Below are 71,621 nucleotides of genomic sequence, written 5' to 3'. Positions count from 1 at the left end.
TAATTTATTATTTTTTTATTATTATTCTTTTTATATTATGAAGACAAAAAATTTAAAATATTAAAATTTAAATTAAAAAATTAAGTATTATTTTTAAAAACAATTGTATAAATCAACTCGTATTTAAATTATTTTGACATACACCGACCTAGGCTATGCTAGAGGAGGGAACTAATTCCGTTGTCAAGAATGACCTATGCCCATGATGGCTGCAAGGAATTGGTTTGCTCCTCCTGGCTATGCATTCCTCTCCTTTTCCCTATTCTGCATCAAAATACTCACTACTACACTATACTAACAGTTAATAAGTACTAACTAAATTAATTAGGTTGTGTTTTTTAGGTAATTAATTTATTATAATTAATAAAAGTTTTCACCTTGAAGGGTTCTAAATACATCACAAAATTTTTTTTATACATTTCTTATATTTTTTTTTCAAAAATACCCATGTAGCAAATATCAAAATTTGCCTTTAGTAAATGACAAAAATATCATAAGTAATCTTTTTGTTAAATTTTACAAATCGTGTAATTCTTAGAAATTATTTTTTCATAATTATATTGTAGGTTTGAAAATAAATTTTCAAAAATACAATATAATTCTTGAAAATATAACTCTCAAAAATAAATTTTCAAGAATTATATTTGTTAAAAATGTAATATAATTCTTAAAATAACTTATACACCTCTTTGTTAAATCCTGCAAATAGTGGAATTCTCAAAAATAGATTTTTTAGAATTATATTGTAATCTCATAAATGAATTTTTGAGAATGCAATATTATTACATTGTTCTTGTGAATTTAATTAAACTGTTTCTATAATATGTTTGAGTTCGGATTAACATGTATGCGCACCTGTCATGGCAACAAGTTCTCAAGCATGCACAGATAAAAAGTTGTTCTTGGTTTTCTAGAGTCTCAAGACAAGAACACTTTTTTCCCATACATCATTGAGAATTATCATATCTTTTTTATTCGCACACATGATCAAGTAAATGTGTTTATAAACTTATACATTTTCAATTAAGTTATTCTTAAAAGTTTTCGAAAATAAATATTCAAGAAATTTTGAGATTTTTTGGAAATGGATATTCGAGAAGCTAAAAAAGATTTTCAGATATCCATTTTCTAGAAGTGTTAAAAGCTTCCTAGATGTCCATTTCCAAGAAACTCAATTTCATATAAATCTTACCATAAACCCTAATCTATATTTACATCTATTTCAACTACAATTCAACAAAAATCAATCAAAAACAAAGGAGAAATCTTACCTTTAATCACTGAAAAACTAAAAAACATAAGAGATTTAAGGTTAATTTGATAAATTTAGGGTTTTTTGGATTGAAAAGTAAAGAGAGAATAAGAGAGAATGAAAATGATAAGAATGAAAAATAGAAAGTGAAAGGTAGGGGTGTATTTAATATAAATAAAAAATTGAGTTTTGAATTTAAAATGTATTTAAAAGTGGGATATGTAGAATAATGAATCAGGTGTAAATAGAATTTTCTTTACACCCCCTCTATCTATTAGGTTATGGGTCTATTACTTATTTAATCAATTAAAATTTTACATGATGTCCAATATAATTAAGCTTTATTTTCCTTTTATTTTTTACACATAACATAATAGGAATAGACGGATGATTTATGTATTGTCATTAATCTTAGCCATTATGTCTAAGGGCAGAGGTCGCCTTACCCAACTCATTTTATTTTTTAGAAATTTAATTTTTTAAAATCTAATTTAATATTGTTGTTATGATTTTAAAAAATAGTTGATTTTAAAAAATTTGTTTAAAAAATATATTTTAAAAATTTTAAGTATTTAAGATTACTTTGAAAAAATGCTGTGATTTATTAAAACATTTAAAATATATATAAAAATAAAGTAAAAAGATATAAAGATAAAAAAGTAATTTTATCTCTAAAAATATTTTTGAATCGCAAGCATGTCTTTAGAAGGATTTTTAGATTTGATTTACAAAACAAAATTATTTGATTGTAAAGTTAAAAAATTTCCCATCGATTAGCATTAAAATTGGAAGCAGTGAATTTTTTAACGAAATGTCCTTTTCTGCCCCCATCCTAAACGAGGTCTTAGAATCTAACAAAACATATTTGTTTGACCGAACAACTACTTATCCAACTACAGTACTAGGAGAAAAACAATAATAGCATAGGGATAGACCTTTAGCTTGAAGGGATGGAACCGACGACGGACAAAATTAACTACTTTTCCTTTTGGGTGGGTTGGGTGGTTGAGTACCTAACATTCAAACAATAAATATGAATGACATGACACATCAGCAATGACTTGATTGTTAGGCTTGCGATGCTAATAAGTTAATGCTCGAAGAAATCTTCTATGCTTGTAGTCAATTCATGAGTATAACAGCATCTGCGATGTCCATGAATAGCAACAAATTTATGCACTTTGCCACGTTCTTTCTTTCTTTTTTTTTTCTTTCTTTCAATTATTTGCCCTCCTTAATAAAAATTCTAACGATGAGTATAATATAACCAAATTCATTGGATTTGGAAAAACTAGATGCTCTCCTAATATTTTATATTATAGTAGTGTTGGGCTTCGGATTCGCTTAGAATGTTAAATTAATTTTTAATATTTTATTTTATTAATATTTGATTGAATTAGAATTTAAAATAATTTAATATAAAGTTAGTATTATTAAGTGTAAAAAAATTTGTTAAAATAATTGACAAAAGAAAGTTAATATAAAACTAAATAGAAAATGTTAGATATGCATTTTAAAGTTACAAAGTTTTTAAAAAGTGTGTTATTTTATTTATTATTTTTTTACAATAATTTTGTATTGGATATTTCGTATAGTTTTATAATTTTTTGAAAAAAAAGATTGTTTTTTATAAAATAAGTTGTTATAATAATTTGGAGATTATTTTTAAGTTTTTATATTATTTTTGTGTAGTAATAAAATATTTATTCTATAAATTATTAAAATTTAACTTGAAAAAAAGTAAAATTTTATTTATTATAGAGTAAATATATTTTTGGTAAAAGAAGATGCAATTATAATATCAATAGCTGCTTATGAAACAAATAATAGAAAAAAATCTCATAACCAAACCTTAGCTCAAATAAAAAATAAAGGAAGAAAAAGAGGAAGAGGCGATAGAAAATTTGATAAAAAAGATGTTTGTATGAGGCTTGTTTCTAAGCAAGATTGGATTCAGCTTAGAACCATAAATACATGAGTTCTATACTAGAGCAGTATTTGTATAAATAGTTTCTACAATTACTTTGCCATCAAAGAAACAGAGGGCCTTATGAAAACTATCCCAAATTTCTTGCTTTATTGGAATGCATTTAATTAAGCATTTCTCATGTCTTGGTCTTAAGAAGTAAAAAGCACAATTGCTGAAACAACAAGTATGAGGTAACATAGGATACCTGACCTTCATTATAATAAAAAATAAAAATATGGTATAAAAAACAAAGTTCAAATTCCAAGTAACATTTACTTTTAATGATTCAATATACTACTTTTCACCAAGATCATTGTGGGGTTTTAAGGAAACCTACAAAAGGGATTATTTCCACCTTAATATCGTGAACACATAGCGATTACTCCATTTGTATAACAGTGATGGGATGATTAGCATGTGCTTTCTTTATGGTTTCAGGGCTAGCTTTAGATAAACCAATGTATTTTATTTTCCTTTCTTTCACCGACTTTTTAAGTTTTCCCATCTAAGATAGAAAGAATAAACATAAATAGCTTAGTTTTAAGTTCAAGCAACTAAACATTATAGTACCACAATGAGCATTTAAACCAAGAAAAGTATAGGATGTTTTATACTATAACATTTACAATATCCTCTATTGGTATTGTGGTGTTGACTCTGTGCTGATAATAGATATCAATGTATTCGACATCAAGGCATTTCAGGCTAGCTTCCATAGAGGATGAACATTTTCAAATGTACCATGTATTGCTAAACTAGTAGAATTTATTTTTGTAATACCAAATTTTATGGCTAACTATATTTTCTCTCGTGCTAACTACTTCAAGGCCTGAAAACATTGGTTTTCTAAGTCATGCATTGGTTTAACAAAAACCATTTGTTTAAACTAATTTAAAAGCAAAACCAAAAAGTTGTTGGAAGTTGGAATTCATTCTAAAAGTCTATAATAGGACTTCACGTGCAAGCATGTTACCTCTCTAACCAATATTTCATTAGTTTTGGGTCAATATATGTATGATGTATCAAATAAAATGATTCTTTTATCGAATGCATGCTTGATGATTGATAAGCCAACATTTTTAAAGACAGGATCATTGTACATTCCTGTAAGTCCCATACAGTAAACCCTAACTTAGAAACCTATAAAACGATAGAGTTTGCAATAAAAATGAGATAAGAATATACTATTTGAGAATGAAAATAACGTAAATTTGATTGACAGTTAAATTTTGATTGAGTTAAAAATCTTTGTAAAAAAATGCAACATAAAAAAATAAGAACAGCTACAAAAGTTATCAGAATTGAAAGCCTATCAGCTCATAAACATTGCCATGCAACCTCTTATTGACCACTCTTAGAAGAACAAAATCTTACCTTATATCTTTGAATTCCTAATTTCACTTTAAGAATCTCAACTTTTAAAAAAATAAAATCTTTTCTTAAATCTTATTGACTACTCTTAGAAGAACAAAATCTTACCTTAAATCCTTGAGTTCCTAATTTCACTCTAGGAATCTCAACATTCAGCTATTTTTCAGCTATGTTTTATCTTTTGTTATTGAATCAATGCTTCACTCAATGCACAGTAACTAAAAGCTATAAGAAATATATTAGTGTAACTAACCTTTATGGTGTATATATACTTGAAAAAACCCTAAGAAAAAGATAACAAAAATTAATCAAAAATAAAATGACAACTTCATTCAAAGAACATGCAAAACAAAATACTCCAAAAAAATGTACAAATTATTTACTGCAACATTATGTTTCTATAAGCAACAATCTGATTTTCATCCAACATCAAAACAAGCAAAGAGAAATTATTTCAAAAAAACACATTCAGAACAACACACAAACTTGAGATCCACAAAACCCAAACCCTAACAGGAAAATCATCTTAAAAAAACAAAAAAAAAAAAACCAACATTCAATTAAACAATGAAAAATAGCCACAATTTTACCCAAAAATAGCCCAAAAAAAAAAAAAACTTGTGAAGTCTCTCCTTCACACCAAAAGCTCCACTTTCTGAAGTAACAATAAAAACCCAAAAATGAACTTTCGAAATTACAATTAAAACATAAGTATCAAATACAAAACAACAAAAAAAGACACAAATTATGTACAGCAAAACTATGTTTTTTTAAACAATAATTTTATTTTCATCCAACATCACAACATGCAAAGAGAAATTCTTTAAAAAGAAAACACACACACATTCATAACAACATGCAAACCTTAGAATCACAAAACCCAACCATTTAACAATCCAACTCCATTAAATAAAATGAAAATGTGTAACAGCAAAGTCATCTAAGGAAACCTAAAAAGAACAAAACCCACATTCAATTAATCAATGAAAAATAATCACAAATTTTACCTAAAAACAACTAAAAAAAAAAAGAACTTGAGAAGCCTCTCTTTCATGCCAAAAGCTCCACCATCTGAAGTAGCAATAAAAACCCAAAAAAAGAACCCTCAAAATTGAAGTTAAAACACAAATGTCAAAGACAAAACAACAAAAAAAGACACGTATCCTCTGAAAGAATTTTCTGACCGATAAAACCTTAACTCGATCCCAATGAAATAATAAAAAATTGTAAAAGAATCCAAAAAAAAAGTATACATGGCACTTTCAATAGACACTTTTTATATAAGAGTATATTGATTTAATAAATTATATGATTGCCAACAATTATTTTTATTACTTAAATCCCATTTGATAAAGTAAATAATAAAAATTGAATAATGAATTTTTATTTTTTAAAAAAATTAAATATTGAATTTATTGTATAAAAAAATTGGTATGCTCCTAAAATTATGAGTAATAATATTTTTTATTAATCTCTTATAAAAGAGAGATACGATATTATAATTATTTTAATTGATAAAAATTTTTAAAAAATGCATTAATGAAATAATATTTAATATGTTCAAGATTTTAATAATAAAATTTATTTTATTTTTATTTCATATAATAGCTTTTTATGTAAAAAAATTAAAAAGGAAAAATACAAATTTAAAAAGAAAGAATATAAAATTAATTTAATTAATAATATTTTTTATTAAATAAAATTAGCTTAATACCTTACGAAGTAAAAAATTACATATCATTTTAAATATTTTTATCAAAAAATTTTAATTAAATGATTCTTATATTGAAAAAATAAAATCATTGAAGAATTGGTGAAAACAATTCTGTACTAAAAATTTGTCAATTTGGTGGAAAAGGAAGGAATGTCTTTGTTTCCTGTTGAAGATTGTAAAAGCAAACTTGATGCATTAAGTTTATATTGCAGTCGCCAGTAGCAAGGAGGAAGTAGCGGATAGGTAAGGTAAAAGGTAAGCAGTCCGATTTTTTGCAGAATTAACATATCTCCACTCTGCTTTCATCTCCTACTTCTGGTTGGTACTCAAATTCTGCTTCATTTCGGTTTTGGGTCAGCCCATGACTTGTTTATATGCCCAACAAATACTGGGTTTACACCATATTGAAACCGCCCATATAAGCCCAGACAAAATTTGGCGGGTAAATTGGATTAACTTCTGATTTAGACGAGGTGGAAGTTTCGAAAACCCTAGCTAGACCATTGCGTGTTTAGGGTTTTCGTTCGTTGCTTACTCGGATCCTCAATTACGCTCAAAGGGTAAGTTGATTCCTCCTCAAGTCTCGTTCAATGGTTTTCGATTTTCTTTCTTTCTTTTACGGAAAGAGAAACGGGAAATGTGAATGCTTTGAAACCCATTCAATTCGGGGTTTCCAAGATTTTGTTGACTTAAACAACTACTTTATCTTGATTCTTGCTGGACCTTGAATTTGCTTTTACTTAGCCGTTGGCCAATGAAAATTCGTTCAATTTTTTAATGTTTTTAATTTCTCTGCACTTTGACCTGATCTTTTAATTGCCATGTTTCATGTCTTGGATGTGGGTATTGTTTTGGCAATGTACTTTTTCATCTGTCAGTTTGGGATATTGTCACCTATGAATTTTGTTTAGAATTAGATTGTTCGGTGCAGCCTGCAATAGACTATTAATTAATTCTTTTTTTTTAGTATATTTGTATTGGTTAAAGATTACTATCCTTGCTTATCTTGGTTGTTCTAGTTGGAGCCTTCAAATGCTCTGTCATAGGTTGTTGATGTTGCATACTGCTTTGTATGATTGAATGCAGATGGTAGCAGAGTTGCTCCTTTTTGTACGCCCTAAATTCTATTGATTGATCAGACACGTTGCCCACGAGCTATTGTAGTTCATTTTGCCTTTTGAAAATCAAAGATTTGATTGCAGGGTTGGAGATCCCTACTTAGGTTTTTCTCATTTGCTTGGTGTGCATGATGGAACAACCTCAGCCATGTTGCAAGGGAGCTCAAGTGATGTTGAATCTCCAACCCACCTCTTCAGTTTCTATTCAATATCATCCGCTCTTTGGCTCCCATGATGATTTGATTCTCCTTGAACTTGATGAGAAACTTCTTCCTGATGTTCTGTACCAGAGGTAACGTATAATTTTGTTCAGTATTTAGTCTTTTAAGTTGTCTCTCAAGGATTCCAATTTTATTCTTTGAATTCTTCTTCTTGTCCTTTTTTGTCCATCTTTTTTCTAGGGTAACCTTAAGAGGACAGACTGATGAAGATGCAGTTCTTTGCACTAAGTCAAAAACTTACTCAGTTAAGTTTGTTGGAACTTCAAATTCTGTGTTACTTGTACCACCTGCAGATTATTCAACATCGTGTAAAAATTCACGAGATTGTGATGGGGAAGACTATGAACAACAAATTGGTGCATCAGTCATCAAAGTTGCACCGGGTAACATGGAGCTTGTAGAGGTTGCTCCTAGACTTGACAAGCTCAAATCGATTCTCTCAGAGAATCTTTACAGCTCTGATGAGGCATTAGAGAAAGCGGATTTAGATTCTATGGAGAGAAGTAAGAGAAGATTGTATACATGGGATGATCTTACTAACAAGGTTCAGGCTAGTGATGATGAATTGAGGACTGGATTACAAGCTCGTTCAGCTGTGGAGATTGATGGGTATTGGAGAATTGTGGATGAGAAATACATGGACTTGATTCTTAGGATGCTTTTTCACAATTCTGTGTTGAATGACTGGTCACTAGACTCACTTATTGAAGATAAAGTTGTGAGTGTATTGGAGTCAGATGGGTTTCCACGCAAACTTGCCTACCATTGTTTGTATGTCTATGGTAGTAGGGTAGAGGAGGCCATGGATAGAGGTGTGTGGAGGATGGATGCAAGAAGAGTATGTGTGCATTTTGCAAGGGGAATCTTGAGAGAAGGAAAGAGGAAGATGGAGAGTTTCATGGAGGAGTGGATGCGGATGATTCCAGAAGAGATGCAGGTCAGTTTTGATATGTTGGAAGGTGAAGTGTTGACGGAGAAGCTTGGTGTAGAGACATGGGTTCGTGTCTTCAGTGTTTCTTCATTGCCCTCTACTCCTGCAGAACGTTTTTCCATCCTGTTCAAAGAACGACCAAAATGGGAGTGGAAGGACTTAGAGCCATACATCAGGTATTTCGTATTTCTATCATACATTGATCTGTTTTCTTGAATTCTTTGTTCCAGAAATAATCTAAGAGATTGACATTTTGATCTTTAGGGATCTAAATGTACCAGGCCTTTCATCGGAAGCTTTGCTTCTGAAGTATACTCGAAGAACTCAACCAAAAGTTGATGCAGAACCTGTTTTTACAGCTCGATAGTACACATACATACCCACATTACACTCGAAGATCTCAACCAATCATTGATGCAGAACCTGTTTTTGCTGCTAGATAGTACAAATATGTATCCTTCGCATTCTGAGGTGTCATTATTGTCCTTGTGAATTAAGTAAAATGAATCATAGTATTAGAAAAGTAACTTCTTTATCATTATTGTTGTTTTGATTAAACACTCCACCATGATACTAGATGCGTGTACCTAACTTCCTCATTGAGAGAAGTCTATTCTATCCTAGCTTTTTAAGGGTATAAATTGTAATTAGTAATGGAAATGGCCTTGGCAAAATTTTAATAGCTAGTTTTACATAGTTAGGACTGCAACTGATGAGAATCAACGGCAGCTCCTACAGTCCTACTCATAAAGAGTGTTTGAGTTTAAAATACGTCATGATGCCAGTATTACGAGGTAATTTCTTCCTTGCTGGAAATCATGATATCAATTTCCTCAAGGTTAAATTCTATAACTCGTAATATCAGAGTTGGTGCACACATAACGGGAAAGAAAGGGGAATTTGGAGGTAAACGTGTATCCTGTAATATTTGAAGGGTTTGGTGATAGGAGATAAATTTACCAAAAGAACGAATGCAGCAGAAGCAGATGAATTTAGATGGGGTTTGGGAGGATAAGGTAAATGCAATGTGATCTACTTTTCGTGGTTGGTATCATTCATCCTAATAATCGCAGTCACAGGCCCTTTCAATGATCCATGGTCTCAAACCAATGTCTCCGAAATCATTCCTACTTTCCATTGGTTTATGCTGCTAATCTGTCATCCAAATTGTGCAGTCCCATCGAGGTGGGTCACCCTTTCCGTCTTAACCGTGTTGATGATAGAAAGCTGTCCCCACAAGAGAGCCCTTAGTAGCTATGGGGACAAAATTACTGTCGTATGTTATGAATTACAAGCCTTGTAAATGTAATCAGAGACTCCGTTTGCCCGCTGTGAGAAATGAAATAGTTGACCTGACCGAAACTACCACAGAGCTGCTTTACTTTCATGCCTTTGTCGTTAGGGTTCTTGCCAAGGAAAAATCATTGTGCCTTTCTTTTCATTTTTCATTATTAGTTAAAAGGTGTTGGTGCGTTGTTGTAGATAGATTTAACATTTAGTGTATTTGTAACACATAAAACAGTAAAAATTTATATATATATATATATTATATTTTATATAAAAATTATCTATCATAATTCACATCAATAAAAAATATGAAATATATTTTTTATTTATTTTGAATTCATATATATTTTTTATTAAAATTTCAACCTATATATTTCTTTTTTCATATTATTTTTGTATTGTGTAATTGTGTCATATTTTGAATTATTTGATCTAACTACGGGTAAACATTTTTTTTTTGTTTTGCCATTCTATTCATCATTTTTTTACAAAATTTATAAAATTACAAGAACAAGGAAAAAAAATAGGAATGAAACACATATATTTTAATTGGTTCACTTTTCTAGTAAAATTAAAATATTTTTAAAAAAAGCATAAAAGTGAAAAAAGAGTAAACGAATACATTTGGACAAAAACTAAAAAAGAAGAGTTAGAAAAAAAAAAAAAAAAAGCACATAGATGGTGTTATATCGACATCTAATATTGAACTTAAAAAAGAAATTTTAATTAAGGTAAAAAGAATTATTTTATTAACATAATATACATATATGTATAAAATTTAATAAATAATAAAATATATATATTTTTTTATATACATTTCAAGATGGGTAAGAACAAAATATAAAAAATATACTTACGATTTAATTTTGTATTTTTTTAAAATAAACTTGATTCATCTCAATTAAATCTCGATTTTTAAAAATCACCTCTTTGTTGGATTGAAAATGATTAAAACTTGTGAAATACAAATTATTTGGATATTTTTATCAATTGACACTTGGCGTTACAAATTTTATTTTATTAAAAAATATAAAACAAGAACCAAAAGGTGAAAAACTCAAATAGGATGTCACGTTGACAAATTCATAATTTTTTTTTTACAAAATTACTTTTATTAAAAAGACAAAAAAAGAAAAAGAATCCGTTTGATAACGGGAAAATAACTTCAAAAAGTAAAATATTTTTCATAAAAAATCTTTTCTAGAAAAGACAATATTTTTTTTTGTTTGGAGAATTTTATAAAAAATTAATTTATTATTCGTGCAATGCACGGATTATCCTGCTTTATTAATTTACTTTTAATTATTATTCAATAAATTATTTTCCTATTGTAATTGAAACTTTTTTTTTAAAGAGATTTAATTTGTGATGTAGCAAATTAAAAACTACTTATCATTTAATCTAGTTATTTATTATCTATTTAATAAGATAATCATAAATAATTTATGGTTGTAAAAAAATTTACCTTCATGATGACACTTAAGATCATTTCTAATTTTATGTTATTTATCAAATAAATATATTTTAAAAATTATTAATTATTCAAATTTTTAAAATTTGAAAGAAAGACAAAATCATATATATATATATATATCTAATTATTTATGCTTGAAATTAATTTATAGTTAAAATACAATGAAAATTATCCTATAAATTATGGTTGATTATAAGGTTTTTTTTTAAATCACAAATTATTTTTTTAATTTCAATTGTTTTCTTCTTACCAAATAATCTCATACACTTTAAGTATGATAATATTATTTATCATATGAAAAATATATAATTTTATATCAATTAAATCTTAGAAAGTTAGTTAAATAAATTTAATTTAATTTAACTAATTAAAATAAATTAAGAAAATACATATTTTTAAATTCATATTCATGTTTGATTAATAAATGTTTATCAAAATTCAAGCAAGGAAAAAAAAACATAAATTGACCATAATTGAATATAATTGTTTAACTTTATTAAAAAGTAGACCTATTTGTTAGTTGAATTATAGGTCGAATTTATAATTTTATACATAAATTTTTAAGTATGAATTCAAACTATTATTATATTAAAAATTATTTAATTTTAAATTTTAAATATATTTAATGTTATAAAATTTTAACATTTTAATAATAAATATAAATTGAATAGGTGATTTGAGTCATACTTAAAACAGAATGTATAATTTAGAAATATGCACAATTGGATGTCACTAAATTTATAGACACTTCTTAATTTTTTAAATTCATATTTTCTTAAATTTAAGTTTAAAAAAATATTAAGTGCTTACTAAATGAGACTTGATTTGAAAAAAAAAAAATGAAATCAAATTGGATTTCAATTAATTCTAACTGTTTTATAAATAAAAAAAGTGTTATGACTTTAAAAAAGAAAAAGTATAGCAGATTATCAATTTTTATACAAAATCATAATTAATGCTCTAATTATATTATATACATAAAATATGATTTTAAAATTCAATTAGTTCTTGTTATTTTTAATAATATTTTGATATAAATAGTAGGTTTAAATCAATTTAATCAAGCAGACTATTAATGAAAGTATTTTTACAGATTGTAAGAAAACTGAATTAAGACAAAAAAATTACTTGATTGATTAAAAAGTCAAATATAAAGATAAAAAGAGAAAATGTCTGTAGATAACACTTATAAAATATAAAAATATATGTGTTTATATAACTTCATATCTTATAACATATATAAAAAAAAAGTTAAAGTTAAAAATTGTGTGCTTACTATAAGTATCTAAAAAAAATAAATTAAATGCTTCTATAACTTCCCCTTTTTAATATAAAAAGAAAATGAAATAACACAAAAATGGAGAATAATGACAAAAAAAAATCTAATTGATGTTAAAAAATGATATTAAACAATCATTTATAAATTATTAAGATATTAAATTTGATTCTTTTAAATAATAAAAAATTATCATGAAATCTATTAAGATAAAATTATATTTGATATTTTTTAAAATTTAATATATATAATTAATTTTAAAAAATAAAATATATATTATTGTCTTGATTGAAAAATGATAAGTGAAGCTTTTTATATTCCGCGAGCAAATTTTATAATTATTAATACTATAAATTTAATTGTAAAGACAACAAAATTATAAACATTCTAAAATATAACACTCATTATAAATAAAAAATAATTGTACTTTTTCACTCGCTATTTGTTATTTAAGACTAATACTATGTTCAGATCTATATATATAACTAATTATTAGAAAATTAAATTTTAAAAATAAAAAGACATATTTAAAGGTGTATTTGACAAATAAGGATAAAATTTTTTTAGTAAAAAATAAATTTGGATAATTTAAAATTTTCAAATAAATATATTTTAAAAAGATTTGGATAACCATTAATTTTTTAAAAATAAGAATTAATTTTACTTATTTAAATAAAATTTTACAAAATAAAAACTAATAATTTTATCTCTTTAATTATTTTAAATTTAAATCGATTTTTTATTTAAGTTTTAAAAATTTTGGATAATTAAAAAAATTTTGAAATTTATTTTTTGATAAAGAATCTAAAATTAAAAAATATCTTATATATCATTATAAAAAAAATTTAATAATTTTTGAAGTATCAAAAAAATATATATTTATGTAAGCATTCACGTCAATAAACCTTGATAATCATGTATGTTATAATATATATATATATATATATATATAGAGAGAGAGAGAGAGAGAGAGAGAGAGAGAGAGATAACTTTCTATGTTTGGATGACAATACTAAAAATATTTTCCACCAGCTTTAATCATCGTTATGTTATGATTTTAACATTTTTTTCATGAATATTCTCTATTTTAATATCAATTTTCATGATTTTAATAGTAATAAATCCATCAAATACCTAGACAAGTTCATCAACTGAAAACTCAACACATCCATATTCATAAAAATTCAAACGAAAACCCATTAAAATGCATAATAATTCATGACACCCTTTTCAAATTGATTAAAACCATTTAAAATGTTTAAATTGAAAGATCATTTCATGGTGAGTAAGTCTTTACTGGAGATCTTTTCCTCAAGGTTATGATTTTTGGGTTTTTGTACAAATATTATTTGGGAATGAAGAAAGATTGGAGAACTAAACGAAAATTTGAAGGATTATGGGATATCCACAGGTTTCATGATGGTTATGAAAAAGGAAAAAAGAATTAAAGAGAGATTGAAGGATACGAAGAGAAAAGATAAAGATTTGTAGCTACTTGTGGGTTTTTTGACTGAGATGAAGCAAAAATGAGTTATTGTAACTAAAACAAAAACTAGAGTTGAAGCAAGAAATCCTTACCCATTGAGCAAAAAAGATGATGCGAGAAACAAAAAAAAAAAAGAAAGAAAGTGAAGAATCTCCCTTCATACCCAATCGAGGCTGGTGTGGAGAAAGAGAAGAAATTTATGAGAGAGTTGTGGGTTTGTCAGGAGAGTCCTCGAGAAAATGTCTTTCGCTTGAAAAAAGAAAAAAAAGACAATTTTCGTATGTAATGCTTTGGTCTTTTGTTGACCAAAAAATATTTTGGGTTAACCATCACAATTTCGTCCTTCCAAACGTTGAAAGACGTAAAAAATGATTTCTAGAAATGAATTTTATGATTACCAAATGAAGCCTAAAAAAACACTTATTGGAGTATTACATGGAGGTTTCAATTGAGTGAGGACCTATCAAATATATTGTTTTAGCATTGCTATGAATCAACTACTTTTATTGCAAATTTATCTAATGAAAAAATCAAAAGAAAAAAAAAAGTAACTTGGGGTGTCTCGTGATTGTTTTTTAACAAAATTTATCTAAAAAAATCCATTAAATGTTAAAAGAAAAAGGAAAAAAATATAAGATGACATTTTGAGATTTCAAATAAATGTAAAAAAATTAAAATGAATCAAATTCATATAATAGATGGACTCATAGTAAAAAAAATTTAATACTATTTTTTAAAAATATTAAATATTTTTAAAAAAGGAAAAGTAGATAGTAAAAAAGAAAAGGCAAAAGTGAAAAAAGAAATAAAATAACTTAACACATGACATATTTTTTATATCAAGTGAGACTAAAAAAGAAAAGAAAATATTATTTTATTAAATATAAAAAAAATATGTGATATACTTTTGGTATCAAGTGTCTAAAAAATGAAATCTTAAGAAAATCTTTATTAAATATTTTTGACAAAAGAGAAAAAAGGTAAAAAGAATAAAGAAGGAAAAGTAAAAAAAAGTTTGATAGAAATGAGTTTTACGTAAGAAACATAAATTTTTTTTAAAATATAATTTTTATAATTTAAAATATTATTAAATAAATTTTTTAAAAAATGAGAAGGTAAAAAGGGTTAAAAAAAGTTTGATATAAGTAAGATCCGCACATAAAAATGAATTTTTAAAAATATATATTTTATATTTTAGAAAATATTTATAAAAAAATTTTAAAAAAGTAAAAAGATTTGATATAAATAGGTCTCACACATAATAAATAAATCTTTTAAAATATATATTTTTATAATTTTTAAAAAAATCTAAAAAAATCATTATTAATTTTTTTAAAAAAGATAAAAGAAAGAAAAGTAAAAAATTGTTCCCGCACATAAAGAACAGAATCTTTAAAAATATATATTTTTAGTATATAAAAAATATTATTTAATTTTTTTACAAAAGGAAAAAGTTAAAAAGGGTAAAAAGAAAAAAATTGATATAATCGGTCCCAAAAAATAAAATCTTTAAAATATATATTTTTTATAATTTTAAAAATATTCATTATTTTTTTTCTAAAATGAAAATAAATAGTAAAAAATAAAACAAGTTTGATATAAGTGAGCCGCACACAGAAATTTTTTTAAAAAATTATATATTTTTTATGATTTTAAAAATATTTATTAAATATTTAAAAAAAAAAGAAAAAAAACACGGGACAGCATGTAGGTGGGAGTCACTATCAAAATTTAAAGTTAAAACCAGGCTGTTGCTAGCATACTGATACGGGTGAAAAAATTTTTAGTTTGACATCCTTATTGAACTATTTCTTTTTAAAACTTATATCTAATTTAAAAAAAGACCAAAAGGTACAAAAACTAAATGGGAATATACCTGGATGCATAAATTGATCATTTATTCTCACAAATGAGTTTTTTTTTTTTTTTTTTTGTTAAATTTAATCATGGATTTTTAAAAAAGTAAAACAAAAAATAAATCAGACAAGAAAAAAATTAAATTTAGATGTGATGTCTGACACATTTGTGATTTTTTTAAAAAAATATTATTTAATTTTTTTTTACAAAAAAAATTAGAAAGGGTAAAGAGAAAAAAATTGATATAATTGGTAAAAAATATAAAATCTTTAAAATATATTTTTTATAATTTTAAGAATATTCATTAATTTTTTTCTAAAAAGAAAATAGATAAAAAGAGTAAAAAAATAAAATAAATTTAATATAAGTGTCTCCCACGCATAAAAAAAATCTTTTTAAAAATATATTTTTATGATTTAAAAAAATATTTATTAAATATTAAAAAAAAGTAAAAAAGATATGGGACAACGCGGGGAGCTCATATTTTATACAGTACACTAGCAAAATTTAAAATTGTTGTTGCCCGCGCACTGCTAAATGTTAAAAATTTTTTAATTTTTGGCATTCTTATTTACTTATTTTTGTGTTGAAAACTTTATCTAATTTAAAAAATACAAAAAAGACGGAAGGTACAAAAAACCCAAATGGGAGTGCACCTGGATGCATAAATCGGCCACTTATTTTTTTTCTGCAAAATTTAATCATAGATTTTAAAAAAGCAAAAATTAAAAAACAAAAAAAAAAGAAAAAATATGAAATTCTAATGTGATGTCGACACATTTGTAATATCTTTTCTTAAAAAATCATCAAATTAAAAAAAGAAAAAAATTTAATTTACAATATCGAATGGAACTCATATGTTTAAAAATATAAAATATAAAATAATTATTAAATATTTAAAAGAAGAAAGTAAAATAAAAAAAATTAAAAAAAATAAATGACTTGTTATCAACTGGATCAAACAAAAAAGAATTTAAAATATTAAAAAATTTATTAAATATATAAAGAAAGAAAAATAATAGGAGAAAAAACAAACAGCAGAAATGGTTCCCACACCTAAAAAATTAAAATTTTTAAAAATATTAACAGAAAAAATTTAAAAAGAAAAGAAGAAAAGATAAGAAAGTAAATAATCTCCGTCGAATCGAGATTGATTAAAATTCATCATATACAAATTATTTTATCATCTTTATTCATTGATTCTATAATTACAAATTATTTAATTAAAATAAAAAAATGAAAGGAAAAACAAATGGGATGCCACATGAAAAATTCTGTTGGCTTTCTTTCTCCCAAAAGTTATATAATAAAAAACCAAAACGAAAAATTTTAAAAATAAAAAAAGTATAAAGAAAAAAAAGCAAAATAGGCTCATGCGTATGCTACGTGAGCACTCCATCTAACTAAAGATGTTAATCTCTTTATTAATATGATATATATATATATATATATAAATATAAAATTAAATAAATAATAATATATATTTATATATACTTAGGATGGATAAGAGTAAAACACCTTAAATCTCTTCTAACCTAACCTGATTTATGTTTTAAAAACCTAATTCTGACTCATCCAATCTCAATTAAAAAAAACTTTTTATCCAATCATTAATGGGATATTGATTATTTTTTTATTTTTATCCACCAACTCATTTTATTGTAAAATTTATCTTTTAAATAACATAAAAAAATGGCAAATAAAAAAAATCAAATAAAGATGCTATGTTAACACCTCAATTGGTATGATTTTCTCATAAAATTTGTGTAATTAAAAAATAAAGTACCGAAAAAAAAAGGAAAAACAAAAAACCAAAAGAAGGAAAAAGAAATAACATAAACAAAAACAAAAAAATAAAGTTAAAAAAAAAACCAATTGGAGCTCATTGAGGTATCATATAGACATCTTTATTGAGCTTAAAATATTAATTTATTAAATTAAAGTATTAAATAATTATTTTATTAATATAATATATATATAAATTTAAATTTAAATAAATAACAAAAAAATATTTTTATATATACCTCACAATTAGAGCAATGCACCTTAAATTCGCTTATAATCCTACCCTATTTATCTTTAAAAATCCGAGCCACTTAAGTCTAATGCCAATTTGAAGTCAAAATTCTCAATTCTCAATTTTATTAAACATGCCTTCAATGAATAAAATACATTTTATATATACCCTAAGTGAAAAACTCTAAAGCCTCTTACCCAATCATGATTTAAAAAAAAATTAGTACACCCCAACCAAATCTTGATTTAATAAAAAATTATCCCTATTGAATTAAGGTGGATTGAAATATAAAAATTAAATTAATTTATTATTTTTATCCCTATCAACTTTTTTTATAAAATTTATTTAATTTTAAAAAATACAAAATAAAAAAGGTTAGGAAAAACAAAGAAAGCCAAATGAGGATGCCATGTGACACTTCAATTGATCTTTTTTTCTTATAAAATTTAATATATAAATTTAAAAGAAAAAACAAAAACTGAAAAAAGTAAAAAAAAAATACAAGTGTTATATCAACTTCTTTATCATAATTTTTTTTTACAAAATTATCTAATTGAAAAAAGGAAAAAGAAAAAGATAAAAAAAAATTATTTTTAATCAATAATATAAGATGAATCTCACTTTTTTAAAAAAAGATTATAAGATAATTTATTAAATATGTAGAGAAAAAATAAGAAAAAAAATAGAAATTATAAAAGGAAAATAAATGAAAAAAAGAAAAAAAAAAAGGCAAAGACGGCTTAACGCTCGGCTGGTCTACGTTGATCAAAATTTGCAAAATTAATAGTATGGACGGATGGATGGATGGATGGGGAGCTTTGTTATGATGAATATAATAATAGTTTGATGTCATTTCTTACAATGGTCTTTGCTTTAAACCTGTGAAAGAATATAAGGAGTATGTGTTTTTTCCTTTCCAACCCAACGGAGAATTGATGTTTCCTAATAGTGAGAGAAAAGATGAGCTGGAAATGGCTCAAGGAATTGAGAATGGTTAATGACTGTTTAGTGAGATAGAGCCAAAATTATAAAACTATCTTGGCTCAATGTTGTTTGTGCGGCTTGTGTTGTCCAAGCCAAGTAAAACACAAACACTCTTACCCAATGAGCTGACAACGTTGAATTTTCGAAGACAGAATGATAAAGGATCGTTGTTTGGTACGGATTATTATTATTATTATTATTATTATCATCGTCGTCATCAAACATAACTACTGCCTTTTAGCACGCACGTGGTTCAAGTGTAAATGCAGAGTTGGAGAAGGGCAGTTGTAGTGGGAGAATTATAGGTGAAGAAAGTCGGGTCATGGTGTCTTTTCATCTTTAGCAATAATTTTTGATTGCTACTCCATAGCACATAGACAAACAATTTCACTTGAGCTGAGATTCTTTTTCCTTGTTTTTTAAGATTCATATCTTTTCTTACTATGGAAGTCTGAAAACTATTTTTCTGAGCATAATTCAAAGATTCAATCATAAGAAATCTTGCATATCCTTAATCTTTTAAAGGTAAGATATAGTAGTGCCACTTCTTTGCTATATGGATATTCATGGTTAGCTTGTTTACAAGCATTGAAAAATTAAACCTGAGTAACATAAGGACTGTTTTACAGTCCAATTTAATAAGTTAGTTGAACCTGCTTCACATCTTAAAATAGTGACACCACCAGATCAATCTGCTGCTAGTATTGAAGGTTTTTCTATGAGCTGGCTGCTTTAATTTGTCAGTTTTGAAGTTCAGAATTTCTATTATACTAGTATTTTTGTATTTTATTTCACATAATAATATAACAAAATCCGTTCCATCTAATTTTTTGATGTGCAGGTTAGACAGCTTCTTTAGGCTCTTCAGCACTGCAAAACTTTGAGTTGTTCTTCACTGTTGTTGACAATCTGCAATACTATCCATTCAAGGTACTCAGTGTTTCATGTCCTAGTTCAAGGTTCCGCTTTGGTATCCATTTTACAGAATAAAGAACAGAGATTGTCTCATGTTTTTTATCTTTTCTTTTTTCATAGAAACTAGGCATATGGTGCTTAGTAGTTTTCTTATTTTTCCTGCTTAAGTAATCACTGTAACACACTGGATTACGGGAAAGATTTAGGTATGAAGCAGATCTCCTGTTCAGGTGGAAAGGATACCCCATTCAAATTTTTGGAATTGTCTCTGTGGCACTTGAATTATGCTTTTCATCTCACCTGGATCCTTGATTCATATGTGCTGTGTAACTTCCAAGCTGGAAGCTACATAGAGCTTTCTTGTTAATACCTTGGACCCTTCTCCTTTAGTTCCCAATTCTTCTCAAAGTTGTTAATAGTTGGCAAATATTTGTCTCTTTTCAGCAATATTACTCTTCCTTACTCAAATGTCTCTGTTTTGAAGTTACCTTTTACTCAGTAGCTGTTCATGCGTTACTCAAATTCTGTTTTGACATGATGTTTTACTGAAAATGGACATTTCTAATAACATTTCACATTTGCTTGTTCTGTGGACAATGATTTGCTATCACTTTGTTTTATGACGAAGTTTGATCGTAATGTTAACTTGAAAATGGGTTTCCCTCGTAGGACTGAGTTTCTTGGCAAGGTCCTGTAATGGAGTTACTGAATTTGTTCATTACATCATTGATACCAGTTGTAAAAGTACTACTGGTTATTGCTGTTGGCTTATTCCTTGCAACGGAACGTATTGATCTTTTGGGAGCAAATGCAAGGCACCATTTGAATAATGTAAGTTCGCAATTTTTTTTTTTTTGTATAATATCAACGTAAGTATGACATAGTAATACCTGAAAATGAGTTGGTGGGGGACTTGAAAAGAGAAAGTGAATGAAGGTTTATGATACAGGAATGCCGCCCTGGCATTCATCGCCATCACCATTTAAACGGCTAGATTAGAAAACAATTTCATGTTATTGGCAAATAAATATGTTCTGCCTGGATGTGTGGAAAGGAAGAAGAAGAAAAGATTCAATCAAGAATGAAGAAAGCAAGCTAATCTTACCAAAATAGATCCTTATTAGCAATTAGGAATAGATTGGTAAAAGATTTAACTGACGCTTCATGAGCCGTGTTAAGTGTTAAGGGTTCTACAGCTAGTGAGACTCTACCAGTTACATACCTAGGAAACTGCAGCGCTGCTGCTACTCGCATTGCCTTAATTTTTTTTTTGGATAAACGATGTCTTTTATTTATCCAAGAAAAGCAGGGAGAAATATGCTGCTACCAATACCATACTGTACAAAACTATACATTTACAAACACAAATGTAAAACCAAGTAACCTTTACGGTCAATAACAAAGTCTCCAACTTGTACAAAGGGAAAGATTCTTGGGAGGGTCAAGTTGAGAGCCACTCAGCTTAAAACTCACAGAATCAAGAATACCAGTGAAAATCTTATCTGCTCCACTTCTCCCTAGCTTCCCATAGTTCCTGCTATTTCTCTCTAACCAGATATAGTAGGTATGTGCACTCCAATCTAACTTAAGGACAATAACATGAAGAGACTTACCTTTGAGGTGTTGAATCCAGTCAAATTCACCATGCCAATCCGCCACAGTCCTAGCAATTCCAGAACACTGCAACACCTTACCCCAGACTTACTTGGAAAAAGAGCAGCCAAAAAATAGATGACATCTATCTTCGTTATCCTGCCCACAAAGAAGACAAGTAGTGCTAGTAACCATACCCCAACTGCTAAGCCTCTAGAATGTGGGAAGCCTATCCAAGATAGCCACCCAAGCTATCAAAGCATGCTTGAATACTGTATTGAAACCATAAAAGCCTTTTCCAGGTCACTTTTGGTTGCTTGGAGAGAATGAAATTAAAAGTAGCTGCAACATTAAAAACCCCTAACTTGGATGCAATCCACTTTACCTTGTCACCAATGAAATCAAAGAGGGGCACAGCAACACTTCTCAAGTTGAGATGTTTTTTCCAAGCCTAACTACAGTGGATGTTTTTGTATGCATTACCTTATTACAATACACTACATTGACCCAAAGAAAAGTTACAGATACTTACACTGCTGCAAAATAAGAAAATCAAATGCTGCCTGAACAGAGAGAGAAAGGAGATCAGACATTAACTTGTCAACTGGTATTTTTTTTCTGTCTAGTTTGTGAAGCATTTTTTCAGTAATTATTAAGATCTTTCCCTTGCCTAATTGGGGGACTATATTGTATCTATGAGTGTTTATTTTTAGTTCACTTTGCCAACTCTTTAAATCATTATTCTCTTTCCTTCTTTCGCACAAACACTTTTATAGACAAAGTGCTAATCTTAACAAATTCATATGAGCAGCTGGTATTCTATGTTTTCTTTCCTGCTCTGATCGGCTGCAGTCTTGCTGATACGATCACTATTGAGAATTTGGCTACCTTGTGAGTTCGTTTATGTTCACTTCGTTTCACTAAATACCAAACAAACTTGAAGTATGTATTCCCACTCGTTTAACCAATTTATCATTTTATTGGATGCAAGTCTAGGTGGTTTATGCCAGTAAACATCTTTATCTCATGTATAATCGGTTCAGCACTTGGATGGATACTTGTAAAGATTACAAGAACTCCTCGACACCTAAAGGGCCTGGTAATCGCTTGCTCTTCTGCAGGTAAGAAGATTTCTTCAGTAGTTAATTGTTATGCTAATGCTATGTAGAATGCGCACATTAAGGGTATAGCTCCCTATACCTTAATCATAAAGGGCCATTCCCATAGAACTGATGGATTTCATGCGAACTATGCCTTATTATAAACATAAAATAAATATTTGTAAAATTTATACAATCTTGTCCCGTGGAAATAAGATTTGAGCTAAAGAACATTTCAGTTTTTGTTCTATATGCAATATTATTATTCATGGAATGGAGACAAATGGAAAGAAACCATAATGATCATAGGTGGCGAACGTGTAGCCTAATGGCAGCCATAACTTACCTCTAAAAAAACTATAAAACTTAAATAAGCATAAAAACAATATGCGCAATACAATTTGTTGGGCTTTACTAAATCTGAAATAGGAGTGAGCCTGAGATCATAATGTTTATTTTTCTTTTCTTTGAGAGAGGAAATGAAAGCAAAAAGATACATGATATGTTGGGTAGCAGGTAGCATATTAGCAAGAATTTGAAAACCGCTTATAGTAGGTTGTGCTCATCTTGAAGTACGGTATATCATTTGTGTTCCATGTTTTTCAACACCTACATCTTTAATTAATTTCCTTCAATATTTTTTTTTTCCTTCGGCACCATTGGCCTAAAGTTGGAATATAAGGCTTGCATTTTTGATGTTCACAGCAAATTTGGGAAACATGCTTCTCATCATACTTCCAGCCATATGTGAACAGTCGAGCAGTCCATTTGGAGATTCATCCACCTGCTCTGCATATGGAGAAGCTTATGCTTCACTTTCTTTAGCGGTATTGTCTATTGCTCTTGCCCTATCACTGTGCAAATGAAGAAGTGTAATAATAAGATATGTTTGTGATTGCATGTTAGATTTCTCTTGATGCCTGCCCTGGTTTCTTGTCTACTGCTTAGTAAAGGGGATTATCCAATGCATCTTTTATTTCTCATTGAGTAATGGGGTGCATCTTTTTTTGTTTTCCCTTTTCAATAATACATTGTCTTGGTGTCATTTTTTTTTGAGGACGCATGCCTTTCCCTTGAATAATTTCAATGCAGAATGAGTCCCAAGGGTTGAAAGACCTTGGTGTAACCTTACCATAGCATTCTCTTAACTATGAAATGTGACCTTCAAGCTAATCCTTGGTTGAAAATATTGGAGGCCATATTCCCGTCAGATTAGAAAGCCAAATTAAGGGCAGCCAGTTCCTATAACTTTTGGTCCAAGTGCAATGGTCAAAATGATGATATGATGTGTTGTATGTCAATTTGGTTTAGTGACAAACTCTGGAAGAAGCAATTGAAAGCTTGGGATGTTGACAGTGGGTCAGTTTCTTACATGGCAACCTTAAAAATTGATAAGTTGCACATAGAACTTGTCGCATGAACACACCTAGTAGTTCAACTGTACAGACCTCTTGCATGACAAGTCATTGACAATTATATGAAACAAAAGAAAAGAAAAATGTTGCAATACAATTCCTCAGCATTGTAATATAACCTTCAGTTCTGCATAATTGAAACCTTTTAGTTTTTCTTGCAGCTATATACTATAATGACTTTGTAAAGTTGTTTCTAATAATACAGATACAAGCAATTTATGTCTGGTCAATTTTGTATTTTATCATGCGGACTTCTGCAAACTGTGAAGTTGAAGAAATCAAGGCAAATGACTGTACAATCATTGTAAAGACTTCTGGACAAACCACAGAAATACTCTCTGAGACTTGCGCAGAACCTTTACTTACTTCAAATGGTTGCTCTGGTGACAACATATATCAAGTTGACTTACCTCAAATTAGGGATGAGGGAAATGAGAAGGTTTATTTCCACTTTTTGTTTTGAATACAAATATCTCTTTTATCTTTCGGGACCTCTTCCTTTAAAAATTTCTGCTCATAATAAAATTGAGTGTGGTAAAGTGAATTAAAAGTATGAGAAAACTCTTATTACACTCTTATTGTGTAGATTATGATTTTGTCCTCAGTTTCCTGACATCAGCATGCATGATATATATGCTTGAACTTGTGTGGTTAAGGCAAAAATATTTCTAATGTAAGATATCGTGTGCGAATAGGTTGAAAAATTTTAACGACCATTCTGAATTAAATAGTTCAATAAATACCATTCTGAAAATTATTCGTGCATGTTGCATTTGACAATAATGAAAGTTTCACTTTTTTTCCTTTTGAAGAATGGTAGAAAGGGTGCTTGAGGTTTTGGCTTTATTCAAATACTAACTTTTTTCTCATCATGATTTCTTAGATTTCAACTTTTGGAAAGATCAAGCAATGTTTTATGACCGTTATTAGAAGCAAGAGCCTGAAGATGATATTTGCACCATCTACAATTGCTGCGGTACGCTCATTGTCTTGGTTATCTTCTATGATTTTTGCAACAGTGCTATTATAAAACAGCATGGCTATTAGTTGAATAGATTCAGTTGTAGGCTTTTAGTAGACCTATTACCTTGCTTAATAATATGTATATGTAGCTGCTTTAATATTAGAAAAATGATGAAACCTTAGATAAGAGGGGAAGGACAAGTTTCCCTCCTTTGTACTCTTTCAACTACATGCATGCCTATATAATAAAGACCAGTTCACAAGGGAGAAAAAAAGATTTCATTAGAATTACCTAATTTATTATGGCGGTGATGAGAAATATAATATATAGAGGTTTACTTTTGAAATTTTACTATTTCGGTTTTGGCAGAGTGATGTAAAGTGCTGCATTAATCTCTCCGTCTCTGCATTTTGGTTATGCCACAGAGGGAACTTTAGAGTTTAGACTAACATGTTTGGTGCTTTCTTTTATAGATTGTTGGGTTTATTGTTGGAATAGTCTCTCCAATTCGAAACGCACTGGTTGGTGATAGCGCTCCCGTTCATGTCATCTACAGCTCCATAGAATTGATAGGGTACGCATAAATCCTGAGGCGTTTTCTGTTTTGCTCCCGATCTTGAGGCTGGTTTCTTTCTACTCTTGAGAAGCTAAAGCTATGTAATATATGTGTAATGTGTCAATATGATTAAGTAGTAATTATTGTGCTACCAGATGAAAAAAGTTTTTCCCTAACACGGATCGGGTTTTTTCTTCTGTATACTGGGAATATGCACAGGCATTTGTAAGTATCAAAATCTTAGGATTGCTCCCAAGGTTTCCCTCATTACCTGTTGGAGCTTTCTGTTTTTCCCTTTCTTTTTGTACACATGCACACGCATTGAACATTTCCCATAAAATTCCTCGATAATAGAAGCATTGGTTCAGTATGTTAAAAACTACTACAATACATGGTATAGAGGATATCGTGCGGAGAATTAATAGAGATAGTGCTTGAAATATTTTTAATTTGATGCTGTTTATCATGTTAATTATACCTGTCAATAATTTGGTTTCTGTATTTTTTTTTATCTGATCATGTGTAGAGAGGCAGGAATCCCATCCATTACCCTAATAGTGGGAGCAAATCTTCTTAAAGGTAATTTGCTTATATTAGCAGGCTTTAATGAAGCTTTTGTTGGAGTATGACTCAGCCTAACCTAGCAACTTTTATTCCCCCTCCAGGGTTGAAAGGGTCAGGAGTAGGAGCATCCCTTATCGTAGGCATTATTGTTATAAGGAATATTCTGTTGCCTGTATGTGGTATTGTTGTTGTAAAAACTGCAAACTACTTGGGTGTGGTGGACTCAGACTCATTTTATCAGTTCACTCTTCTACTGCAGTATGCAATTCCACCCGCAATGAACATAGGTATGGATAGCTATATAGATAAATGACTCTCCTGATCTGTACACACTAACAGTAATTCTCAATCTTATTTCCTTGTGAACTTGCAGGTACCATAAGCCAGATGCTAGGAACCGGAGAGAGCGAATTTTCTGTGCTTATGCTCTGGAATTATGTTGTGGCAGCTTTCTCTCTCACGCTCTGGACAGCCTTCTACATGTGGCTTGTCACTTAAGTCAGACTTTGGAATCCTGATCGATCTTCATGCATTTATTAATGGTCCAAGGGAATTAAGAAGCATTCATCTTAGTTCTTGTGGGCAGGGCAGTCCAATCTACCAAGTCATTATTCAACTCAAATCAAAATCAATTTATTTTCCAATTGCATTTGATATACTCAAATATAACATCAAAGCAGTCGTGACATGATGTTATATATTCTCTTCCCTAGGTAAAAAAATAAAAGCTCTTCCATCTTTATCACTGCTTGTGTTATATAATATATACATGTCGGCTATATGTGTATGAGTATGAAATATGAATTCCACAAGCAAAATCATTCTAATTCTCATCACGTTGAAATGAATACCAGAAAATGAGGAAAGACAAACCAGCCTTAGACGTAATTAACCACTGATGAACTTAGTTACTGATTTGAAAACCATTTTCTCTTTTGCTACAAAACAAAGGCGTCTTCACTATTCACTCTTCTGAATAGAATTCTTTTAATTTCCAAAAATAGAGGGAGAAAGAAAACGGCGGAATGATATGGGTTTATTTTTAGTAATGGACCAGACCTGGCTCGGTTCAGTAGAAATTTGGAATAAATTATACAGAAAATTTGTATAAAAAAAAAACCTGTTTGAGAGAACCTTGACCCTCTAGTGCAATATTCAGCCACAATCTTTCCTTTACAGTGTTGATATCGTAAACGTGGACTTAGCTGATAGGGGTACTTTTAGGTTCAAAGGCAAAAGGAATTTTTTCTCTCATTAATCCAAGTTAGCGGATAGTTAAAGATATTTTGGATTTTTCAACTGAGCTGACAAGATCGATCTAAATTTAAGACTCTATATCAACTCGATTACCTCATCAAGTTCACGTGTGAGACCTTTGAGGAGCTGATTTGGCATATTCTGAGTGAAGAGTCAATTGCTAGGCCAGCTTGAGCCTACCAAGTTATCCCTAGCCTTTAAGGCTAATGTCAGGTAGTCTAAGCTGTTTGTGACCTCCACCTTACAGACATAAATAGCATCTCACAAACACCTTTCAACCATTTTGTTTTTCTATATTAATTGCTTTCTCTTTCTCATTTCTTTCCTAAATTAACCACTAACTTGAGCATCGTAGTACAAATACTGAGATCTCTTCTAGCTTTTGTTGTTAACTGCTCTCTTTCATTCTTTGTTACGATTTCAAGGTTTTGCCCCCTCATAGATAGCTCTGCACAAACGTTTAGCACACTAGGTAGGAGGACTCTTTATATAAGCCAAGTTAAATATGCCACCTAAAAGAGAGTAGTTGAGGAAGGAGAAATAATTGTTACTAGGACAGATACCCAGCTCAGCCAACCCAATCCAGACCGACCTGCAGTAACATGCACCACCACGAAACAATTCCAAGCCTTGACTCAACAATTCCAATCCCTAAAAGAAATGATCCAAGACCTTGCCCCATTTCAATCTACAAAGGTGACTCGACTACCTGAAGAAATCCACATGTCCAAGCTACAACAACATCGTAGCCTTATCAACATCAAATGATAAGGAAGAAGCCACCCTAATGACCTATTACCCCAAACAAACTCTAACACAAGCCACCAACTAAAAGTCTAAACAAGCCACCTCGAAACCCCAATTTAATAAGTACCTGATAGCTCAGATGCAGGCCATGGAGAAAAAATTGAAGAACAAGGCCATTGCTTTCGATGACGAGCTAAAATTTCTAGAAACTTCTCCTTTTATTGAGGAGATTGACCGAGCCATGCCACCAAAGGGGTTCAAAATGCCTACCTTGAAAACATATGATAGTACATTTGACCATTTTAATCATTTAGAGTTTTATTGGGCTAACATGATGATGTAAAGGGCCAATGAAGCTCTAATGTGCAAAAGATTAACCACCATACTTAAAGGGGTAACTCGATAATGGTATTATAGTTTGGAATCGAAGTTCATCAGCTCAACTATTCCTTCTTATCTAGATTCATCAATAGCCAATGAAAAAAAAACTACACTAAGCTTAATGTTGATTTAACAAGGTCAAAATGATCCCTAGAAAAGAGTACGTCATATGTTTTAACATTGAGGCTCTTCAAGTCAAAGATTAAAGCACGCTATAGCAATCGTTGCTCTGACCAATAGACTAAGTGATAGAGAGTATCAGTTTAAGCTCACTCTCTCCCTAGAGTCACCAAAGACTTTGGCCAATGTTTTACTCATTTTTGAAAAATATATCAACACTGCGACAACATATCATAAAAAATCTTATAAAAAGATGTCTTTCCATGAAACTACAACCATAATACTGAAAACTACATCGACCTGAAGAATAAGATTGAGAACTTGATCAGAAAATGTTAGTTTGGTAGGTTTGTGGACCAAAGAAGACAAGGTCAGGGAGAGGAGATTTCAAAAGCAAAAATGAAGAAAAAAAGACATGAAGGAACTAAGAAAACAGAAAAAAAAATCGAGGTTGTGGTAATTCAAGAATCGAAAGGAAAATGATAAAAGGAATAATGTGGACAACAAGCCCATTATAGGCATTATAAATGTGATTATTGGGGGAACTTTTATGTCAACCAAGAAAAAGTTTGATCAAGGGATAGTGATGGCCATAGGATCTTCGACCAAAAAGCAAAAAAGTTGAAAAGACGAGATTATCTCATTTAACTCAGAAGTTCTAGAAGGAATATAGTTTTCACATTATAATACTATTGTAATCCAAGCTATGGTTTAGAATTATATGGTGAGAAAGATTATGAGAGTTCAATCATATCCTATATTATGCCACGATATTGAAAATGGATATCATTGAACAGATGTTAAAACCATTCACTACTATGTTGATCAACTTTAGGAATGAATAGGTGCCAGTAAAAGGAACTATCAAATTGTCGATCTCATTAGGTACTGAGCTAAAGAGTATCACCTTAATCATAGAATTTATGATGGTAGATAACCCCATCAGCTTATAATATGATACTTGATAGACCTAGTTATTTTGTTATTAGAATCATTGATTCAATTCTTTGTTTAAAGATCAAATTTATGTCGTCGAAGGGGGTTGGAAAGGTTAGAGAAGATCAGTCTACAATGCAATAATGATATGTCACAACTATAAAAGGTAGGACTAGGAAGTAGATTGATAGTTCGACCAGAATCGAGATATCTTAAAGCAATGAAAAGGTCGGGGTAAAAGTCAAAGTAGTTGGTGAAGTAAAGGAAAACAACTCAGGTAAGAAGTAAAAAGAGATTGAGGAAAGAAGAGTAGTGCACTTCTAAGTTGTTTTGAGCTCCAAAGCTTAATACTTATACTTACATTTGAAAAAAGTTCTTAAAAAATTTATTGAAGTTGTGCTCTGAAGCTGGCATACACATATGTCAACTGAATTGTGTTTTTGAGATGGTCACATGAATACAAAAGCTACATTTTGATCTGTTCATCTTTTCAACAATGTGTTATTTTACTAACAAATCAACTAATTACTATGTTATGATTCATCATTTTCGTAAAAAATAGTCCTAACCTAATCGAACAAAAATAAATCATCGACCAAAGAACTGAGGCTAATGATGGTTGATCAAAACTGACAAAAGACTTTATTTTTGTGTTGTTCTATAAAAAAAATTAAAAATGTATACAAATTAAGGCTAAGCTTAACTATACAGAATAGATAATTCAACTCTTAAGAAATAATGCCAATCTGTTTACATAAGCCCTATCCGACATGCCTGATATAGATCCTATGGTGTGGTCTATAGGTTACACACCAATTTGAACATGAAACCAATTCGATAAAAAAAGAAAACTTTTACCTCGAAAAGATAAAAAGCAATTGAAGAAAAGGTCAACAAATTATTAAAAGTAAGCTTCATTAAGGAAGCATACTACCTTGAATGGATTACCAATGTCATCAAAATGAAAAAGCACAATGAAAAGTGAAGAATGTGCATAGATTTCTTTGCTCTTAACAAAGCCTGCTTAAATGATAGTTTTTCTCTGTCTAATATAGGTTGGTTTGTGGATGAATGTCGAGCATGGCTTGTTCAGCTTTATGGATGCTTATTTAGGTTATAATCAAATCAAAATACTAAAGAAAAATGAGGAAAAAACAACATTCATGGCCAAAAAGTGCCTATATTATTACAAGGTGATGCCTTTTCATTGGCTACTTGATAAACTGAAAGGAGATAGAGGCAAACCCCATGAAAGTTCAAGCCATTTTAGACATGAAAAGATCGACCTCAGTAAAATAAGTATAAAGATTAACTAGAAGAATTGCTACTCTGAGTAAATTTATGTCGAAGTAGGTTAATAGGTGTCTAGCATTTTTAAAAATTTTTAAAATTATCTCAGATTTCAGATGGATTTTTTAGCGCCAAAAAACTTTTGAAAAGCTCAAGCAATTTCTCTTTTCTCCTTCTATATTGTCCAAATCAAGGCTTGATAAGATATTATTCCTTTATATTGCAATTACTAATCAGGTTATTAGCTCTATTTTAGTTCAAAAAAAAAAAAAAGAGAAAAAGATCAGTGTATTTTGTGAGCTGAGTACTAATAAGATTTGAGATAAACTACTCAAAAATAGAAAAACTAGCCTATGTTGTTGTCTTTTTAGCTACAAAGCTCAGACCATACTTCTAATCCCATACTATAAATGTTCTGATCGATCAGCCACTTAACAAATTTTACAAAAACTCAAGTTGTTAAGAAGATTGATCAAGTGGATGGTAGATTCTATGAACACAACCTACATTTTTTGCCTAGATCAATGTTAAAATCATAGGTGCTAGTCGACTTTATAGTCGAATGTACCTCAACAGAGACCAAGGAACAACCCAAAGAGGTCGATGAATGGAGGAAGGAAGAGACATGGAAACTTTTTGTTGATGGGTTGGCTATAAACTAGAGGAGTGTGGTTGACCTGATTTTGATCAACCTAGAAAATATGCAGTTCCAATATGCCTTAAAATTTAGGTTCAAAGTCTCAAATAATGAAGCTGAATATGAAGTGTTGATTGCTTGTTTAAAACTAGCTGTCAATCTAAATGTAAAAATATTCTTATGTAGAGTAACTCATAATTAGTTATCGACCAAGTCAATGGGGAATTTGGAGCTTGAGAAAGAGAAATAAAGAAATACCTCAACAAAACACAAGCATTTCTAGCTATATTTTCAAAGGTCAAAGGGAAAAAGATACTAAGGTCAAAAAACACTGTGGCTGACTCATTATCCAAATTATCATCTAAGATCACAATAGATAGCTTGACCCATGTCTTAGTAGAAGAGTTGGTAGAGAAAAGTATTAATAAGAAACAAGTTGGCCAAAGTGAGAGAAAAGAATAATGGATGACCTTAATTAGAATTTAACTGATGACTAGTGAACTACCTAAAGATAAAGTACAAGCTCAAGCTTTAACCAGAAAAGCTCATTAGTACACCATCATTAATGAAAAATTATACAAGAGATCTTTCAATTTACCTTAATTCAGTTTGCCTTACTTAAGATGAGTGGATGAATAGAAGGTAAACTATTTAGTAAGAAAAATCCATGAAAAAATATGTGACAATCATGCCTAACCTCAGCCATTGGCTTATAAGGTGCTCAAATAGGGATACTATTGGCTAACTATTAGAAAAAACATGATTGAACTAGTGAAAAAATATGATAAATGCCAAAGGATTGCTTATGTGCAACATCTCTCATTGACCAAGCTCACACATATAACTAGCCCATGGCCATTCATGCAATAGGGGGTGGATGTCATTAATTCTTTCACCCTGACTATAAGGCAAAAGAGATTTTATGTTAGTAATTGTTGATTAAACGATTTGAAGTCGAAGCACTGGCTACCATGACTGAGTCTCAAATTGAGAGATTTGTCTAGAAGAATAAAATATGCTAGTTTGGCTTACCTCGAGCCATAACAACTGACAATGAGAGACAATTTGAGAATCTAAAATTTAAGATGTCGTGTTTCAATCTCAGCATTGGTATGAGATTCACCTCAATTACACATCTTCAATCCAATGATCAAGTTGAGGCTACTAACTTGAGGCTCTTAAGAAAATGCTAGATGAAGCAAAGGGCAAATGGGCCAATAAGCAAAGGACAACAACCAAGTCTTTACAAGAGAAACTCTTTTTAACTTAGCTTTTGGAACAGAGATAGTGGTGCTTGTAGAGATCAACCTTCCTAGTTTCTAGTTGAACTTAAGCTTGAAGAGAAGAATGAAGAGGCCCTTAGGTCCAACCTAGATTTAATTAAAGAGTAAAAAGATATAGCTTTGACAAGGATGGCATCTTATCAATAAAAGGTCTCTAATTTCTACAATAAGTGATTTCAATGAAAGAATATAAGAAAGGGTGACTAGTTGCTCAAAAAAATAAAAACATCAAGGTTTGATGACAAAAGTAGAAAGATAGCCCTAAACTAAGAAAGCCTTTACATAATCAAAGAAGTCATCCTAGATGGGACACTCAGGCTCCAAGATCTGAATGAAAATCACATTTCGAAGACATGGAACATGGACAATTTAAAAATTTATTATCAATAGGAGTTTTAAAACCAAGCTCATACTTGTAATTTGAAAGTGTATTATACAGATTGAAGTTCTGAGTTGAATAAAAGCTTAAAGATTATAGATATACTTATTGTACATTTCAAGGTTCGAGATCCGAACTTGGATATAAATCAAACTTTTTTGTTAAATAAAAATCTAAAATTTTATAATCGAATTGTCCGAGCTTATACTTGAAAAATTCTTTAGATTAAAATCCGAAGCTCTTTGTTCATATTGGCTAAAATTTTAAGACTGATCTCAAACTTGTCTACTTCTCAAATATCATTTATATATTAATTAATATCTATGTTGAGAATTGATCTAAAACTTGAATCTACTATCGAACTAATTGAATACCAAGGTCATTTTAAATTTTTATTCATATTCTCATACCTATCTTATGAATACCAAGCTAAAACTTGAAAAATTTTCATGCTTCAGATTGATGACATGAGCAACAAAATGAAAATGAGAGAAACTGAGCTAATAGTTGTACAAAAAATATTTTATTTGTTAAAAAATGTGATATGTATAAAGTCTAAACAATAATTACAAAAAAAGAAAAACTATCCTAAGCCCCCTAATTGAGTTGCTCTTCAGGAGTTAGGATCTAGGGTTTATCGGCCTAAGCGTCTACATCGGATTCCCTTCCTATAGAGACCTCAACTTCAGCTACAAAGGTAGTATTCACATCAATTTCAATCTTCAAGTCCTTCACATCTCAGATAGGTTCAGTAGGCATTGTAACTTATTAGGACTTTAAGTTATTGATGTTGATCAAGTACAAGTCCATATTAGCATAAAGAAACTTCACTTTCTTCAATGCTAAGTTAAAAAAGCTAAAGACTTAGTCACAAGTAAAGTTTATTTGCATATTGAAAAACTCATTGGACTTAAGGAAATTTTGCACAACCTGTTTCTGAGCCTTCTTTACAGTTTTAAGCTTTTTTATCAACCTCTTCACCTAAGCTAACACCATGCTCAGCCTAAAGTTAAACTGTTGTTATAAAGACTCAGCTGTGATTTTTTAGACTGACATATCCTCAAGCTTTTGAGTCAAGTCTTCAACCTTTTTGCCCAACTCATCATTGGTTTTTTTGGACTCGATGTTGAAGGCTTTGAATTTCCTTGTCGTCTCTATAAAAGCATTAAGGTTTGAAGCATAAGTCTTGATGTCCTGCTCAGTCTTGAAATAATAAACCAAAGTTCAATAATAAGGCATTAGGCCTTAGCTTGCATTTTGAAGATAGAGGTTGGGGCCAATCAAAAACTAAAAAAAAAAATCCAAGCTTAGTAATAGGAAATAATTTAAACCAGAAAGGAAAATTTTGAACTAAACTCAAATATATAAGTACCTTTCTTAGTAAAAGTAGTCAGATGATCTTTCTCACTACCTTGAGATCCTCGTAGGCATTCTTTGAATATTCAAACTCCACATTGATCATCACCTTTTTGAGGTAGGTTGGAGCTTGACCACAAGCTTTAAAAGAGAGGCCTCGATCATTGGCCTCTTATTAGGTCTTTGAGCTACACTCTTCTGTTTCATCTTCTGGAGTGTGGTAGGGCTTTTGGAGGAAGTCCATTATTATGTCCCAAAGTCTTTATTCAAGAGGCCAACCTAGGCCTTTACGAAAAAGCCAGGCCCATGATTTATTTTTCAAACCCCTTGTAATCTTTTCTATACATAAGAAGAGGACCTTTCAACCTTTTATTGAGCTCGAGTAGTTAGTAAAAATCCTTTTCATGAGATGAGTTGTCACATAGAACCAACTCTTATCATATAGATACTTCATCATAAAAAATATTCTAACTAGAGGAAGGATAGAAACTAAACCTAGCTCTCTACAAAGAATAATAAAACCTATAATGTACTGAAAAGAATTGGTTGCAAGTTAAGTAATAGTTAGGTTATAAGATAAAAGAAGCTTAACAATAAAAAAAATGTAAAGAAAACCAAATACCAGCCACTATAGACTCTTAATACATCTAAGTTTCATCAAAGTCTAAGGGTGTGGTGATTCGATCATTAAAGGTCGACATTATTATACTGTACCCCTTCTTAAGAAAGTCAAATTTAACCTTTATTGTAAAAGTATGATGAACCAAACATAAATTAAGACAGTCATTAGGATTAACCTTGCCTTTTAAGCTCTGCATCACTTTATTCGAGGTTACACCTAGGAGATAATACAGTAAAAAGGAGATTTTCATCATTATCATATTTGGTGAACTCTGCTTCCTCTTTACTTTCACCTTCTCTTTAGTATAGTCGAGCCTTTTCACCTACTTAAAGCTTTGGGCTTGCTCAGTTTCTAAAGTTTTATTACCCATCTGCTCGACAAGGAGCAAGCTTCTGAGCCTGAACAGGGGTAAGAACCTCTACTACATCGAAGGGAGAAGAAATTGAAGAGAAGCAAAAAAATTTCTCAAACTCAGAGGATAAGTCATAGTTAGACTTTAAACTCAAATTATTGGATCATTGGGGAAAAAAAAAGGTAAGAAGGGTGGAATGGTAAAAAGGATGAGGATTATTAAAGAGGAGTAAAGAAAAAAAATGAAGATCAGCCAGAAAAGTCGAACTAACCACAATAATTGGGACTAGGGGGCTTTGGAGGTTTGAATTGATTTTGACAAAAAGTTTATTTGTCATATGATAAACTCATTTTTTTCCTTGATCAAGCATTATCCTCAATTTATTTTTAGCCTTCACCAAACATTGAATTTAACCAGTAAGTAGCTCGACTATAGTCTTTTCTTGTAATGATAAAAAGGACTTAATCATTCAAACAAAAACTTTCACAGTCGAACTGATCTCCTCTCACTTCTACCATAAAGTTATTAAACATGCTAGAATCATAAGACATAATAAAAGGAAAAAAAATACCAAAGACTTTAAAAGTAAGAAGATCAGATCAAGGAAGGCTAGAAGTATCGGAGGTCGATTAAATGGTTCGAAAGCTAAAAGTCTGTGATGTGAGATACTAGGGCCCCTTATATAGCCAACTCAGAGATCAGATAAATGTCCAATATTAAACCACATCATTATAACCGTTATCGAGAATTACCTTTCACATTCTTAGCGTTTATATATTTGACGACCAAACTTTTTCTCTTATTAATAATACGGATTCAGATGAATTTGTACAAAAGGCATCTTAGTCATTTCAAGATTAATTTTATTTTTTAAAATATCACAACACCACAACAGCCATGCATCTATAACATACTATATTCCTCATAGATTAACACAATAGAAAAGTTACAAGTCCACGTTGGTTGTCAAGATAATGAGACGATAAAAAAATTGTACATATCACCCAATAAACATTGTTATACTAATCCACATAGGCAACACTACCACAGACCTAACCGTTATTACCCTTATCCATGTCAATAATTACCACTCACCACCTCAATAAAATGAGGTCGAAATAATTGTCAATATAAAAAATTTTCAAAACCTACCCCCAATTAATAGGTTAGTTCTATCGAGGATAGGTTAGATCAAAACCTATCTTCAATTAATAGGTCAATTCTACTGAGGATAGGTTAGATTAGTCTAATTCATTGTCATCAGTCTAACACCTCAAATTGTTCAGTGGAGGGATAGAATGTTAGGAGTATTTTTAAATTCAAAGGGCAAAATGAAAATTTTCCCTTATTGGTATAAGTCAACCGATAGCCAGAGGTATTTTGAACTTTTCTATTGAGTTGACATGTTAAACTGACTTGAATTCATAGGTCTATGTTAGGTCAACCACCTCATCAAGTCTACATATGAGATCTTTGAGGTGTTGATTTGGCACAGCTTGAGTGTAGAGTTAATTATCAGGTCAGGTAAGGCCTACCAGGTCAGCTTTAGTTGTTAAGGTTGACTTCAAATAGTTTAGGCTACCCATGACCCCTACTTTATAAGTATAAATAACATCTCCCAAGTATTTTTCAACCATCTTGCTTTTTCATATTTATTGCTTTCTCTTTCCTATTCCTTTCCTAAACCAACCACTAACTTGAGTTTTAGATTTCAAATGTTGGGACCACTTTTAACCTTTATTATTAACCAATATCTTTTTTTCTTTGCTGTAATTTTAAGGTTTTACCCCTCACAAACATACTTGACATAAACATTAACAATACCCCAATATTTTTGGCTCTCCATAAATGCCAATTAGTGAAATGGTGCATGCAAAGGAAGAAAAGTTAGACACCATAAGTCAAGTTTATTCATTAGGGGAATTATACATAGACTAATTATATTGTGCTGCTAATTACTAGAATGTCTTAACTAGAGTATGGGCTAAAGGTAATTATTGTCTTGGAAGGGCATTACTAAAGAAAAACAGCATTCTTGTATTGGATGAAACAACAACATTAGTTGATTTTGTAACTGATCATGGAGTGATGCAAAGGATTATTAGTCAATAGTTCAAAGATCAAACAATTGTAACAATATATAGCTCATAAAATCCATACTGTTACAGACAATGATCTTGTTTTGGTACATTTTAAGTGATGGTAAATATAGATGAAAAAATGTGTTCTTACAAAGACCATAAAATTAAATAACAGTGGAGTAGTGAAATAGTAGTCATGATTTTGTAGAAACACCATTGCCTATTACTGCTATAAAAAAAAACAGACGTGAATTTAAAACACAATCAAAACTGTATATTGTAATCGTCAAAAAATGACGTAATGAAGAATGGCAAAAATAATAGTATGTTGTTACTGTTATCCCTATTTTCCGTCACCAATTCTTAATTTGGAAAAAAAAAACCATAAGTCCAAAACTGAAAACCCTAAAAACAAATAAACAAGAATCTGAATATAAATCCAAACTTTAAAAGGCAAAAAGCCAAAAACATAAAAAACTCAAACTATCAAAATTTTAAACACTATTAATCTGAATCCACATCCCTAAAGGCTCAATTCAACTTAATTCACCAAATACCCAAATTCAAGTTAACCTTAATCAAGAATTAAGGACCTTAATCAAGAATCAAAATCAAAGAATAAATAACTGAAAGTAAGAGTAAGTTAAAATTATCTTTTTTTTTGTTAAAAAATTGTTGCCTTTAAGTTGTTGTTGAATATAGATCTTTGTGAGAAAAAGAAAAGATAAGGCCAAGGCTCTGAGCAGCATTTGTGACTAGAGGCAATGACAGTGGGAATATTGAAGACAAACTAGCATGACCATAGGAATCGAGATGGATAAATTGAGATTTGGGATGAATATAGGCTAAAGGGGATAAGAGGTGTATGAGAGAGTTATGATTTGCTGACTAGGGATTGGATTTTATGGAGATGCTAGAGAAGAGAGATTAGTGGTTGGATGGAGGCGTATGAGTCAGAATGTGGTGGAGAGTCCAGTTCAATCATTTTAAAGTGGATACTAGAGTTGGAAAGTGGAAAGATCAAGAGAGATTGAATGTAGGAGAATGTTGAGTAAAGTATTATAAGGGTGGGCACGTGAGGTGAGATGTAGAGTGGTTGAGTATGGTTGGGTGATGAGTCGAGTACTCGAGTAATTTTTTTTAGTATTTAATTTATTAAAAGATAAATTTGAGAAATTTTAATTCTTGAATTTTTTTTTAAAGAAAATCTAGTTAAAGGGATTGAAAGAAGTTTATAATTGAAAAAAATTAAAGGATTAATAATTTAATATGATATATATAGAGATTAGATGAAATTTTTGGTAAATTTTTTTGTATAGGCTAGATAAAAAATAATTAAAATTGAATAATTAAATTTTTATTTTGTTATTTATTAATTTATGATTTTAGATTTGAAAGTAATGTTCTTTTTGTTGTTTTGGTATTTATGTTGTTGTCAATTTTTTGCTATTAGATTAATTCTTATTAAGTTATTATTATTTTTTGTGTAATTATTGAAATTCTATTCATTATATAATAAATTGGAACTAATTTGTGATAAAAATTTTTTTATATCAATTAATGTGCCAAAAAGATTAAGTTACTTAATAAATTGAGCATTTCATGATCTATTACTTTTAAGATTAAAAACAAAAAATTTAAAAATTTAACATAGATTTAATTTTAATAACGGAATAAGTAATATTAATATTTCTAAATATAAATTTATTTTATTTTTATAAAAAATAACAATCATGCCGTCATGTGAAGAGTTATCAAGTAAAGGAATAAAGGCACACCAAGTGATGATATAAGTTTGTATTTTTGGAATTCTTGTGCCAAATACAAAAGAAAATGTTTTATATAAATTTTGTGACAAAGTTGCAAAATAAAGAATAACACACTTCCAGAAACACATTATTCATAAAATTGGCAATATTGCACCATACCTTAATGTTACTGATATGTTACGTTTTTATAATTCCTTTGAAAATATTATTTTTAATTTCTCAATAAAAATTATATAATTATATAAATATGTGCAACAAATTTTTTCCTTTTTTTTTAACAATATTATTAATAAGTGTGGAAAAAGAAAGTATGATGAAACTCCTTCAAGAAAATAAATCAAAGAAAATTAACAACAAAAGTAGAAAAGATGAATTCTTCTCATAGTTGTTAATTTTGTTTTAATACTAGCCATACCGACCAGCATACTCCAATTATATCAAAATATGATACATCTAAAGATATTTTTCATACCGGATTTGGTATTAGATAATATCGATTATTTTCGTCAGTTTCGATTAGTTTTGGTGAATTTTGGTATATTAGCTCTTTTCAGTCGGTATGTAAATATGAAACATATTTTGTAATTTTTAATTTGTTTTTTGTTATTTGACTATTTTTAACATAATAAAAATAAAATTAATTAACAAAATAACCTTTAAAAGTTGAGTTTCTTTATCTTTTATTGTTACTTTTTTTTTATACTTTATTTTTTCAAAACAAAGTTCATAAGTATTTCAATCTCTTTCAAGAAAGTAATTGTACACCCTTTCTAAAGTTTAAAAATCGTGAAGCTAAGATTAATTTTTTTCATCTCTTTGTTTTTAACTTAATATTTGTATAAAAAAATACTTATTTAAATATCATATAATCAGATTAAGAATTTAAAAATATCATGAAATTTTATGATATTATTTTTATAATTTTAAACTTATTTATTGGAATTTTGAAAATATTGCATTTTTTTGTTGACTATTAATAGTATTATAATATACAAATTCATATATATTTATACTAAACCAAAAATTCCAAAATAATATACTAAAACCACTGGTGTGGATAGATACCATATTTAAAAAAAAAAAAACCCTAAAATGTTGTCAAGTATGGTATTAACAACTTTGATTCTTATCTCAATTAAGAAGGAAAGACTATGATTATGAAGGATTTATTGATGAAGAGACTACTACTAGATAAGTCATGTGAAATAGTATCTAATCACAACATGAGTGGCAAAACAAGAATTTAGATAAAGAACTGGTGGTTGGAGTAAAATATATGAAGAGAGACGACGCTCTCATGGCTTAGTTGCTAAATATTATAAAAAAATAACAAGGAAACCAACTTCAAGTTAATTTGAATTTTCATTAAGAGGAGTTATACTTGAATTGGTTAAAAGTAAGAATTCAAAGCAACTAAAGATAAGTGGTTTATTTTTAAAGACATTAAAAAGCAACTAAATCTATATTGTGCAAGATAATGAACCAATTATCAAATTCAACTGTATTTCTAAATGCAAAATCTTCTCAAATAGTTCTTTCCTTTCTTCTATACAATGGAAATCATCTTTATTAATTGTAGTCTCTAATTAAAACTTCTCTGGGATAAATTTAGAGTACCACCCCTTGAACATGCATAGTGCTTAAGTAAATGTAGTACCACATGGGTCATGAATCATGAAATTCATAATAACTTCATATCCCATAGGGTCAAATCTTTTATTAGGTATTTTAATGGATATAATCATATCAATTTTATTAGAAAGATTACATTTGGCATCACGATGCAACCACAAAAAAATATGACTATGGGGTAACCCATACTTTTGAAACGTAATTGTATAAGTCATTACATGAGACATCCCACAGAAAGAGAAAAATATATGAACTATTCTTTGAAAAAACAATCAGCATATTAGAAGAATCATAACAATAAAGTAAAACAAACTAACTTGGGACAATACGACTAAAATGATTCTTCTTTGTTAAATTATCCATGAAGTATCATAATTTAATATTGAAAACCCATACCACATGTCAGGCCTATCATCAGCTCGTTGACTTGGGATTAACACTAATACTTTTGAATTTCTAGCAATTGAGCATTGCTTGTAAATGTTATGAATAGATTAGGATAATCATAGAACCTATAAATTGCCATTGCATCTTGATTGTTCTAGAATAAACATCAAGGACCAACTATAAGACTTGTTGGCAATATGACCCGTTTACTGATAGAGTTACCCTAAAGCTCACCATTTATGACTAAACCCTAACATCTTTATACATTTTAGATCTAATAGCTTTTCGATTATCATTTCTAAGTTAAAGCTGTATTTTTCAATAGTGGCATATACATCCACAACAAACTGTTGAAACAACCTACCACCTTATAACAAAGTATCACCCGAGCCTATTTTGTTTAGAACAACGAACGTATAATAGTTACACATTATCAATGTTTTTGTTTACCTTTTTTTTTTTTTAGGTGAGTTAACATATTTGATATCAACATTGTAGCCATCTCACCATAAGAAAATAACAAAAAATATTGTAAACCATTAAAAAAGGATTAAAATCATTGATTTTCTTCAAACCATCATATTTATGATCAATGATTGTATTTCACCATCTGTCATACTCACTTATGTCTCCCACTATTAGTGCAGTAACTTCATACCCACTTGGAAGAATATAAGTTCTATCTCTCTGTTCCCTCTTGCCTATCAATCTCAACCTTATAAGAATATAATTAGAATGCCTAAACCTATCTCTAGTTGATTTAAACACTTTAACAATCTCATTGTTTGCATCAAGCATCCTAATCAAACCATCTACAATAGTTGGTCAACTTTTAAACCTTTATGACAAATCCTAAACATAGGCATCTTATTCAAAATTTCATTTTTAGTATCATATACATACATCTGAGCAAATTTAGGATTCTAGTGAAGAAAAGGAAGCAAAGGCCTAATCTTATAATGATTTTGTTCACAGATCTTGAAAACATATATGCCTACTCTATTACTGATACTGCTATCGACTTTACCTCTGGTTGAGTTAAATTGGAACATAGAATTGTATACTCTTATATTATTTCTAAAATCTACACATCTATGTCCTCCATCATATTTTAGTAAGCCATCTAAAAACTCAAGAGTTTTTTTTTTTTTTTTGAAAACAAACAGCCGAACAATTTCTTGCTGACAACATAATGTAAATGTAAAATTTTATGTTTGCCTTGAGATATCAACTTTCTCATTGTATCACATTACAGCACACAGAAAGGATAAAAAAATTTAAGATCGTTGAAATTAAAAAAGCTTCAAAACATATTCTTTGAACAAAGAATGAAAAAAGCATAGTAAAAAGAAACTTATCAGCATCACACAAAATAAAACAAACAAATTAAATTATCAATGAATAAACTATAGTAAATGTAATCTAACTCACTTGAATGCTCATTTTATCTTATATCCCTACTATAGGCACTCAATTTTTCTTGGTTTTTTAAACAAACTCTTATATCATGCTTACCACTTAAAGATATTATTGACAAAAACACAAAACTAATATAAGCCAACCATTGCCATATAACTGAAGGAGAAAAAAACATATAAAGGTTAACAAATGAATCATATATTACAAGTAGATTCATGACAACCAAGCCTGAATCTGAACCACATCTAGAAAAACTTGCTGAACTATCTAGTTGCAACCTAAACTTTCTTTTCTTTAATATATGAATTATTAAATCTCTTGCAACAATGGACTTAAATGTTTTAAGTACAACTATCTGTAATTCTCTATTAACATCAACAAATGAATGCAATGATATATGAGACTGATATCTATCTTTTCCATTAACATATTCTGCTACATCACTAGCAAACCTTATTAAATTACTTACCAAACTTGAAAATCTTCTACTCCTAACTTGACCAACACATCTATTATCTTGAGGTTTATCAATAGCAAACCAATAAATGTTACCCATAGATAGATTTTCTTGTCTTTTCAACCTATCATATTGTAAACTTTTCAATCTCTTGATCCTATTCTCCTTTGCTCGACTAATCCTATTCTTTTTTGTGCAACTAACAAGATCCATGCATAAAAGCTATTACTCAACATACAAACTTTCAAGCAATATATACACAGAGCAAAAGAAAACAAACAGACAATACAACTACTTACAGAAAAAAAGTAAGAGATTAAGAAAAAAAACCAAAAAAAAAAAATTGACACACATTCAAAAGCAATTGAACAAAGATAATGAATCTAAAAAATAAAGCAAAAACAAATAAAAAGAAAGACAATAACAATATAGAAACAAAAACTTAACTTTAAACTTACATCAAACTTAATCAACCAAGAACCTTTAACAATACCTAGAAAAAAATAAAATATAATAAATTTAAAAAATCTGATTCAAATAACATGCAAAACCAAAAAAATTTTCATTCAAACCTTTTTCATTAATGAGACAAAAAGTATAAAGTAACCAAGACAACTAAAAGAAAAAGCAAAATGATAAGAAATACATGATACTAACAATCAATCTAACACAAAAATGGCTCAAAACCAAGCATAAAAAAAAAAAAACACTAATACAATTTCAATTTGCAATTAAATAATATACAACCCTAAAAAAAAAAAAACCAACTCAAAAACAAATCTTATGAAATAACATGCAATAAAGAAAATCACATTAAAATTATTATCTGTCATTCAAAAAAATATATAAATAGATAACCAACCGAACAAATAGAAAATCTAGTCATCTATTCACCTTAAACCAAATCAAGGAACAACCTTCAACAATTCTTAGGGAAAAAAGAAAATAGTAATCAAATAAAGAAAGAACTCTTTTGAAAAAACATGCAACCAAAAAAATCCCAATTAAACTATCATCTATCATTACAAACACAAAAAATCATGAGAAGAATAAAAATGTTACCAACCAATTTCAAGAAAGAATTCTTTTTAAATAACACATAGCAAAAAAATCACATTTGAACCATTATCCATTATTAACAAAATAGTCTTTACCAAGAAAAAGAAAAACAATACCATTAAGTTATTTTAAATCAAAATAAAATAACATGCAAACCTAAAAACAAATAATTCAAAGAAATTAAAGAAAACAAAACAAAACATTGAAAAAAAAAAACTCAAAAAAAGAATTCAAACCCCATTCAATCAACTCCACAAACCCAAAACCATTTCAAGAAAACAACTAAAAGAGTGAAACCCAAATTCAAATTAATAACCAAAAGAGAAAAAAAACTTTTAAACAATTTTAAATTTTTTTTTAAACAACATGCAGTAAAAAAAATCTCATTCGAACCATCATTCATCATTAACAAAAACATTTCTTATAAACAAAAATAAAAACACCACCATTAAGGTAATTCAAATTAGAATAAAATAACATCCAAACCTCATAAAAAGTAATTCAAAAAATTTAAACATAAAACAAAACAAAACATTAAAAAAAATAAAAAAAAAAGAATTCAAACCCCATTCAGTTATTCAACTCATAAAGCTAAAACAATTAGACAAAAACAAACAAAAAAATCAAACCTAAATTCAAATTAGTAACCAAAAGAGGAAAAACTTTCATCTAAAACCAAAGACAAAAAAAAAAAAAAAACACTAAAACTAAAAAAAGAAACATATCAATAACAACTTCGAAACAACATAAAGCTTTATACATAATTGATAATGCTATTTGTGTTTTTTGCACCAAAGTTTTAGTTTTTTGAATCTTTTTTAATGTTGCAAATTATCTTACACTGAAATCCTAAAAAAAAATAAAATATGGAAATCTACAAAAGCCAAACAAAACTTCAACTCCCTTGCCAAAAAAGAAATGAAAATCAGACACTTATGAATCTAAAAAAAACAAAAAGAATGGATAGTTGTCAAGCCCAGGATCCTTTAAGGATTCTTTTAATCTAGATATGTATAGATTGTTATTAATTATTAATTATTGATGATGATTATTGATTATTGATGATTTAATATTCCCTTTTATATTGGAATTTATATATGCTTATTAACAATAAGTTTTTCTTTTCTTATAAATGATTTGTGAAGAAAAGATTATAGCGTTATGGAAAAATTTAAATACACCTCCATTTTTTCTCTCTACAACCATTTTTTTTCAATTTTTTAAGTGTAATTACTTAAATACCCTTATCATAAGTTTTGTAACTTTCATAAATGTATTACTAAGAAGTCAAAACATTTCTTGGAAATGCATTTTTGAAAGTGTTGGAGTGAAATTTTATAAAATTTATAAAAAAATTTTTTTATTAAAATTATTTATAAATAGGTGTAATAAAAAAATTATTATAAAAAAATCATAAATTTTAAAATTAATAAAAAATTTACTTTTACTATTTTTATCTTAGAGAAATAATAATATTTTATAAGGGTCTGATTAAATTAAAGATAAAATAGTAAATATAATTTTTTTTATAAATTTAAAATTTATCATTTTTTAATAAATATATTTTTGTATCATTATTAAAATTTTATAATAACTTTAATTAAACTAAACTCTTTGGAAAAATCTCTCCATATATTTATCATGATGGATTTTATGAATTAGCGTATTAAATTTCAATAAAATTATGTAATATTAAGTAACATTATTTATATAGTTTTAAGAAGTTTTAACTCTTATATGTTGATTATGCTGGATAGTTCTTTTATCACTCTTTATAACATCAAAAGATAAAATATTTAATTAAGATATCATAAAATTTTATTGTTTCTTTAAAATCAAAATAGTAAAAGTAACTTTTTTATTAACTTTAGAATTTATTATTTTTTAATAATAATTTTTTATTACAATAATTTATAAATAATTTTAATAAAATATTTTTTTTGTAATTTTTCATAAAATTTTATTTTAACATTTTTAAAAGTATATTTTCAAAAAATATTGTCTTTTTATAAATATATTTTTGAGAAGTGATATAATTTTTCAAAAATAATAAATGTCTAAAAATTTATAATAAAAATATTTAAATAATTTTACTTAAAAATAATTTTTAAAAAATAGGATGTAAAAAAAAAAAAAAAAAGGGTGTAAATAGAAGTGCCAATATTATTGTTTTTGTTATTTTTTTTTATTTTAAGGAAGAGCAACGCTTTGTTATATGAAAAAAAAAAAAAAAAAAAACTTATTTCGAATCTAATCTCTAATGTCTTCCCTACAGCTTTTTTGCCTATAACCCAACAAGCTGTAGAGATTTTTGCTATTGTTATTGTTATCTATTTTAAGTAAATGTTTAAAGCACAGCCACAGCTGCGAGCAGGAAAAGAAAAGATGTTAAAGGCGGGGGTTGGGGCCTAGCAAAAAGTTACATCTTGTAGGGTCTTGGTGTATAGCCTGCAAGTTGGAGAGAGGAGAAGAAGGGAAGCTGCATAACTGAATGTCGATGGCAGTGGCGTCAACGGTAAGCGTGCTCGCAGCCGTCCGATTGGAGAGTTGGAGATCCAGTGGTGGTCTTCCTGCTCCTCGTCGTCTCTCACTCTCTAAACCCACTTGGGTCGTCAGAACTGAGGCAAAGCTCCCTTCTTTTTCCATTCATTGTCTTTCAGTTTCCCAATTCCATAGACATAAAACCTCACCAAACTTACCATTTTCTACTTAAAAATAAGATTGTGTTTTTGGGCTCCAAAAATTTCCAACCCTAGTTTTTATCGAGTATTTTTCTTGTTCCCAATTGACCAACTTAAAAGTAGTTATGGCAGGAAAAAGAATAGTTCTCGTGATTTCTAGACACCGCTTGTAATGATTTGAGGTGAAGAAAAGGGAAAAAGTTTGTTCCAGTATGTTTTAATGTTTCTGTTCATGGCCTTTGTAATTCTTGTTCAAACCCTTATGTACATATGTGATTCTATTATGCGAAAATATGCATTCCTTTGGAAAATAAATAATGATGTTGCTATTAGTTAACATTGCGTTAGCTTATTCTTTAAACGATTGTTTGTTTCTTTTACCATTGTTTAAAGCATGTTTGTGTTTCGAATATCTGATTCATGGCCATGTCTTATTCAGTCATGCTCCTAGATGCCCATGAAGAACTTGTTGTGCTTGTAAACAAATAGGGTTGCATTCATTCTTATAATCGCAAGCAACTGAACTTTGAAACAGAAACAATACAGTATAGTAGCATTTTACACCAGAACCATACCTGATCAGTTTTAAAAGGATTTTGTTTTATCTAAAAGCTAACTGCCATCAAACCGAAGTTATGTTTCTGTGAATTAAGCAAAAGTTGGAAGTGATTTGGGTTGTTTATGTTCATTCATTTCTTGTTTGTGCAGTCAAATGTTTGGCGAGAGAGAATGAAGAAGCCTGATACACCATGTGTTGTCTGCCAGGGAAGTGGCAGAGTTGATTGCCGTGATTGTTATGGAAGAGGTCTTTCTTCCCTCCTACATGATTTCTTGGGTGTAAGAAACTGTTGTGTAGGTTCATCTAGGAATTCTTAGGCAATATAATATGCCTTTGAGACTTTCAAAACTCAAACAGTCTGTCGCCAACTGGAAGAGACAATTTGTTTTTTTTGGGGGGTGGGGTGGGGTGGGGTATGTATAAGGTTTACATTCTAGGATCAATTTTTCTTCTACAGACTTCTTTTCTTTTATTTTCTTTGTTTTTAATTACTCTTCAGTGGTGAACCATTTTTATTTTATTGTCAGATCCTGATAATACTTTTTTCTATTATGAAAAGGTAAAAGTGAAATTGAAATTGTAAAGTGATGATCCGATTTTCTGAATGGTAATTAATGGTTAGAATTAGTTCATTTGTCAAATTTTTTGGACTTTTTCTTCTTGTATCCCCTTTAGGGTAACCTGTAAATTTTTGCTTTCTACCTTTTTCTGCCACTATTTGAATTTGTTTTCTGCATTATTCTGCTCTGTTGCTTCGCGCACAATATGCATTAGCTTTTATGATATGATTCATTCTTTTGGACTCTCCCTATGTTATGCTCTTGCTTATGGTACTGTTATGTTGTAATATTGCAGGAAGGACAAACCGTGTTCATCTAGAGATGCTTCCCAAAGGAGAATGGCCAAAATGGTGAGGCATCAAACCATGCATCATTCACAACTAAGCTGCATATTCCCTGGTAGTGGTGCTTCAATCAACTTTTTCTGATCACTTCTGCAGGTGCAGGACTTGTGGTGGTAGTGGCCTCAGCTACTGCTCCCGTTGCCTTGGAACTGGGGAATACAGGCACATAATGGGCTTTCATTTCATGAAAAGAGATGCTGATCACACCCAAGATAGTAAGTGTAAGATTCAAGGTGACCATGGTTCGCAGAGCGCAGCAGATCGACTGCTTCATTATGAGCAGAACAATTCAGGTAATGAGATATGAAGAGTTGGTGGAAGCATGGATATGAAGACGTGATGAGACTAGGCAAATTTATCACAGATGAGGCTCCATGTTGTGTAAACCAAGTGGTGATTTTCAGGCATGCAGCTGATTCTGAAATTCTATTTAGATGGGCACCTTAAATTCCAAAGGATCCAAGTTCCCTCCATTAAAATAGAGCAAAAAGTTACAGGTTTTCTACAGTTTGCAGTAAAACATTGCTGTTATCGTATATCTTAAACTAGTTGATACTCTTTGCACAGTATGATGGAATGAGAATGCGGCTTCTAAGCATTAGATCTACCGTGAAGTAAACACTGTTCCTCCTCTACTTGCCTTCTCTCTGTTATCCTGTCCTTCCTCATTAATTACTGCCTCCGAAGGAGACTCATTTATATTTTGAGGGTTTTGGAGATGGACATCATTTCTTATTAATCAGGAAACATTAGAACTTGCATTTGGCTTTTGACAAACTTGTTTTACGCTGGGAGAGGCAGTGTTGCAAAGGCAGCAGAAACTAGAAACTTGAGCCTACCCAGGAAGACCGAACTGAGGTTAAAATGTAAAAATGGTAATTTATGTATTTGTATCATACATAGTATTAAATTTTATATGAAATTTATGTTACAATTCATTCATATCAATATAATTTATTTATATTGATACGAAAATACAAAATTATTTTTTAGTTTTGTTAAATTTATATAAAATTATTATTAAAAATTTAAATTATCACTTTTATATATTTTTTATTATATTTATATTATATCATCATCAACACTTCTATTAAAATGCCACCCATTTTCACTTCAGATGACCCACATGATTGGGCTGGTTGGAGGTTGAAATTAGAGCGTGGTACTCTGAGATAGTAGATTTTAGCACAAAGAATGAAGACCAAACTTCGATTGTGGTCTCTGCATCACGTCACCGCCTGACAAAATGCAACACTAATACATAGACCTGGAAAGGGCAGGAGACATGCAGAAAATTCTGAATATCCTTACATCCAAGTCTAAGACTTCTCTTTGCCCTCGCCAAATACAAAACGAAACAATTGGAGTCCAATCTTGCTAGAAAATCTTGACTTTTTTATTGATACTTTACAATATTTTTGGTACTTCCTAAAAGGCTACTTTAAACAAAAATAAAAAAAAAAAGTCATAATTGATTAAAATACAATTAATTAAGCAAACCACCATTATACAATAATGTCTTTATAAATATAAAATAATATAATTTACTATCTTGAGGTAATTACATGTTTTATCTATCTATAATCTTTCACATTCATTGTTTGCTTTTTAATCCCTTTTTTTTTTTTTGGGTGCATTTTTTACTTTCAGAAACAAAAGTTCAAGCAACAAAAACATTATTTACTAGCAGACGGAAATTTAGAGATTAAAAGAAGATACCTATGCAAATAAATAGTTAAATACGATACATGTATTTAATAGCAGTTACAGTTCAGTAGATGGGGTCAAAACACAAATTCACACAAAAGGAGTTAAAGAGTTGAGAGCGGGGTGGATAATACCATTTCCAACTATTGAGCATATGAAAACAAGTTAAATTTACTCACAAATCTATCAACCTTCTCTGGCTCCCCAGTTGGCTCTCCCCTCAAGTTGGGGAGAATGATACATTTAAGAACCTTTGGTGGATTCATCTCCTGGTATATCATCCTCATCATGGTAAATATTCTCTGCCATCTGCCATATTTGAAGAATGTTATCCTCAGCTACACTAGCAATAACCCAATCTTCACATGGGTTCCATGAAAAATCAGAAATTTTACTGGTGTGACCCCCATGAATGAAGAGCAACTCTGGTGGACCATCTTCAGCATCCTCTGGTGTCTGTTCTTCATCAATCCTGCAAAAGAAGAATCAAATTACCATAATATTATCAATGTGAATGAGGTCATTGCACGTAGTTGCATCAAAAGAAATTAACTAGGAGATCCAATTAATTTTGTTGAGCAAAAGTTCACATCAATGTAATGTACATAGTTCCCTTCTCCTTTTTTTCTTTGTTTGCTTAGAAACTTAGTTAAGGTTACATTCACTCATAAAAGAACACAATTTGGCAATGAGTTACTCACCTGCTGAGATCCCATACCATGAGCCTTCTACCAAGACAACAGGATGCTAAGATTGTCTCATTCTTTGGATTCCACCCAACTTGGAAAACTTCTTCCCTGTTGCACACATTGCAAAATTAACTTCATGACTAGTTATGAACATATCTTCAAGAATTTCAAAAATGCATAAAGTATCCAAAAAGAGAGAAAATAAGAATATTTCAAGAATCCACAATAGTAACCAGAGTATGCCTTGAGTAAAATTTCTTACTTGTGGCTATCAAAGGTGTGGAGTGCAGTACTGATCTTGCGGAGATCAAATAACTTAACTGTCTTATCAGTAGAACCTGTTGCCACGACCCACTCATTAAAGGGATTGAAAGCCAAGCAGTTAACCTGATAACATGAAAATAACAACATCAAAACACAGAAAGCGTACAAACTTGCCATATAGCATTGAAAATTAGCAACTTGTTAGCATTTCCACGCAACAAAAGAACAAATCGGAGCATATATATAAATTAAAATTTTACTCTATTCATCTGAATTATGACTAAACAATGAGCACAACGACTAAAGGCAGACTGGAGTGGTACTAAACTAGGACGGACAAATGAAGCAAGAAGTGAATAGAGTTGACTCCATATGCTGTTGTTTTGTTCACTTTCTATCTCCAATGAACGAATTCATTTCCTACATCTTAAGTAATATTCAGCCTAACTAAAACAGAAATTTAAGAAATCAGCGAGTAAACAATAGTTTAGTGGAAAAGTTGAATTTATATATGTGTGTGTATATATATATATATATATATGGTACCTATATAGAATAAAAAAGAAAAGAAAATTTTGATTGATAGGCACCTCACTCTGGTGAGCAACTACGGACTGGATAGGCTTGGTGACAGATGGGGTTCGCAGGTCCCAAATAAGTAGGTATTGGTCATCCCCAACGGAACCAAACAAGTACTCGTGTCTGAGATGCCATGCAACGTCTTCGACAACACCCTCGTGGACCTTGAAGATCTGCATAGCATCAAGAGCCTTGTTCTTGGGAGTGGCATTGATATCCCATAGACAAATCTGAGCATCATCAGAGCCACTAAGCAAATGGCCTTGCTTGAACTTGCTCCAAGACAGACCATAACCCTCAGTGCTATGGCCCCTGAGCCTCAAATCAGGACTGCAGGCCCCATCCAAAGGCGGCTTGGAAGGATGCTTGCTGTAGTCGAACACAAAAACCTCAGCGCTGACCGTCTTGGTGGCTATAATGAAAGGATTTTGGGGCATATAACGAGCCCTATTGACCTCCCCTTCGTGATTGATCTGCTGAATAATCTGTACCTTGCCGCTAGCGCATCCGAAGCCGCCGAGGTCGGAACGGTCGTGGTCGTAGTGGCGAGCATCGTTCTCGGAGTCCTGGAGGGGTAGCTGGACCTGGGCCAGCATGAGGTAATTGGGCTCGTTTTCGGAGGTGTGGGTGCCCAATATCATCTTTTGAACAGAGTAGTCCTTGCCGGGAGGCTCGTCGCGGTCGGGAAGCCATTCAACGGTGAGAGAGGGCCACTCGAGGGCGTGGGTAATGACGAGATCGTAGAGGAAAGGAGTGTTCTTTTTCCAAATTTTGTATTCTTCGTTGATCAGCCTCTCCTCAATCTCTCCACGCATTTCCTCCTCATCCTTTCCCATTTCTCAATTTTGGTTTGGTTGCTGTGTTTCGAATTAGGGTTTTTCTTGTTATCTTTCTTTTCCCACTTCCCGCCAAGGGGTTTGATTTGGAACCCAAACTTCCTACTAAGGTCTGATACGAGAGCAAATGTGTTCCCTTTGTGAAACCCTATCCTAGGCTGTCTAGCTAGCTGGCTGAATGCCCGACAGTTGCAATGTTTATATACATACAATACACACTACCGATTACTCACCGTACCAGATACCGCTAATAATTACTGGATATATTACTTCTAAAATTTTTTTTTTTTACTTTTACTGCAATTATATAATTATCTAATCCTGTTGCCCCTAGAGAGTATTTTCTCCATTTGGTTGGGCTACAAGCAGTCGCAGCATTCACTATGCGTTTAATTGTAGACAATCTATTACTTATTATTCATTAATGAAATAAAAGTCCATTACATTTTTTCAACCAAAAAATAGTACCATATAAAAATACAGAAAAGAAATAGGACCACATGATCTCAACAAAAACAAAAACAAAAAAAAAGAAAAAGACCCTCGTGTGCATTTTTAACAAAACTAGCCCCACTGTACCACACCCAAGTAGATGGACAATGATTCGCATTCTGATCCCCCGTTCCATAAAACCAATTTGTTTTGCAGTTCCAGGCAGGCAAGGCAACTCTGTTCCCACCATCAAGTGGACAAATCAATCAATGCCCAAAGTTGAATAGGGTTCAAACCCTCCCTGCCAATCACAAATATTCCATATCAATAAACTCTCCACACTACACATTGCCCAAACTAAATTATAAGTCCTCTAAAATACAAGTTAGATCATAACAAGCAAGAGCATGAAGCACTTCCAGGAAATCTTTGAAAGAGCATAACAAATTGTTTCTACTGAAAGATGCCACTCACAGAGCAGTCATCATGAACACGCCATATGGTCTCTCCTAGAAGGTTTGCCACAGAGAGGACCGTCAACTGAGGAAAATAATTCTGCTCTGAAACTGGGATGGTGTTTGTTATGATAACTTCTTGGAAAAGACCACTTGACAACCTCTCTATTGCCGGAGGACTGTAACCATACAAACAAACGGACGAATATGATGAGCATTTACAAAGGTATAATAATACATTGAATACAACAGTCTTTATCAAGAACACGCAAACAAGAGAACTCAGAATAACAAAGTCTTATGACTTTACCTACAAGGGTTTTGCAATGATTGCCAAACAGCAAACAATATAATTGCCAAAAAGCAAACAATATAACCATCCGTAGGATCTTTTTAATGACCATTCCATCATATTTCATAAGTGCCTAAAGGAATTTGGAGCGCATACGTACTTGTGATCTCCAACACCCTGATTTCATTGTGATAAATGCATGTGAAGGAACTCAGAATGGATGTCATTTGGTACAATAGTACTTTTAACAGTCTGGTGCCTGATTTATTCCAGACACTCAGTTGGACTTCTATTACTGTCAAAGAAGATGATCAGTTCTTTTTGTATTTTGAGGCTAGAGCATCAAGCCGTCATTACCTTAATAGCATTTCAAACACAACTCAAACAAATCCCAAAGTTTAACAGTTTTAAGGGGAACCAACTTCCTAATACTGCTCCAAGAACATTCAGAATAAACTCAAATTTTTAAGAGTTGTGGAAACCCCTGCACCAGGTGAAATAGCTCGAATATGTGTATTTATCAGGAAGCAACTTCTGCTAAAGAAATTTTCACACTATGCTAAAGAACATCCAAGGTATGAGCTGCTAAGGATCTAGATACCTAAAAACAGCATGTGTACTACATGCATACACTTCCCGGGCCCCTTCTTGATGCAATAGAGCAGCACCTTTCGCAATTGTCCCTGTGAAACCCACAACTTGATAATTAATATTTAACAAGGATTCACTAACTAACATTTACATGTTAATACTGACAAAGCAGAAATAATATATGGCATTGCCCATACATTCTGATTCTTAGGATCATCTGAATCACATTTTTCCCAAAAGTTAAAGAGATAATACATAACTCACCAGCTGTGTCAATCATGTCATCCACCATAACTGCTACCTTTCCTTTCACGTCACCTATCAAATTCATGACCTACAAAATAATGTGTATGTTGATTTTGAGTTCAATTTGAGAATAACACCGTATTACTCTACAGCATAAAAAGGGTGAACGAAAAAGAGAGTAAGAGATAAAGCATGAGAATAGAAGCAGACATTTGACTAGAAGAGTGTTATTCTCTATCAGCTTCCAAAATTTTTCCCTACGCATAGCAAGTGCCCAGCCACAACATTACATGACTTCAAACTAGATAATTTATTATCTATTCAAATGATAATGACCTGCCTTACACCTTCTACACCATACTCTACTTCATTTCTTTTGAGGTTCATGAATATTCAAAATTCTATCAATTATTTTCCCTTCCCCCCAAATATTGAAATTTTGATCAATCAAGACTTTTGAAAAAAGAGAAACAATATCCTGTCCTACCCAACTAGGAAGCATAACACAACACCCACAAATAAGTAGATCTCACCTCTGCAACATTATGCCCATGACGCCTTTTATCAACAATTGCAAGAGGTGCATCAGATAATTTTTTTGCAAAAGCACGTGCTCTGGCGACACCTCCAACATCTGGCGAGACTACCACCAAGTCATCAGAACATATTCTCTTGCTAGCAAGATAATCAAGAATCACAGGCTGGAATTGCAAAGAGAAATACTTGCAATAAGCAAAAAGTAAATATACCAGCACGCAAGAGGAGCTGATAGGGTAGTGGATAAAGCTTTTGCAATAACAATTCATAAGTTCATGTCAAAAACAGAATACGAATATAAAGCAACTTCTCATGGGAGGATTATATTTTAGGCTTTTCATAAGTACTTAAAGTAATTTGAGCTAAATTCCTATTCAGATTCTTGTACCATACTCCAGTATTGTACTTAATGCTTAAATGTAATATAGATTCATACCTCTAAACATAGAACATCACAGGGATATAGATAATATAGAGGTTAATTACCTGACCATAAACATGATCCACAGGAATATCAAAGTAACCCATGGATTGCCCAGAATGAAGATCACAAGCAAGAACACGATTTGCACCCGCTTCTGTAATCAAATTTGCTACGAGTTTGGCAGCAATAGATTCACGCCCTTGAGTCTGAAATAACAGTGGACGATTATAACCAATAAAGCAATATTTATGAGTCCAATGAAAAATGCATATGCAGAGTAGAGCTATTAACTAACGCTGCACCTTTGTCATATTTAGGACTCCTAAATTTTCATACTCGGCAAAAGTATCATTTCTTTTTTTTTTTTCTCAGATCCAGGGACTTCATGGTTTGATGGGGCGTTTGGAAATTTTAAAAAGCCAATATGTAGTATTTGAAGAACCAACTTCCAAGGGAAATAATTCAACTAAATTCATTTTATACTTCAATTAGCTCTTTTGAAATGACTATGAATCAAATATAATTAGATTATTTTTCATTGTTTATAAAAACAGTAAAGGACACAGAATTCACAATTAAAACCAAAATGAAGAGAATTCTATTATGTAGAAATCACAATTCCAAGAAATGGAATTAATAATAATTGAACTCGAAATCTGAAATCAAAATCCATTAGATCAAGCATTCCAGTAGTAGCAGTAAGTTTTCGCAGCAAGCAAAAGAATATAACCAAATCTACTAATTATGCATAATTGTGCTATAATGGGAAGAGTTACCTTTCTGTCAGCCCTGGCATAGCCAAAATAGGGAATAACGGCAGTAATATTCTTAGCAGAAGCCCTTCGACAAGCATCAACCATAATGAGAAGCTCCATAAGATTCTCATTGGCAGGGGGACAAGTGGGTTGCACCAGGTACACATCACACCCTCTCACACTCTCTTGCAACTGAACATAAATCTCACCATCAGCAAAACGCTTTATCTTGACTTTCCCAAGCTCCAGACCCATATAGCATGCGATTTCCTATCCAATACAGAAATAGCAATATCAGAATTACACAAATATATACTATTATATAGATACTCATTAGAAAGATAAACGATCTGAATTTAAAAGTATAGTATAAACTATATCGAGCAAAATTAAAACCTGAGCTAGAGCAGGGTTAGCAGTGCCAGAAAATATACGAAGCCTTGTATCGTTTTTGTTGATAGCGTTTTCCAATTGGGTATTTGACGACAAAAAGGTGGGCAATGCAGGTTCAGTGGTGAGGAGAGGAAAGTAAGGCTTTCCATTGTCGAACTTCAACGGCTCGCCCACACTACATCTCTAAAACACCGCAAACAAAAAGGCCCAGATTTTAGCTTACTCTAGGCTAGCTGGCCAGTCATAACAAATTAATGTAAAAAAAGAAAAAAAAAAGATTCAGCAGTGATTCTAAATTCAGAGAAAAGAAAAAGGAAACTCACGATGCGGTGTCGGCGAGGGAAGCGAGGGTGGGTCTTAAAAAGAGTAGCGGAAGAGAGTGGTGAATTGGAAGAGAAAAGCAGAGATGAGGCCATTCATTAAACCTTTTTATCAAACCGCTGGGTTTTTTAGGGTTTCAAAAGCTTCTCTTCGTCTTCTATGCATTCAACTGTCAACCGTTCTTTGCTGCTGCTGTTGTTCTAGTGCTTGGTACTAGAGGTTAAAGTGAACATCAGGCCTAATGGACTCGGATATTTTAGTTTTTGGTTTGAACCAAAAAGAAAAATGCTATGCAATTTAGCCCATCAATTTCAAAAGTGGTTCAGTTTCCTTTTCTCACTATGCGTTATTAGTATTAGATCCAGTAATTTTAAACATTATAAAATTTTAGAAATTTTATAAATAAATTTAAAATTTAAAAACGCATTTTATATTTTATGTATCTACGTAAATTATATCATAATAATTTTTATATTTTATTTATATTAAATAACAAACAAAAAAAATATAAATTATAACATAATAATATTTATATTTTACATATTGATAAACATGAAATAAACAAAGACAACTTGACATACCAAATGGGAAAAATGGCCACTGGCCATGTTCTCTCCATAAATCCATGTATGAGTAAATCCAGATCCGGCTGACATGTAATTAGTATATCTCTGTTCATGTCTTCACTCTTCATTTTGTAATGATGTCAGAAGGTCATAGTTTGCTTCTGATTCCGGCCTTTTATTCAAGTTGCTTTTTTATTTTTTCTTTGATTAGCCAAGAGATTGGGTATCTTTCTTTTTATTTTTTTCTTTTCAACATCAAACAAGTTTGACAGAGTACATCCATTACCCAATATATCCAAGCTGACAGGGCAATACTCGCAAACGACCCCAACTTGACAACTAATCCAACTGCCATATTTCACAAGGAAACCCATAGAAATAATACTAGTATGTTTATTAAAAGCTTCCTTCCTGGTACAAACGTCAAGGTGCAAATGATCAAGTTCAAATCAAGAAATTGCGGCTTTACTCGTATCAGCTACAAATTCACAAACTCGGAATGGCTACAGTTTTAGGTCGTCACAAACCATAAGTACTGAAATTTATTTTTCAACACAAAAAAATAAAGTTGCAGGTCAAAATGATGAGTCTCACAGCCTCCACCTCTCCCAAAAATTGGGAGGAAAAGAGAAAGAAAATCATAGGCACAAAACAGAAACTGCTGTCAAGGCCAACCATTTAGTTTCAACCAAGGGTAAATCCTTAATTTCCTGACAGAGGTAAGGAGATAAGCACAAACATTTAATTGTCTGCTCTGACACAATTGAACCCTTCCATCGTAAAATTGGGAGTAGCAAGGTTCATGAAGACACTCCGTATGGGAGCAGTGCAGCAGCCACAATTCTACCTTCCTCATTCAGTATGTTGTAAGTAGATGAAGCATTTCTCTGCAACAGGAGAAAACAAAATATTGAGCCCGAAGATTGTGCTCAAAGTCAGTTCCTCTTGGTGCTTTCTAATTTCACATTTGGCTATAAACAAGTATAAAATCACTTCCATCAATGACAAACAGCATTTATGCACATGCATTTATCAAGACAGAATCTAGATAGATTATCTTAGAAGAGAAACCAAACACAAAATACAAGCATAAATATGTATATGGCTTTTTAATGGAAGAACGTAAAAGAGCTCTTGATGCTTAAATTACACGCACTGAAAGTGGAGAAGTGATTGAGAAACTGGTGCTGAAATTTAGTCTCTTGACCTCCATAAACAGAAGAAAATAAGAAAGCAAGCTCTAAGCCTTCTTTCTTATGAAAAAGCCTAAAATTTGATGCCTCAAGGTTTAGGTTAGTAATTTAATTAGGATCTTCCAATCATAATCAGAAACCTTCAAACTCAAGTATGTAAGTGTTGGCAATTGATTGACCAGGAGAGCGGAGGAGGTCTAACCTCTGCCATGTAAATGATATTCAAGCAAATATAACCATAAAATGCCAAGACTACTAAGCTGTCAAACTCTAATAGCAACTATAATACTGCAATGAAAATGATAATACCGAGTCTAGGGCTTCCAACTTCATGCCAGTAGATCGGATGAAGTGCCTGAGTTCAGGATCTACTGGTTCAATGAGCCTTCCACAGCCAAGAATCAAGATTTCTGAGAGAGAGAGAGAGAAATGCTCCATGAGAACCAAAAATAGGAGAAAACAAAACAGAGAAACATACAGCACAAACAAGCTTAATTTCTATGTCTAGCTGCATTTGAAAATTTTTCTCAGCTTTTGTTTGTTCTCCAGAAATTGCACACTGCATAGCCACATGTGACACTAATGGAACACTAAAAACGCAGGCAAAATGCTGCAAGATCCATGTCCTCAAGACAAAAATGATATCAGGAAATAGCCAAAAAAATGGCAAAAGGAATTAACCATAACATAATGATGTCATGGATGATAACTCATAAATAAAAGGCTGAAAAAGTCTGATAAATTTGAAAAATCAACTCTCAATTTAACAGTTAAGATATCAGCCAATCTAACAACAAAAGACAGGTGCCCAACAATAGGCTAAATGCCATGTGCGTACATCTTTGCATTTAAATTTCTATTTTAATATCAGAGTGAAATGCCTAAACTCTAATGCCTTGCTTGGTAGAAATGATGGAAAGGGGTGAGGATGGAAAACTTTTTAATCCAATGGTTAAAATTCATAACTACTTTCCTACTTTGTAGCTTACCCATTAGATTAAAAAGTTTTCATCCTCACCCCTTTCCCTGCTTCCTACCAAGCAAAGCCTAAATGGCATAAAACATGAATTAGGTCAACAAGATGATTAAGCCCATGGGATGCATCATTGAAATTCTTTATTAGGCATCAAGTTTCATCTTCATGTAGATATCGTTTGAGGTCTCACCTGGAATAGGTCGTATGATTTGGAAGATAGATAAGCTGCACAAAGAACAATAAAAATGAAATGTGAGATAGAGGTGCCTTAAAGTTGCAATATTTCATTGTTCTAGGCGACTAGCCACCTGAAGCTTACGCATATGAAGACATGGGACTAATCCATTTTGATTAGGGGACATAAAAGATGAAGCTTTTGAAGAAAAAGTATTATCTTAATCCATATTAGGAAAAATGATAAACACCTGGGAATAGGTAAAGTGAACAGAAGTAGTAATTCACCAATGGATAGTATAACAGGCATAGTTTGGTTTAGATTAAGAAAGCATAGCAGAAAAGCATTGAAGTACATGAAGGAAGTAAATACCTTTCGGAAGTTATTTCAGAAAACTTATGGGGGCCCCAAGAAGTGAGCAAATTTCCCACACAAAGCAAGCTGCCTTCATACGTGACCCCATTCACGGTGAATCCTGTGTCAGTATATCTGCCAACATATCATCAAAGCAAATAAAAGAAAAGGGAGGGAAAACCCAGATAAAAATTAAGGTCAGTGTTGGAGAAAAGAAATTGGATTTGATCTTAGGTAATAAAAATAAGAAGAAGAAATACCCCTGGAAACGAAGCTGGTCTTCAGGGACATTATTGATGAGATTGATCTGATCGTAGAGAGAGAAAGCGCGTCTAAGGGATGGCAAGACTTGAGCTTGAGTCCGCGTTGAAGAGAGTGAGTCCTTCCTCAAGTTTCTGATCAGCTTTGGTAGTGTTTCTAATGCTCTTCCTCTGGCGGCCATCTCCCCTGGTACATTCCTCTTCCTCTTCCAAGGCTATCGACTTCTTTTTAGTTACTTGCTGCCCCATTGCAACGAAGGCAACGACGGCGTTTTGGCTTTTTGTTACTAATAGCCTTTTTGTTACAATTATTAGTCCATACAATAAATTTTAGGTCAAACTTTGCTGACTATCCCGTTACTTTTGTCAAATTGTGGAATTAATCCTTTCGCCTTAATATATTTAAATCGGATCCTCATACATCAATTAATTGTCAAATTTAATCAAATTATTAATGTTTCAAAATTTTTTTATTGAATTGACGATATGGCATTTTATTTTTTTAATATAACATTTTTACTTACGTGACAATTAATTTTATTGATTTATCAATATTTTAATATTGACGTGATAAATTTTTTACCACATCAATATTTTTTTTCAAACCAATTTTTTTCAAATTATATGATTCGTTCTTATTCTTTCATCAAAATATAAAATTAGTCATTATACCTTAATATGTTCAAATTGAATCACTATACATTAATTAATTATCAAATTTAAGGTTGATATAAGATAAGCACAAAATAAATTTTGTGCAAATGGGTTGGGTTGTGACTAAATCAGCATGGGTTACACCAGACCTTCCTTTCAAAATGATGCCATAAAAACAAAAAAATTAATTTTTTTTTATTTTTCATCTCTTCTTTCCCGTTTTCTCTCTTCTTTTTCTTTACAAGTCCCATTGAAAAATTCAGTAAACCCAATTTCAATTGGGATTTCTAAAATTCAATAATTGAAATTTTCAATGGCCGTTAAAAAATTTATTTCAAAAATCCAAAAGTCACTAATACCTAGAAATTGATCATCGATATCACTATATTTTCTTGTTGATTACTTCTATTGTTGATTGTGCATATATTTTGCTTGGTTTGATGATTCAGGGTTTTTTTATCTAGCTTCTGTGTTTTTATCATTTTTTTAAAGTTTTTTTCTTGTTTTGTTATTTTCTATCTTTTTTAATTTTTTTTATATTTTAAACATATTGAAAATAAAAATTAAAAGAAATGAAAATCAAAATAAATGAATAAAATAAGGATAAAGAAAAGAAAATGAATAATCTGATTAATATTAGACTTAAAATCTAATTAGAGATTAAAACCTAATTTACCAAATTAAAGTCCAATTAATAATTCAAACGTCCAAGAAAATTTATCTAGATATGAAAAAAATCATGATTAAGGAAAAAAAATCTGATTCGATTACAATCCGATCCATTTGTATTGAATAGGATTTTTTTGTGCTTATCTTATGTCTAAACCTAAATTTGATAATTAATTAAAATATAAGGATCCAATTTGTACACATTAAAGTAAAGGGACTAATTGCACATTTTGATGAAAGTATAGGGATAAATCATACAATTTGAAAAAATTACCTTATAAAAAATGTTGATGTAGAAAAAATTTTGCCATGTCATCATAAAAAAATTTGACACGGCTACAAAGTCAATGCTCACGTAAACAAAAAAATATCATGTTAAAAAAGTCAAATGACATATCAGTAATTTTAACAAAAAAAAAGTTTAAATCATTAACAATTTAATTAAATTCAAGAATTAATTGATATATAAAAATCTAACTTGAACATACTATGGTAGATGAACTAATTCTACTATTTGATAAAAGTAAATGGATGAACAAATACAATTTAACCTACATTTTATAGATAGTTCGGAGAGATTTAGGGTGTTGTGGCAATCATTTCTTTTCTTAAATTTTTTTTATTTTTTGTTATTTTTTAAAAGTTAATAGCACACATAATCCTTAAACTTTAGACTAGATTTTATATTAGTCCCTAAATTTTGAAAAATTTTAATTAAATTTTTAATTACCAAAACGTGTGTTAATGTGATTCCTCCATCTATTAAACCAACTAAATTAATAATAAATCTTACATGATATGACACATATTCTTCTAAACTTTTATTAAGTAAAATTTTTTAATATCCACTAAACAAATAAAAAAAAGACACTTTCGCAATATCCACTGGAGAACATTAGTGTTTGTCAACTGAAAAAAATAAACAAATATAAAAGAAAACGCTTTCAAAAACTTTTCCTTTTTCACTTTTTATCATTAAATTTCTTTTTTGCCTAAAATTGAAGAAAATAGTACCAAAATCCCTAAAAAATGGAGGAATCCTCGAGAATGATCGATGTGGAAAAGCTGATATCCTATAGCAACAATCTAGTGAAGTTATTAAAAGATAAAAAGGGACATTAACAACTTAGCGCATTGTTTCCAGTGCTTGAACGATCTCCACTCGTACTACGATTATGATTCCAAAGAGGTTCATTGATTGCTTTAATGTCTTTTTCTTTTTCTACGTGTTTATTTTTTGGATAAATTAAAAAAATAATAATCCAATAAGAAAGTAAAGAAAAATCTTTTTCCTTTAAAAAAATACAGAATATGAAGAAAAGATCAAATCTTGCAAGAAAAATATAGAATAGGCAAAGTCTAAAGTTGCTGATGGCACTTAAATGGAGTATTTGTAGAAGGAATTGCAAGAAGAATTTGAGAAAGAATGTGAACCTGAGGAGGAACTTGGATATATTTTTGTCAGAGTTTTCTTTTGATTTTTTTAAGGTTTTGGTTTTATGATATTTGATTTATTTATTTATTTATTTAAATCTCTTTTTATAAGAACACGGCTATTAGCAATGAGATAAGTGAAATGAAGCGCCAAAGGCTTTCTATTTAAGAGCAAAAACAAATGTTGAGGAAATTTAAGTAAGATAAGCTTAAAGAACGATAAGTATATGAACTCAAATTTGTGAAGCAAATGATGCTTGGTCATTTTTATATTTTCAAAATTCGATGTTTATGTCCTGTATTGAAAATGAGGGAAACTTAGCATAAATGTGTCTCTTGGACAAATAAGGGAAAATTTTTGTCTTGAATTTTTAAACTTCAGTTTCCATGTACATACTCATTGTCCAAGCGATTACTTTCCATTCTGAATGGAGTTAATAGAGGTTGTTTGAAATGACATCAATAGTATCATGGGATTTGTCAACAAATTCTGTTTTGAGGAACTTGGATTTTTTGCTATGTTCAATAATGTTTTCTTATCCAAAACTAAGAAACTATGCCTTCCCAAGTTTATCTTTTGCTGAGTTGATGTCTAGTATATAAAAATGTGTTATTTCTCTCTATAAATTAGACTTACAATCCAATTTTTAACATTTGAAAATGAAGCATTATACTTTTATCTTGCAAGAGGAAGCTTTCGATGTATTTTTCTATAACTAGTATCATTCCAAACTTAGAAGACCAATCCAAAATCTCAGGCCCTATCTTACTAATAAATATTATTTTCCCCATCATCTTTTATCTATTAGGTTTTTATCATATTCAAAGTTGTTTTTGTGTTGTATTGTATGAATTCTTCTTGATTCAAATTTGTCACAATTCTAGTAGATAAAGATAAAAAGGTGGTAGAGAAGTTTGAATTTGACCTAACAAAGAAGACTGCATTTGATGCTTGTGATAGCATATGAAAGATGATAAATTCTCAATAAGGCATTAGACATATTTTCTTTCAGTTGAAATCTATAATGAAATATGTAATTTTATGCGCTTTTAATGCCTTTATCCAAGCATTTTTTGTTCTGAAACTTTTGATCCTATTAGGTCATAGATAATTTTAATTCTTAAAGACCCATTCTTACTGTTACTAATGTGTATTTCGATGCTTAAAAAATGCATTAGTTTAGAGAGAGATGTTTTTTTGTTGATAATGATTCAAATTTTTGTCAATCTGGAACCAACAGATGAAACTCATTTATAGTCTTTTTTTTTTATTTTTCAACTTTAAACTTGAGAAGAGACAAGAGTATCAAATAAAAGGATAACAATTGCTTTTGTTCCAAGTGCAAAATGAAGATTACATCATCAATTTGCAAAAAAGAGTTCATCATGATAACCATATGGATATAATATGATAGTAGTCCAATGATCTAGCCACATTCCTTCCTATATAAATGATGTAAAAGTCAAGATTAAATGGTTTATCCTACTACTACATGAATTTGTGCAAGTTTTATTTTCCTCCACTACAACAATAAAGTCTCTGCTTAATTTGGGATTTCCTTTCCTAAGTCCACGTAGCAGCAAGAGACATTGAGCTTTTCTCACCAGTTGCTTCTGTAGAATGTGACATGCAAGCCTTTGTCAGAGCTTTGTCTTTGTAAGCATTGTAGACATATATAGGTTATAAAATTTTTGTATCTCTACACCTAAAATATTTAGAGTGTCAAGTAGAGAAACAAATGTGTATAATGAGGAATAAACAGATGAAGGACTAATATCATCAAAAGCTTAATTGATTATTCATTGCCACCCAAGGAAAGTATAAATGTTTTGGATGAAGATCATTAGTTTTAGTAAATTTTCATTTGATGTCAGTAGAAAAACCAATAGATTATGTGACTAAGGGCTAGTTGATTTATATGAATTTAAGCACTCTTTGATAATTAAGTTTTATTTCTTTAAAACTTTAATAAAGTTGAAATCTAATATGCAAAAAGAAAAAATGATAATGATGATGTCTAATTCAACATACCACTATCATGTTCAATATGTGACTCAGTGGATAATAGCCTTTGAACAAAATCAAAGGTGAAGCATGCATGTCACCACGAATAAGAAATTACAAAGGTCCAACCCAAAGAGTAGAGCATCTTTATTCTTTGTTTGGACTTTAAAAAAAGTTATGTGTATTTATCCAACCTCATTTAACCATAAGCATTAATTATTAAGAAAAAACAGTAAACTTTAATTAAAAACCCGATTAAGCATGCAAAACCCTAATGTATTATTTTCTAAGGAAAAAAAATGAATGGATTTGTTTTTATATAAGCACCAAACAAAACAACATTAGCTTTTATTTTTTTGAATAGGCTATTTGAACTTAATTATCGTAATATTAAGATTTTCTTTTTTAAATAATGCTTTGAGTTTCAAAATTGGAATATAGATTTGGTTAACTGCAATTTTCATTCATTGTGAGTTGTATTTTAGATCTTGTTAACAAAATAAGATTAAAATATTCTTTTCATTCGTTATGAGTTATATTTCCACTTGTATCTTTTCATTTGCAATAACTTCTATATAACATTAGTTGTTATTTGGCTTTAGACTTGTGAGATTTTGTCAATGGTTTATGCAAGAATGAGCATATTTAAAGTGTATGTAAATTCAAAATGACAAACAAATGGTTTAGAAGTAAAGTGTATATTATTTATTCTGTAAATTTTTGTCGTTTACAAGGCAGACACAAGATCTTAAAATAATAAAGCCCTAAAACATAAAATAATCCCTAAATTAAACTAGGCTTATAAAAAAATCAAACAAGAATAAAAAACAAATCAAACAATTCCAAAACACGAAAAACCTTAAAAAAATTCCTGAATTAAACAGGAATAATAAACAACCCTAATCATAAACAACGCAAAATGATTAAAAATTATAAATAAACAAAAAAAAAAAACTAATCACAAACAATGTCTCTATCTTCCTCTCTTAACCTCCAACTCATGATATTCTTTTTTTAACCCCAAAACTATGCAATCCCCCTTTGGCTGATCCCTTCATTGACAAATAGTCCCCCTTGGTCGATCCTCTCTTACAAGGCAGGTAAAATCTTTTCACTTCATAAGGTTCCCTCGTTCTTGCACGCATTTTTCTCTTTCATATAGTTTCACAGACTCTTTTCTTTTTCACAGTAAAACTTACTATTTTTTTAGTCTTTTTTAGTTTTTGTCTGGTTAAAGTCTTTTTTTTTTTAGTTTTCTGCCTTTTCTCTTTTATGATTTGCTTAAAAACCATAAAAAAATTCCACATAATCTATTCAAACAACAAAAAAATTTCACGTAATAAAAGTTTGAAAGATTATGTGTCATGCTATGTAGGATTTACCACCAATTTTAACAGTCTAGCAAATGAAAAAACCACATTAACATAAGTTTTAATTAATAACTCAATTAAAACTTTTAAAAGTTTAGAGACCAATACAAAATATGACCTAAAGTTTAAGGACTACGCATGTTATTAACTCTTTTTTTAAATATTTTTTTTTCATTTCTTTATTTTTTTGTTTTTTACCTCATTTAAATAGATAAAAATTTGTAAGGAAATAAATAAATGAAAGTACAGATGATAAAACAATTGTATTCAATTGGTTGCAATTTAGTTTGATCCAATAAATGCATTTTTTTTTAAATTTTGAAATAAGCTTTTAAAATTTTTAAATCAAAGTTAGGTTAAAGTCATTTTGATTTTTTGAATATATAAATATAAAATTTATTATTTATTTAATTTTATATTGATATCTGTAGAATAAAAATTGAAATATTTCTTGCAACATTAGGGAATCCACACTATACAAATTTTTTTTTTCTCTTTTGCTTTTTTTTTTAATTTTTTCATATTTTAAAATCTTTTAATAAAATAAACTTTTGTGAAAAAATCTAGTAAAAGTATTACATGGTACCTCAATTTGGGTTTTTTTCATTTCACATTTTTTGTTTTTATTTTTTAAATTAGATAAATTTTACAACAAAAAGAGCTAGTAGATAGAGATGCCATAACATATTGTATTCAACTAGTTTTGATAATTTAAACTTTTTATTATTTTTTTAAAATTTTTTGTTTTTAAATTAGATCAACTTTGTAGAAAAAACAAAATGAGGTGTCATATGTCATCCTAATTTTTTCCTTTTATTTTTTTAATTAGATAAATTTTGTAACAAAGAATATAATAGATTAAGATGATAAAACAATTCATATCCAACAGATTTTGAATTGATCTAATCCAATAGAGGGATAAGTTTTTTTTTTAATTAGGATTAAGTTGAGGTGATTAGAATTTTTTAAAATGAAACAATGTGGGGTTGACAAAGGGTTAATATTTTTTGTCTCAACTTATCTCGATATATATATATTATCATCTATTATAAAAATTCATCTATATCAAACCATTTAATGTCTTTTTTTTTCTTTTTATAGCCAGATTCAATTCAAATTTTACATGTATAAAAAAACCAACAATTAAAAAGATGGACGAAATAAGTTGATAAGCTAAAAAAAAGTTGATGGAACATAAAAAAGTGACAAAACAATGAGAGCATGGAAGGTAGTAGAAAGTTGGTGTATTTACGTTGGATTCAATTTTTTTATTTTTTTTCTTTTTCTTTTAATTTTTTATTATATTCATTTTTTTTTGTCTTTTTTATTCAATTATTTGCCTTTATACCCACGTGATTTCTTCTATCTATACGTAAAAAAAAAATCATTAATTTAAAAATAAAGGCTAAAAAGAAAGCTAGGTGGCTGATTTTGAAAAAAAAAATTATGAAGAGTGGGTAGGTGAAATATCCTTCATTCTTTGATTAAAAAATGAAAGAATAGAAGATGGGGTAAAAGATATATCGTTCCATTCTTATTTCTTTTTCATACTCTTTTTCTTTTCATTTCTTCTTTTTTTTTTTTTCAAAATTGACCTAAACACACTAATTTAACTTGCTTTTTCAATGAACAAAGTTATTGTAGTCAAAAATACTGTCACCAGTTGCATATTCTCCTAATGAATAATAAAGAAATGTGGATGAATTTTTTTAAGTTTCATTATTGTGAAATTTTGTTTTAATTTTTGCAACATTTTTTCTTTGATTCCAAGGTTATTTTTTCTATGTCTTTGCTTCTTTATTGTTTTTAACAATTTTTTTTTTATTTTGCCTTTATATTTTTTTCATATTTTTATTAATAATTTTTAAAATAACTTTAGCTAATTCTACATTTTTTATGATTCATGATTTGAAGATTGATTTAACTAAAACTAATCATTGCATGGAATGATTGGGTTTGGTTTGTTAAAAAATAACTTGCATTTTATTGGTTTGTTAAATCAAAATGGGGTGAATTGGTTGATTATGAAATTTTGCAATTTAATATCCAATTAACACAAAATTTATAAATCAATATTTCTAAATAAATAAACATAACAAATATGAACACAATACCAATCTTGAAAGTAAAGAGATAGAGATAGAGAATCAAACATCGAAATTTATAGAGGTTTCGCCTTTTCTTTAGACATTTACATCCTCTCTCTTAGCTTCATTTGCCAAAGAGTCCAATCCATTATGTGTTAAATATTATAATCTAACTCTTCAAAGCTCTATACAATCAACAACATAATCTCTTAAAAGGTTATCCTTTCCCTAAAGCTTACAATCTTACAATATAAATTTTAAAAGTGTTTTACAAACTCAAAGAATCTAAGGTTGGGTGTTTGCTAATTTGAAGTATAAATCAATATTAGAGAGAAATTAATACGAGATGAATTTTTTGTACTTTTTACATAATAAATGCTCTTTAATGCTTAGAGAAGATGGTAGATGAAAACAATAAGTTTTTCTTGGCTCTTAATAGCTTGTAATGTGGTGAGAGACCTTTTTTCATATGTAGAGAGTGGAAGATAGCCGTTGGTTGCATTAAAAGTTTGGAGCCTATGCAAATCAACAAAAAAAAAAGATCGTTTAAACCTGTCAAGGCCAAGTCGATCAATCTTGTAAAGGAAGGAATCAATTGGTTATGGCTTTACAAGCCAAATCATAAGCGTGAAAAGCTAGACCCGATCAATCCATAAGTTTACTTGAACTCCAATTTTGACATTTTCAAAATGAAATTTGCTTTTGTTTGAAAAAAGATCATTGGCTTTTACAGGGTATCAATTGATACAATAAAACCATATACCCGATCAATTGGGTAATCTTACCCGATTGATCTTATAAACCAACCAATCAATTGGTTTTTGTTGTTTTGAAATATTAAAGCATTCTATTTAAAAGTGGATCGATCCATTAAGCTAGGAGATCAATTGGGTCTATAAAGAGATCGATCATTTTAGTACAAATTTGCACAAATTCGTTTTTAAAGCATAGAGAATGATTGTTTTTGTTTCAAAATAATTTTAACTAAATAAAAAGCTAGAAAATCATTCAAATCAATTACAAAGCAATTTATTTTAATTTAATCAAATATTTTGTTTTTGTCATTTCAAAATCATCATTAACTCAAAGCTAACAATCTCTCCCTTTTTGATATGACAAAAACCAAAATGTTAAATTTGCTTTGAAAAGATTTTTCTTTTGAAAAATAAACTCCCTCTAAATATAAGCAAAATTAAATAACATAAAGAGCCATTTTTTATAAAGCTTCCAAAAACAAGAATTCATCACATTGTTTGCAACATTAGTTCATCAATATATTAAGAACATTTTTAGGCATAATCAAGACAAATATCCACTAAAGCACAAGCCTAATTTTCTCTCTAAATTCACAAACTCAAAAACAAATTTTCAAGCATATAAGCACATAATTTTTCTCTTTTTTTTTTTTTTCATAGCAAAACAAAGCCAAAATACCAAGATCAATTTCCATAATAAACTCAAAGCAACAATACCTCATAGTTCAAACCAATACCATATATGCCATAATTAACCAAATGACAATATGTTACAATTTAACACAATATGAATCAATCAACAATCGAATCTAATATCACAAGTCAAGGCAACACATCTCATCCCAAATTAATCATAAATCAAAACAATATAAGCATAATACTTAGAAATGATCTCATAAAACATCCATGTCATAGATATGAAAATACAAATTGCAAATTGTAAATTGCAAATTGTCAACATTATAATAAAGTTTGTCAAAAAATAAGATTAAAAGCTAAAAGAGTTCAAAATAAGATTAAAAACTAAAAGAATTTAAAATTTAGGAAAAATAGTTTAGGCTTGGCATCATATGGTTGGCATCAAAGTGATCAAAAGGGCAAATGATAGGGTGAAAATCGTTGCTCCATTACAGTCCTCATTTGACGAACTTTTCCAACAAACTTATTTTGTATGAGCTCCACATTCTCAAGCTTATTATTCATATCACCCATCAATGAGTGCAAATTGTTCATTTGAGTCAAGAGAATTTGCAAAACACCTTAAGTGTCAAATCTTAGACTTAAAAGGCCTTTTTGAGGGATATATTGTACATTATGCTTGACTTCTTGTTCTTGCCTTTGTTCATCCCTAATTTCATTTTTTTTCACCCACAAACCATCATTATTCTGAATATAACCCATGCTATATAATATATGAATTTTATGAATGCTGCATAGATCATTAAATAGGTATTCCATATCACCTCTTATATTTATGCTCAACTTCTTCAAAGGATTACTTATAGCTATCCCATATAGACCAATGTAATATTTTTATTTTGTACCACCCTCATCATGTCATTAAAGATAAAATATATAAGATTAGGTTTTTTTTCATGCTTAATTTTATAAATTCACCAATAATCTTGCTTTCTAATGATGGAATATTGGGTGCGAAAATGTGCTAAAACATGGGTGACTATAAGATTCAACAACCTATCATGCATGGGCAATCTTGAAGCTTGGGTTAGAGCTACCCTCAAATTTTCATTGCCAAAAATATCTTGTGCCAAAATGAGCATATCACACCTAGTATTAGTGTCTCTTTCATCCTTTAGCATGAATGCTTAGCCAATAATTGTTTATTTACAATAATCTCTCCAGTCATTACATATGTCCTAAATTTATCAATGTAGTACATTTCACATGTCCATTAACTTCAATGCAATTGGCATTACTATAAATACTCTAACTAAATTCTCATAAATTATTCCTTTCATGCCGAAATAATTCATCCTTTCAAAATCTTCATAAACATGCAAATAAGGAAATTTAATATTAATTACCCTTCCATGTTCCATTCCATGTTTGACCTCTTTGTGAGCAAAATATGTTTCATATCTCTTTTTGGTAGCATGGTTTTTGAAATTTTGGTTGAAAGATGGCTTGATGAATAGCCAAAAACCTCTTTTAGAGGATTTTTTCATGCGATAATGAGGGTCTCATTTTAGGTGCCATGAAAATATTATAA

General features: G+C 30.0%; 6 protein-coding genes and 1 pseudogene across 10 annotated transcripts; 4 read left to right on the top strand and 3 right to left on the bottom strand.

Annotated features, from left to right (window-relative positions):
• The first annotated feature begins 6,617 nt into the window (after positions 1–6,617).
• LOC111295272 (zinc ion binding protein) lies at positions 6,618–9,250 on the top strand. Of its 2 annotated transcripts, none has more exons than XM_022888699.2 (4): positions 6,618–6,866; positions 7,393–7,716; positions 7,826–8,752; positions 8,841–9,250. In XM_022888699.2, the coding sequence occupies exons 2-4, from the start codon at positions 7,553–7,555 to the stop codon at positions 8,941–8,943; spliced, it is 1,194 nt and encodes a 397-aa protein (XP_022744434.2). In that variant the 5' UTR covers positions 6,618–6,866; positions 7,393–7,552; the 3' UTR covers positions 8,944–9,250. The 2 variants fall into 2 exon arrangements, with proteins under 2 accessions (XP_022744434.2, XP_022744435.2); XM_022888700.2 differs by having other exon boundaries at positions 6,729–6,866; positions 7,509–7,716.
• A 9,966-nt stretch (positions 9,251–19,216) lies between these two features.
• LOC111295610 (protein PIN-LIKES 3-like) lies at positions 19,217–26,806 on the top strand. 4 transcript variants are annotated; one of them, XM_022889162.2, is made up of 12 exons: positions 19,217–19,262; positions 19,799–19,887; positions 20,542–20,703; positions 22,277–22,356; positions 22,462–22,586; positions 23,271–23,392; positions 24,186–24,419; positions 24,864–24,956; positions 25,418–25,518; positions 26,027–26,079; positions 26,166–26,351; positions 26,438–26,806. In XM_022889162.2, the coding sequence occupies exons 3-12, from the start codon at positions 20,569–20,571 to the stop codon at positions 26,560–26,562; spliced, it is 1,254 nt and encodes a 417-aa protein (XP_022744897.1). In that variant the 5' UTR covers positions 19,217–19,262; positions 19,799–19,887; positions 20,542–20,568; the 3' UTR covers positions 26,563–26,806. The 4 variants fall into 4 exon arrangements, with proteins under 4 accessions (XP_022744897.1, XP_022744893.1, XP_022744895.1 ...); XM_022889158.2 differs by having other exon boundaries at positions 19,245–19,482; XM_022889160.2 differs by lacking the exon at positions 19,217–19,262 and adding an exon at positions 19,540–19,667.
• Positions 26,807–46,455: 19,649 nt separating this feature from the next.
• On the top strand, positions 46,456–48,979 carry ENA (DnaJ/Hsp40 cysteine-rich domain superfamily protein). Its single transcript, XM_022887255.2, has 4 exons — positions 46,456–46,851; positions 47,618–47,714; positions 48,324–48,378; positions 48,469–48,979. The coding sequence occupies exons 1-4, from the start codon at positions 46,720–46,722 to the stop codon at positions 48,677–48,679; spliced, it is 495 nt and encodes a 164-aa protein (XP_022742990.1). The 5' UTR covers positions 46,456–46,719; the 3' UTR covers positions 48,680–48,979.
• A 1,090-nt stretch (positions 48,980–50,069) lies between these two features.
• Positions 50,070–52,690, bottom strand: MSI1 (Transducin/WD40 repeat-like superfamily protein). The gene is made up of 4 exons (XM_022888575.2): positions 51,623–52,690; positions 51,031–51,155; positions 50,781–50,876; positions 50,070–50,551 (listed from the first exon to the last, which is right to left on the bottom strand). Exons 1-4 carry the CDS (start codon positions 52,445–52,447, stop codon positions 50,323–50,325), a joined length of 1,275 nt encoding a protein of 424 aa, XP_022744310.1. The 5' UTR covers positions 52,448–52,690; the 3' UTR covers positions 50,070–50,322.
• A 145-nt stretch (positions 52,691–52,835) lies between these two features.
• Positions 52,836–57,212, bottom strand: LOC111293957 (Phosphoribosyltransferase family protein). The gene is made up of 9 exons (XM_022887039.2): positions 56,896–57,212; positions 56,576–56,755; positions 56,201–56,449; positions 55,487–55,630; positions 54,997–55,164; positions 54,482–54,551; positions 54,228–54,309; positions 53,354–53,513; positions 52,836–53,180 (listed from the first exon to the last, which is right to left on the bottom strand). Exons 1-9 carry the CDS (start codon positions 56,986–56,988, stop codon positions 53,142–53,144), a joined length of 1,185 nt encoding a protein of 394 aa, XP_022742774.2. The 5' UTR covers positions 56,989–57,212; the 3' UTR covers positions 52,836–53,141.
• Positions 57,213–57,834: 622 nt separating this feature from the next.
• Positions 57,835–60,646, bottom strand: LOC111293958 (NADH dehydrogenase ubiquinone 1 alpha subcomplex assembly factor-like protein (DUF498/DUF598)). The gene is made up of 5 exons (XM_022887041.2): positions 60,418–60,646; positions 60,176–60,292; positions 59,819–59,853; positions 58,962–59,062; positions 57,835–58,346 (listed from the first exon to the last, which is right to left on the bottom strand). Exons 1-5 carry the CDS (start codon positions 60,597–60,599, stop codon positions 58,260–58,262), a joined length of 522 nt encoding a protein of 173 aa, XP_022742776.2. The 5' UTR covers positions 60,600–60,646; the 3' UTR covers positions 57,835–58,259.
• A 2,123-nt stretch (positions 60,647–62,769) lies between these two features.
• Positions 62,770–64,163, top strand: LOC149515052 (kinetochore protein SPC24 homolog; annotated as a pseudogene).
• The last annotated feature ends 7,458 nt before the right edge of the window (positions 64,164–71,621 follow it).

This window comes from Durio zibethinus, chromosome 14 (assembly GCF_047325235.1).
Source record: "Durio zibethinus cultivar Kanyao isolate XHJ-2024 chromosome 14, ASM4732523v1, whole genome shotgun sequence".
Classification (NCBI taxonomy): Eukaryota; Viridiplantae; Streptophyta; class Magnoliopsida; order Malvales; family Malvaceae; genus Durio; species Durio zibethinus.
Note: the sequence above shows the minus strand (reverse complement) of the source record. Positions and strands in the feature narration are given on the sequence as shown.

Bases quoted from the DNA above. Each gene is read 5' to 3' on its own strand.
- LOC111295272 (XM_022888699.2), top strand. From the start codon at position 7,553: ATGATGGAACAACCTCAGCCATGTTGCAAGGGAGCTCAAGTGATGTTG. The intron at 7,717-7,825 runs GTAACGTATAAT...TCTTTTTTCTAG, and splicing joins CCTGATGTTCTGTACCAGAG to GGTAACCTTAAGAGGACAGA. The intron at 8,753-8,840 runs GTATTTCGTATT...TTTGATCTTTAG, and splicing joins GACTTAGAGCCATACATCAG to GGATCTAAATGTACCAGGCC.
- LOC111295610 (XM_022889162.2), top strand. From the start codon at position 20,569: ATGGAGTTACTGAATTTGTTCATTACATCATTGATACCAGTTGTAAAA. The intron at 20,704-22,276 runs GTAAGTTCGCAA...TCATATGAGCAG, and splicing joins CAAGGCACCATTTGAATAAT to CTGGTATTCTATGTTTTCTT. The intron at 22,357-22,461 runs GTGAGTTCGTTT...ATGCAAGTCTAG, and splicing joins ATTGAGAATTTGGCTACCTT to GTGGTTTATGCCAGTAAACA.
- ENA (XM_022887255.2), top strand. From the start codon at position 46,720: ATGTCGATGGCAGTGGCGTCAACGGTAAGCGTGCTCGCAGCCGTCCGA. The intron at 46,852-47,617 runs GCAAAGCTCCCT...TTGTTTGTGCAG, and splicing joins CTTGGGTCGTCAGAACTGAG to TCAAATGTTTGGCGAGAGAG. The intron at 47,715-48,323 runs GTCTTTCTTCCC...GTAATATTGCAG, and splicing joins CCGTGATTGTTATGGAAGAG to GAAGGACAAACCGTGTTCAT.
- MSI1 (XM_022888575.2), bottom strand. From the start codon at position 52,447: ATGGGAAAGGATGAGGAGGAAATGCGTGGAGAGATTGAGGAGAGGCTG. The intron at 51,156-51,622 runs GTGCCTATCAAT...TCATGTTATCAG, and splicing joins TAGTTGCTCACCAGAGTGAG to GTTAACTGCTTGGCTTTCAA. The intron at 50,552-50,780 runs GTGAGTAACTCA...CTTCTTTTGCAG, and splicing joins ATGGTATGGGATCTCAGCAG to GATTGATGAAGAACAGACAC.
- LOC111293957 (XM_022887039.2), bottom strand. From the start codon at position 56,988: ATGGCCTCATCTCTGCTTTTCTCTTCCAATTCACCACTCTCTTCCGCT. The intron at 56,450-56,575 runs GTTTTAATTTTG...TGTATTGGATAG, and splicing joins CTAACCCTGCTCTAGCTCAG to GAAATCGCATGCTATATGGG. The intron at 54,310-54,481 runs GTGAGTTATGTA...TGGGTTTCACAG, and splicing joins TGACATGATTGACACAGCTG to GGACAATTGCGAAAGGTGCT.
- LOC111293958 (XM_022887041.2), bottom strand. From the start codon at position 60,599: ATGGCCGCCAGAGGAAGAGCATTAGAAACACTACCAAAGCTGATCAGA. The intron at 60,293-60,417 runs GTATTTCTTCTT...ATATGTTGGCAG, and splicing joins GACCAGCTTCGTTTCCAGGG to ATATACTGACACAGGATTCA. The intron at 59,854-60,175 runs GTATTTACTTCC...TTCTTTGTGCAG, and splicing joins TCTGAAATAACTTCCGAAAG to CTTATCTATCTTCCAAATCA.